General features: G+C 34.9%; 8 protein-coding genes and 2 pseudogenes across 13 annotated transcripts; 7 read left to right on the forward strand and 3 right to left on the reverse strand.

The window, feature by feature from the left end:
- Positions 1 to 475: 475 nt before the first annotated feature.
- LOC111290552 (transcription factor bHLH157-like) lies at positions 476 to 6,424 on the forward strand. Of its 4 annotated transcripts, none has more exons than XM_089767843.1 (11): positions 476 to 623; positions 801 to 1,137; positions 1,611 to 1,700; positions 1,899 to 2,001; positions 2,250 to 2,291; positions 2,392 to 2,451; positions 3,161 to 4,747; positions 4,978 to 5,082; positions 5,186 to 5,323; positions 5,501 to 5,626; positions 5,715 to 6,424. In XM_089767843.1, the coding sequence occupies exons 2-11, from the start codon at positions 1,028 to 1,030 to the stop codon at positions 5,901 to 5,903; spliced, it is 2,550 nt and encodes an 849-aa protein (XP_089623969.1). In that variant the 5' UTR covers positions 476 to 623; positions 801 to 1,027; the 3' UTR covers positions 5,904 to 6,424. The 4 variants fall into 4 exon arrangements, with proteins under 4 accessions (XP_089623969.1, XP_089623970.1, XP_022737632.2 ...); XM_089767844.1 differs by having other exon boundaries at positions 804 to 1,137; XM_022881897.2 differs by having other exon boundaries at positions 476 to 1,137.
- Positions 6,425 to 14,392: 7,968 nt separating this feature from the next.
- Positions 14,393 to 16,860, forward strand: LOC111289530 (uncharacterized). Its single transcript, XM_022880646.2, has 5 exons — positions 14,393 to 14,967; positions 15,055 to 15,127; positions 15,235 to 15,394; positions 15,509 to 15,550; positions 15,878 to 16,860. Exons 1-5 carry the CDS (start codon positions 14,888 to 14,890, stop codon positions 16,750 to 16,752), a joined length of 1,230 nt encoding a protein of 409 aa, XP_022736381.2. The 5' UTR covers positions 14,393 to 14,887; the 3' UTR covers positions 16,753 to 16,860.
- A 498-nt stretch (positions 16,861 to 17,358) lies between these two features.
- LOC111289529 (plant UBX domain-containing protein 10-like) lies at positions 17,359 to 20,786 on the forward strand. The gene is made up of 4 exons (XM_022880645.2): positions 17,359 to 18,301; positions 19,515 to 19,685; positions 19,905 to 20,108; positions 20,354 to 20,786. The coding sequence occupies exons 1-4, from the start codon at positions 17,525 to 17,527 to the stop codon at positions 20,579 to 20,581; spliced, it is 1,380 nt and encodes a 459-aa protein (XP_022736380.2). The 5' UTR covers positions 17,359 to 17,524; the 3' UTR covers positions 20,582 to 20,786.
- A 6,356-nt stretch (positions 20,787 to 27,142) lies between these two features.
- Positions 27,143 to 30,774, forward strand: LOC111290471 (serine/threonine-protein kinase WNK8-like). Of its 2 annotated transcripts, XM_022881789.2 has the most exons (7): positions 27,161 to 27,721; positions 28,371 to 28,408; positions 28,520 to 28,747; positions 28,822 to 29,042; positions 29,130 to 29,287; positions 29,378 to 29,780; positions 29,873 to 30,774. In XM_022881789.2, exons 1-7 carry the CDS (start codon positions 27,662 to 27,664, stop codon positions 30,622 to 30,624), a joined length of 1,860 nt encoding a protein of 619 aa, XP_022737524.2. In that variant the 5' UTR covers positions 27,161 to 27,661; the 3' UTR covers positions 30,625 to 30,774. The 2 variants fall into 2 exon arrangements, with proteins under 2 accessions (XP_022737525.2, XP_022737524.2); XM_022881790.2 differs by lacking the exon at positions 28,371 to 28,408 and having other exon boundaries at positions 27,143 to 27,721.
- Positions 30,775 to 33,187: 2,413 nt separating this feature from the next.
- Positions 33,188 to 34,887, reverse strand: LOC111290699 (protein yippee-like At4g27745; annotated as a pseudogene). The gene is made up of 4 exons (XR_016346676.1): positions 34,804 to 34,887; positions 34,162 to 34,248; positions 33,905 to 34,028; positions 33,188 to 33,602 (listed from the first exon to the last, which is right to left on the reverse strand). The product of XR_016346676.1 is annotated as a protein yippee-like At4g27745 (transcript).
- A 3,034-nt stretch (positions 34,888 to 37,921) lies between these two features.
- Positions 37,922 to 38,665, forward strand: LOC149516014 (oligopeptide transporter 7 pseudogene; annotated as a pseudogene).
- Positions 38,481 to 41,974, forward strand: LOC111289970 (oligopeptide transporter 7). The gene is made up of 6 exons (XM_022881340.2): positions 38,481 to 38,609; positions 38,736 to 38,833; positions 39,886 to 40,455; positions 40,545 to 40,800; positions 40,940 to 41,122; positions 41,203 to 41,974. The coding sequence occupies exons 2-6, from the start codon at positions 38,793 to 38,795 to the stop codon at positions 41,812 to 41,814; spliced, it is 1,662 nt and encodes a 553-aa protein (XP_022737075.2). The 5' UTR covers positions 38,481 to 38,609; positions 38,736 to 38,792; the 3' UTR covers positions 41,815 to 41,974.
- Positions 41,975 to 42,121: 147 nt separating this feature from the next.
- Positions 42,122 to 46,289, forward strand: MTA (mRNAadenosine methylase). Its single transcript, XM_022882233.2, has 7 exons — positions 42,122 to 43,587; positions 43,705 to 43,803; positions 44,295 to 44,378; positions 44,483 to 44,811; positions 44,932 to 45,148; positions 45,414 to 45,493; positions 45,814 to 46,289. Exons 1-7 carry the CDS (start codon positions 42,553 to 42,555, stop codon positions 46,073 to 46,075), a joined length of 2,106 nt encoding a protein of 701 aa, XP_022737968.1. The 5' UTR covers positions 42,122 to 42,552; the 3' UTR covers positions 46,076 to 46,289.
- A 138-nt stretch (positions 46,290 to 46,427) lies between these two features.
- On the reverse strand, positions 46,428 to 47,706 carry LOC111290771 (early nodulin-like protein 8). Its single transcript, XM_022882234.2, has 2 exons — positions 47,418 to 47,706; positions 46,428 to 47,331 (listed from the first exon to the last, which is right to left on the reverse strand). Exons 1-2 carry the CDS (start codon positions 47,608 to 47,610, stop codon positions 46,937 to 46,939), a joined length of 588 nt encoding a protein of 195 aa, XP_022737969.1. The 5' UTR covers positions 47,611 to 47,706; the 3' UTR covers positions 46,428 to 46,936.
- Positions 47,707 to 49,532: 1,826 nt separating this feature from the next.
- Positions 49,533 to 53,162, reverse strand: LOC111291377 (uncharacterized). Its single transcript, XM_022883066.2, has 9 exons — positions 52,982 to 53,162; positions 52,672 to 52,862; positions 52,173 to 52,317; positions 51,924 to 52,092; positions 51,494 to 51,764; positions 50,893 to 51,158; positions 50,535 to 50,750; positions 50,124 to 50,232; positions 49,533 to 49,943 (listed from the first exon to the last, which is right to left on the reverse strand). The coding sequence occupies exons 1-9, from the start codon at positions 53,023 to 53,025 to the stop codon at positions 49,882 to 49,884; spliced, it is 1,473 nt and encodes a 490-aa protein (XP_022738801.2). The 5' UTR covers positions 53,026 to 53,162; the 3' UTR covers positions 49,533 to 49,881.
- Between the last annotated feature and the right edge of the window lie 6,142 nt (positions 53,163 to 59,304).

The raw sequence follows: 59,304 nt of genomic DNA on the forward strand, positions 1-59,304 counted from the left end.
TTATCTTTGCCTCTCAATCCCCTTCTCCAAACCATCAATGCCTCATCATTGCATTAAAGTTTTGAAAACAAAAAGAATTAAATCAAGTATACTAAAAAAATATATATCACTATTTTTTTATGAGATCTCTCAATATTTGATAATTATTTTTTATTTTAATTAATTTAAAATTAAATCAGATTAAATTTTATGAAAAAATAAATTTTTTAAATTTATTTTTTTTATTTATAAAATTCAAAATCAAAACTTTACTTAAAAAAAATTAAATTCTTTATCACTTATAGCAACAAGCATTGGTCACCGTTAATTTCTATTCATATACAATTATAAAACCAATATAAAAGTATATCCAACAGAGATTTTCTTTTTTCTCACGAAACAAATGAGAAAATAAAAAACAAAACGACCAAACCATGAAAATACAAAGATATCCAAAGTAGGCTGTATAAATGACCAATAAATGCCCAAAGATCTCACTGTTATTCTCTTCAACCTTGGAATGTATATCAGATTTTGTTCTCGTCTGTAAACAAACAATCTATAAATTATTACTAAATACAAACCCAACACCCAACTCTGTACTTATAGATGGAGAAAAGAAACAAAGAAAAGAAGAGATCAAAGTGAGACAAAACCAAAAACCATCACCTCCCTTTTTTATGTTGCTTCTTAAATCATAAATATTGGCTCTTCCCTTTGCTTCGTCTCCTCTCTCTTTATAATATATATAAATATATCGAGCACCGCTTTTTATATCTATCTCTTTCACTGACCACTTTCTGTTTTCATTTCTCTTACAGCAGAGACACTAAGGCATACACAAAGCTCATCCTTTAGTACCCTTTTGCTCTTATTTTCTCAGAAGTTTTATGGTTTTTTTTTTTTTGGAGTGTTTCCGTTGCAAGAAAAAGAAGAAGAGAGGCAGTTGGGAGTTTCGTTTGAAAGGGACAGAAGTCGTTTGATGGGATTCAAGGAAGTGATTTTTGGATCGTAAAGTTGTGTTTAGTTTTTTTTTTTTTTTGAGAAAATGGGTGAAGCAGAGATGGTTTCAGCCTTAAAGCAGACACTAAAGAATCTATGTTGCAGTAATGGGTGGTCTTACGGTGTTTTTTGGGGCTTTGATCAGAGAAATTCCATGTAAAGTTTTTTTTTTTTTTTTTGTAATATTTGCTTGATCGTTGTTTTGTTGTGTATGTCGTTTGCTTCTTCCAAATTTATGTTATCTTTGGCTTTTAGTTTGTTTCAAGATCTGCTTTCTTTGATAAAACTTTTATTACAACCTTTTCAATTGCATATTCTTTATTTTTTTTTTCATGTTTTTGCTGTATTCATTCCATTATATTTTCTACTCATGGGAAATGCCAAATATGCATGCATGTTTCAATTCAGAAACAATATTTCATTTTTTTTAGGAAGTTTTTGTAAATGAAAGAAATAAAAAAAAATGGTGCTTTTCTTACTAAAATTTGTTAGCTATTTTTATTATATCCTTTAATAAGAAGCAAATTACAAAGAGATTTTTGACTGTGACAAACATCAATTTCTTAGTTTTTTTAGATTCAACGGTAAGTTTTTGCTAAATATAGATTGTACACTTGGAATTTTAACAGGTTGTTAACAATGGAAGATGCCTACTACGAAGAGCAAATTGGGCCATTGGTTGACAGTATGCTTCTAAAATTCCACATCCTGGGTGAAGGGTATGTTCAGTTATCAACTACTCTGTTTTAATGTTCGCTGTTTTCCTGTTGTAAATCCAGTAATTGTAGAGAAAATAATTCAAATTTTCGCACAATTGTTTTTTGTGGATCGTTTAATTTAAAACAAGAAGAGTAAATATGGAATATAGATTGCAAAGATCTCTAACAGGACAAATCGTGTTGTTTTTGTCAACTTAGAATTATTGGCCAAGCCGCTTTCACAGGAAATCATCAATGGATTCTATCAGATTCCCATGGTAAAGGTTTGGATGATTCCACCGGAAATCAAAGTATATTCCAGGTACCTTTTTCCTCTCTCTATTTTTCCCCAATTTTTTTCTTTCCTTTTCTTAGTTTTCAGTTTTGGGTACTTTATAACTGTTAATGCATCAAATCTTGATAACATGGTCAATAGTATTTCTTTTTCTTTTTATTTTTGTTATAGTATCGGTTTTGTTCTAATCACCTTATCGATGACGTCTGAGAAATAGGCAAAGAGGCATTGCATTGTTTTAGTCTATAATTTGACATTTTGCCCCCTTTTTACAGGATGAATCCGAGTTACAAAACCAATTTTCATCTGGGATCAAGGTACTTTTCAATTTGACAAAATATTCAATCCAATTATGTCAGTATCTTCTCCCTATGTCTGTATAAGCTTCATTTATTTACAATCAAATATGATCTGCAGACAATTGCAATAATCTCTGTAGAAAGGCGAGGAGTGGTTCAGTTTGGATCCACACAAAAGGTTAGTACATATGAACGAGTGATATAATATTCTCCCTTATAAAAATGTGTTGAACTGAAGCTCATCACCCAATTTAGTTCTGGTTGGAGCCGTATGTTAACTTGTAGGTGCCTGATTGAGATTTGTAAACTTAGTCATTCCTCGCCACTGACAGCAGATCCAAACAGTTTTAATTTCTTATAGATGGAAATCTTAAAAAAATATCTGTACTTACAGGTCGCTTGGGAGTCTTTGTATGAAACTGTAAGAAGGTCTTATGTCACCATTCAAAGGCCATCAAAATATGCTTGTCTGTTGTTTATGAGCATTTGGAAATTCTGTTTCGAGTCTTATCTAGTCATGTTTCTATGGATTCCAATTAAGTTGAGATGCTGACCCACAACGGTAAAACTGGATTTGAGTACTGGTATGTTGCCTTATACATAAGAAACTTTCAGATTTCGAAGATCCTAAACTGGAACTCTAAGAAGAAAATGTAATTTGTTGTTCATTGTTCAAGCATTCTTCAGGGATCCTGTTTAATCTTTAAAGTAGTTAATTATCGAAACTAGTATATATATGATTAGTCTTTTTTATATTTAAATTTCTACTTAAGAAATGCTTATCAAAAACGAAAGGATTGATAAATTAATGTGTAAGTAAACATCCATCCCGTGCACTAGCATAGGTGTTACTGAAAAATACTAACTGTTGTTTGGTGCGGTTGCAGATTTTAGAGAGCTTGGAATTTTTGGATGAAACAAAAAAGTTATTTTATGACATGGGAAGTTGTCATGGGCTTACGCCTTTGGAAATTGAAACTTGCAATCTAGATGGACTTTTTGCTTCCCTAGCATCATGTGGAAATTTTTACAATGAGAATCTGACAACCGAACAAGGTGGCTACCCTATAGAGCCAAAAGGGAGGTTATGTTCCTTAAAAAGTCTCACTGAATCCTCCTGTTTTATGCGTGAGGTTCAAGACCAGAGTACAAACTCTATGCAACAGAATTTATCTCATCTCAGAAGTCAACTGCCAACAAGCAGAGCAGAAGCTCAAATTTTATCGTCTGGTAAGATCTCTCCTGTTAACTGCATGGTTGCTGATACCCCTTGCACTAGTACATGGACTAGTGAGGGTTCAATTTTGACTTCATTTGAGAGATCATTTCCATGTGAAAGGGGCATATGGGATTCTCCAAATGCGCTTCCTAAAAAGCCAAACTATCTTGTTCTCAGTGGAAATCTGGAACAAAATTTACAGGGTGCTTCAACATTTACTTCATTTTATAGCGGAGGAGAACTGGTTGATGCAGAATTACAAACTCTAGACAGCTTTGGGAAAACAGCAGAGAATCAACAACATTCTTTTGGCACTAATGATGGACTTTTGGATAGTGTAATTAGCCTACAAAGAATCAATGAGGAGTTTAACCCAGCTGACTTTACAACAGATCTCCCCAGCTCCTTTACACTGGATGATCTTTCTCAGTTGTTTTCTCCTTCACCCCAGCATAACATCAATGGAGCAGGAGCTATAATGACTGGTGATCTTTCATCTTCAATAGGAGTTACCTCAGTGTCATCCACTCTGGTCGGAGGTGATACAGTAATTAACATTCCAGTCAGACAAACAGCTAATTCATTCGAAAGCTCCATTACTGATACATTTATATCTAATGTGGAGAAATCTACCATTGTTCATGATAGTAGAAATGATCTGTTTGATGGTGTAGGACTAGATTTTGCATTTGGAAAACCTGGGGAGTTCTTGGAAGAGATTAACATGCCATTGGTGCACGGTGATAACTCAGCTGTTGCTTCTGGAATGGCAGAAACTATTTCGGAATTGGATGTTCATTCCATGACTGGCAAGCGAAAAGGGTTATTCTCTGAACTAGGCCTTGAAGAGCTTCTAGATGGTGTTAATAATTCTTATGTTACCAAATCCAGTGTTGAGGATCAATTTTCCACTACTAAAAGAAGGAAAATCGAAAGTTCTTCGTCTAATTTTCATCAAGGTCAGTTTGAGGGTCTTTCTTACTCTGGTGGGAGCATGAATCTGGTGCATCATTCACATAATTGGGACAAGAGTAATGATACTGTATTCGACAAAGAGGTTCACCAAAAATCACTAGGGATATGGATAGATGATAGCTATAGCATAAATGCTGGCCATGCTGTTGTTGCAACATCAAAGAAGCCCTCCAGGAGAAGAGCTAAGCCTGGTGAAAGTACTCGACCAAGGCCTAAAGACCGTCAGCTGATCCAAGATCGTATCAAAGAGTTGAGAGGGATTATCCCTCATAGTGGAAAGGTACTAGTGACGAGTCTTTGCTTTAATTGAGGATATACTGGGAAAATTTTTGCTTGCTATTATCTGGAGAATTCTGTAATGATTATTCATTTTGTTTACATTAAGATAGCTATTACCTTTATAGTTTTTAATCATTATCATCTAAAATTACTTTTGGGACCAAAGCTTTTGTAACGTAGTGAAGCATTTGTTTCTTTGATGAAGTGGCTTACGTTATTTCCCTAATGCAGCCATTGAGCATTGATCATTTATTGGAGCAGACCATCAAACACCTGCTTTTCTTGCAAGGTGTGACAAAGTATGCCGACAAGATTAAACAAGATGATGAACCAAAGGTAACCTGTTTGTTTGTTGTTTCAATGCAATATGATACTGAAGGAGCTCAGTGTTTGGTGATTATATTTCACTAATGGGTTAACAAACTTGCTTGAACTTTAGCTTATTGGCAAGGAGAACGGAATGCTTCCGAAACACAACATGATGAGTGGTGGTGCTACATGGGCATTTGAAGTTGGGGCTCAGAGTATCCCTATTGTGGTTAAGGACCTAAATCCACCTGGCCAAATGCTTATAGAGGTATGGAAAGGCATATATATATATATATATATATATGTGTGTATGTATGCATGTATGTATTTTAAATGTAAAAGAACAAAGTCTCCTCAAAGTTGGCTAATTAAAATGCTATAAAAGAAATTTACTAATTAAACAATCGTGATAGTTTTACTGAAGCTTATCATTTGTTTGTTGCAGATGCTCTGTGAAGATCAAGGATTCTTTCTTGAGATAGCAGACGTCATTAGGGGCAATGGGTTGAATATCTTGAAGGGAGTGATGGAGCTCCAAGAAGATAAGATATGGGCACGATTCATTGTTGAGGTAAATATGGAAGTTAAAAATTCAAAGCAATATATCGAGACAACTTAAATATGATTTCAAGGAACTGATCCTAAAGTGAATATGACAGGCAAACAAGAAAGTCGAAAGGACAGGTATAATTTGGTCTCTTCTCCCGCTTCTGCGGCAAACAAGCAGCAGAGGGATTGATTCTGCAAGTCAGCCAAGCAGCGACATAGATGGTGGGATTTCCCTATTAAACAATTACCAGCAACCTTTGCTGCTGCCTCCTGTCAGCATGGCTGAGACACTTCAATAATTAGAACACACATTTAAGGGTTCCAGAAGTACCTTGAGCATTCACATCTTAAGGACCTGCTGTGATTGGTGTTCTGGAAATTGAAGAGCCAAAACTGAAGATAGAGGAGGTTCTTCATTCCATTTTCAACTGTCCTAGACAAAATGTACATGGTTGACAGACTAGGAAATATTCTCAAAGGAGTGGCAAGTGATTTGTTTGCTCCCAATACTGTCTCCGAAAAGGGTGGAGAGACTATCGGATGTGGAGCACTCCAGCACAAGGAGCAAAAACCTAACAGATACTTGTCTCATCATTGGCGGGGATCAATCTGCATTGCACGTGAGGGTTCTAACTGATGAATATTGAGTTATAGTTATTAGTATTGGCTTCTTGCTTGCTGCTCCCATAATTTGTTTATGATCCAAAGTAGATGACACAGTCAGCTGTAGGCTAACCGCTAATTATTTTTTTCTCGGTCCTTCTGTTGTTGTTTGATTAACATAATAATCTATAGAATTAGCTTGCTTTGTCTTTCCAAATGTTGCATCTCCCTAGCAATTCTGTTACACCACTGCAGTAAGTACTTCTTTCTAATCACATTGAATTTCCAGTACAATATCAAAAATCACTTGAAATTTTCCTTCAGATTAACATGTTTACACTGGTGCTAATAGATGCACAGCATTCCAAAAGTTCCTTGCCTCATGAAAGCAGACAGAGGGCTGCCATGGTTGCACTTGCATATCCTAGAGAAGCAAAACTGTAATTTCTTTCTTTCTCTCCCATGTCATATGTTTAAAACAGATCGATTAAGCAGATTTAGTCCCAACTAATTCGCCAATGGAGTTGATTAACCTGATTTTTATTGATTGAACAACGAACGTTATTTTTAAAAAGTGGAGGAAAAGTTCTTTTTTTCTCCTTTTACATAATGCCATAAATTCTGGAAGGAAAGGAAAATATCTTACCTTTGGAATTCTTGGGTAGGGGGATTTATTTCAAATTTTAAACCTTCAATTCGGGGGAAAAGTAGATCCCTGCTGAATAGAAGGTGAATTTTGATAGCTGAATCTGGTAGGCCAAATAGCCCTAATTTAATTAATATTTATATAAGCGGAAGTAAAATCAAACAATCAATTAATTACACAAAAGATAGTAATTTAACATAATTTAATATAATTTAATCCAATCAACTTATGTCTAAGGATGATAAAAAAAATAATTATAAGTATACAAATCATATCAATTACTCAATAATTAATACTTACAGACCCTTTCAACCTCATTTAATCATATTTCTATCGAGTACTCTTAATTCAAATAAATACATACTCATGCATCATATTTATATGAATTATCTTAATCTCTTCTAATTCACCTAAAGAAAATAATCATTATGTTTATGTGGACTCTCTTAGTCTTTAATTCACTCATAAATATTTAAATATACACACTCATAAAAACGTTAATCTTTAATAATTTTATGAGTTGTTTATCCAATAAAACTCTATAACCCTTTTATATATATATTTTTATACTTAACTCTATAGAAACTTTACTTATTTATTAACATATAAAATTGTCTATCAAAAATCATTTTTTTATTAAAATTTTTATTCTATAAATTTCTTTATCCATTAAATAATATTTTATCAATCTCAAATAAATTATAAGATTTGAGTTATTATTTCAAACGAAATCAGTTTTTCAAATCAGTGTACTGCAACTATGGAAAGACTTCCCCTCAGAAGATATGAATCTCTCCATTCAAGTGAAATCAGCACAACCCAATGGTAGACCTGTTTAACATCCTAATGCCCCACTTTATTTAAAGATGGGGAAACTGGATGGTCCTATTCATGACCTAATTAAAATCCATAGATTCATGTTGGCATCTCCACTTTAGATGAAGATCTTTGGAGGAAAGGTTTTGCTGCAGAAGGATGACTGATTCATTTTGGCATGAGATTTATAGCTTTTCTGATGATTACTCAATGATATGCAACAAATCTTCAGTACATTGCAGTTTGATTTTTTGTAGGAAATTAAACCATCACATCAGTTCCCCTTTTCTTTGTACAAAATCTACTTTGATGATTTTGATGATGATTATAAAGCCATAGTTTGTTGCAGAATGCTTCATGCAATGCAATGATAATATCAATTGTGCGGCAACCAAGCTTTGGCATTAACTCTGATAACATTTTATAAGCCAAAAAATAGGTTAGGAGGATTGCAATAGCACATTATAGCTCTGTTTCATTCAAGGCCATTATGCCTACGTTATGAATAATTCAAGTAAACTGATATCACAAAGACAAAAAATCAAGATACTGACATGCTTTATCCAAAAGATTGGTGCTGTTTCCTAATTTTCTTACCTGCATGCGACAGATTAGAGAGGATTCCATTCAAAAATCCACTAAAGAGAGCAATCAAATAAAGAGCCAAAATTAGTATTTTTATGACCTAAATCTTGGTCTGGTGACGCTTAGCTTTTCAATTTAGGACACATTACGTCGGCAGCTCCAGAGCATAAGTCATCAATAGATTTCTTTCTCCATCTAGATTAAGATCACCAGAGAGTGCTAATATCCTTGCAGAGTTTACGTAGAAGCAAAATGAACAACCTTGATATCTAAACTTCTAAATGCAGAAGAGGTTGAGAAGTTTCAAATAAATATGATCATAGAGCTAATGGGATTTTTCCAAAGTGATATGCTTCATCGAGATTCATTTTCTAATGGGATTTCCTCGCATAAATGTTGCGGCTGACGATTGCATTTCTGGTTATTAAATCATTCTTACTTTATAAAAGAAAAGCAAAATACAATAGTAAAAAAGATGTGTGATTTCCAGAGTTAAAAATTGAAAGGAGATTATCTTTGCTGACACTTGTTTCTGTTAAGAAAATGAGGTTCAGCCTCATGTAAGTGGTTTTAGACTAAGTAAAGGTCATGGGCCTTGATCTTTCATTTTACACAGAACCCTAGCTACTTAATAAAAAAGAGGTAGAGTTATTTTAAGTGTGTGTCGAAAATCAAGTAGAGAAAGAAGAAAAGCAAAAAAAAAGCAGAAGGAAAAAGAAGAAGGATTGAACGGAAGTCAATCCGTGGTCCGATTGAGTTGGAACCTTGTCAGGAGGTTTATGATTCAGAGTTCTACATTCTGAACGGTGAAGATCAAGTTTGAAGCTCTCTAGGAACAAATCCAAGGTGTATTTGTTGAGTCACTTATTTGGTGAAATTTCTCTAATTATTTCTCTAGTTGTTGATTAGCTCTAGTTTTAGCTAGAGAAGAACTTTGTATACCTATTATTTGATAGTAAAGATTTTTCTAGTGGTCTGTGATTTTTTTCCTCTACACTGGAGGGTTTTTCAAGTAAATCTTGGTGTGTTTTATTTTTTCTGCGTTTTTTGATTATTGATTGTTGCTATTACTTATGTATTGTTGTGATTATTGCTTCAGGCGCAACAAGTGGTATCAGAGTGAGGGTTATTTTGAGACATCGATATAGAAGCAACCCAGGATAGAAGTAAATTATGTTTGAGATCATGAAGAGTGATACATGTTTCATGATAAAATTGACAGCATCGAATTATTCAATTTGGAAGCCTATAATGGAGGATCAACTATATTGCAAAGATTTGTATGAGCTAGTATTGGGTGATTCGACTAAACCAGTAGATATGAAAGATGAAAACTGAAAGAAGCTAGGTAGAAAGACGCTGGCTACAATAAAAAAATGGGTTGATATCAGCGTGTTTCATCATATAGCGCAGGAGTCAGATGTTTACATTATTTGAGAAAAATTGACAGTATTGTATGAAAGAAAAACAGGTATGAATAAAGTTATGCTTGTTAAAAAGCTTACGACTTTATAATACAGGGATGGATGATCTGTTACAGAATATTTGAGTGATTTTCAAGATATATTTAATCGGATGACTACTATGGAGCTTAAGATGGATGATGAAATGAAGGCATTATTTTTTTTTGGGTTCATTGCCAGACAGCTGAAATTCTTTAGTTGTGACTGTTTCTAATTCAGCTCTTGATTATAAGGTGACATTAGAGATGATAAAGGACAGTATGCTTAATGAAGAAGCAAGGCGAAAAGATGTAGACCCTAGGAATCAAGCTCTGGTCACAGAAAACAGAGGTAAAAATATCGACAGAGATCAGGACTCAAAAGGTCGTGGTAAGTTTAAACATAGATCAAAGTCTAGAGGTAAAGTGAAGTGTTTCTATTGTGGTAAGGTAGGTCATATAAAACGAAACTGTAAAATCTTGAAGCAAGAGCGAAAAGATAAGAAAGATAAGAGTTCAGATGATGGCAATGTTGCAGCAGTGAATTCAGATAGTGATTCAGTTACTTTGATTTGTACACATGGTGATTGTAATCATGTTAGTGATCTCGGCATTGAGTAGATAGTTGACACAGGAGTGACATATCATTATGTTCCTAAGATAGAGTTGTTTATAACTTACAAAACATGAGACTTTGATTGTACCAAAATGAGAAACAAGAGTGTGTCGTAGATTGTTGAGATTGGTGATATTATTGTATAAACTAGTACAGGTTGCATGTTGACTTTGAGGGATGTCAGACACATTCCAGATATGAGAATGAACTTGTTTGCTCTTAATGTCCTTGATAATAAGGGATATGAAAGCTGACAAAAGAATGGACAGTGAAAGCTTCTCAAAGGATTTATGATAGTTGCAAGGGAAAAACTATGATTCACAATGTATAAGACATGGATGCAATTAAACGGTAACCAGGTAAATGCCGTTAAAAATGATGCTTTAGCAAACTTGTGGCACAAGAGGCTGGCACACATGAGTGAAAAAGGGGTTACAGGTTTTGGTAAGACAGTCTCTTATTCCCTTGACCAAAAGTATGTCTCTCGATTCATGTGATTATTATTTATTTGGTAAGCATCATAGAGTTTCTTTCGTAAAAGTTCTTAGAGAAAAGAAAATAGATTAGAATTAATTTATTCTGACGTATGTAGCCCCATTGAGATTGAGTCATTAGGTAGTAACAGATATTTTGTTACTTTTATTGATGATGCTTCACGTAAAACTTGGGTGTATATGTTGAAATACAAAAGTCAAGTACTGCAGTATTTTTAAAAATTTCATGCCATGGTTGAAAGGATGACAGGATTATCTTTGAAATGTATTCGAACTGATAATGGTAGGAAATACACATCTAAAGGCTTTGAAGAGTATTGTTTAAATTATGGGATCGGGTATGAGATGACAGAACTTGAAAAACATCAGCATAATGGTATAACTGAAAGAATAAATCGTACCATTATGAAAAAAATTAGATGTATGTTGAGGATGATAAAATTATCAAAGCCATTCTAGGGTGAAACAATTAACATGGCTTGTTATTTACTTAACAGATCACCATCAGTTTCTTTAGGCTTTGACATTTCAGAAAGAGTGTGAACAGGAAAAGATACTTCATACTTTCACTTGAAAGTTTTTGAGTGTAAAGCATTCATGCATGTGCCGAAAGAGCAGAGATCAAAGCTTGATAGTAAAGCTACACAGTGTGTGTTTGTAAGATATAGTGATGAGAAACTTGGCTACAAGATATGAGATCAAGTAAAGAGAAAGACAGTCAGATGCAGAGATGTGATCTTTCATGAAAAAGAAACCATAACAAACTTTGAGAAAAATAAAAAGACTACACAGGTTACTATTGAGTGTGATGTTTCAACACCGATAGAAATTTCACAGAAAAGAGTCACAGATGATGGAAATGAGCAAGAAATAGAACTTGGGGATGAATGAGCCAGCCATAGTTGGTGATGAGATGCAATTAGTTTTGAGTAAGAAGAGCTACCTTCGGCATCAAGTGATGTAAAGTATCAGCTCAAGAGATCTACTAGAGAGCGTAAACCATCTACCAAGTATCCAAGTTCAGATTTTATTTTAGTTATCAGTGAATGGGACCTATAAAGCTTTCAAGATGTGCAGGCTACTCCAGATAGAGAGCAGTGATTAAAAGTAATGAAAAAAGAGATAGAGTCATTACGAAAGAATGATACTTATGATCTTGTTAAACTTTCAACAAGAAAGAGACCATTAAAGAATAAATGGGTGTTCAAGTTAAAAAAAGATGGTGACAAACTAGTGAGGTACAAAACTCGATTGGTAGTAAAAAGTTTTTCTCATAAACCAGGCATCGATTTTGATGAGATTTTTGCTCCAGTTGTAAAGATGAGTTATATTCGAGTGGTACTGGGATTAACAGCTAGTTTGAATCTTGAGTTTGAGCAACTTGATGTTAAAACTATATTTTTACATGGTGATTTACAGGAAGACATTTATATGAATCAGTCTGAGGGTTTTTAAGTGAAAGGGAAAGAGCACTTAGTTTGTAAATTGAAAAAAAACTTGTATGGCTTGAAACAAGCTTCGTGACAGTGGTACAAGAAGTTTGATTCTTTTATAGTGAGTCATAGCTATAAAAAAATAGTAACGAATTCTTGTGTGTATGTTAAACAATTCCTTAATGGTAACTTCATTATCTTATTATTATATGTTGATGATATGTTGATTGTAGGACAAGATGCTAGTATAGTTTACAGGTTGAAAGAATAATTATCTAAGTCCTTTGATATGAAAGATTTAGGTCCAGCAAAGTAGATTCTTGGTATGGACATTATCCGGGATAGAAAAGCTGAAAAGCTATGGTTATCATAAGAAAAGTATGTTGAACGAGTGCTTGGTAGATTCAATATGCAATATGCTAAATCAGTTAGCAATCCATTTGCCAACCATTTTCATTTAAGTAAGAAATCTTATCTAGTGTCTAAGGAAGAGCAACTAGCTATGTCTAATATTCTTTATTCTTCTGCAGTCAGTTCTTTAATGTATCTTATGATTTGTACAAGGCCTGACATTACTCATGCAGTTGGTGTAGTGAGCAGATTTTTTTTTAATCCGAAAAAAGTTCACTGAGAAGCAGTGAAATAAATTTTTAGATATTTGAGGGGTACCTTAAAAATATGCTTGACTTATGGAGTTTCACAACCAGTTCTAGAAGAGTTTACTGATATTGACATGGCAGGCAATCTTGATGGTAGAAAATCTACTTCAGGGTATTTGTTCACTTTTACAAGAGGAGCTGTATTTTAGTAATCTAAGTTACAGAAGTGTGTTACTTTGTCAACTACAGAGGTTGAGTATATTACAGCAACCGAAGCATGTAAAGAAATGCTTTGGATGAAACGTTTTCTTCTTGAATTGGGGTTGAATCAGAAAGAGTATGTGATATTTTGTAATAGCCAGAGTGCTTTAGATTTGAGTAAGAATACCATGTGCCAGGCTAGAACAAAGCACATTATGTTAGATATCATTAGTAACGTTCAGTGATTAAAGAACAACATATGCTATTGAAGAAAGTTCATACTGATATAAATGTAGCAGATATGTTGACTAAGATACTTCGCAGGGAAAAGCTTGAGCTTTGAAGTAATTTAGCCGGAATGAGTTCTCTGGCCAAGGTAAGTTCCAAATGAAACTGCTATGGTGATGAATCTCCTCCTAATGAGGCTGAAAGGGGAGATTGTTAGGAAAATAGGGTCAGCCCCATGTAAGTGGTTTTGGACCAAGTAAAGGCCATGGGCCTTGATCTTTCATTTTACACAGAGCCCTAGCTACTTAATAAAAAAGAGGTGAGGTTATTTTAAGTGTGTGTCGAAAACCAAGTAGAGAAAGAAAAAAAGCCAAAAAAAGCAGAGAAAAAAAGAAGAAGGGAGAGTTGGTTGAACGAAAGTCGATCCGTGGTCCGATTTAGTTGAAACCTTGTAAGGAGGTTTATGATTCAAAGTTCTACATTCTGAACGATGAAGATCGAGTTTGAAGCTCTCTATGAACAAATTCAAGGTGTTTGTTGAGTCGCTTATTCGTGAGATTTCTCCAATTGTTTCTCTAGTTGTTGATTAGCTCTAGTTTTAGCTAGAGAAGAACTTTGTATACCTATTATTTGATTTCTCTAGTTGTTGATTAGCTCTAGTTTTAACTAGAAAAGAACTTTGTATACCTATTATTTGATAGTGAAGATTTTTCTGATGGTCCGTGATTTTTTTCTCTACACTGGAGGATTTTTCACGTAAATTTTAGTGTGCTTTATTTTTTTTATATTTTTTATTATTAATTGTTGTCTATTACTTCTGTATTATTGTGATTATTGCTTCAAGCGCAACAGTTTCCACATCATGACCTTATTACCTACCTACCATTACCAAAAAAGTATGAAATTCCTCTAGAATCCCCCATGCAATTTGAATTTGTTTTTTCATGTCCATTTTCTTGAAAAGATCAGCAACATCAGATTCAAAATGCCCTCCTATACATAATAATCCAATAGTGACGCTGATTTTAATAACCAAAGCCTCGGCCTTACATTGCATGCAAACAGGGTCTGCTATAGTGCCCTGCTGTGTTTACTTCCCATAGTCAACATATCATCAATCATTTCTGTATGATCTCAACTTATCCCATTTCAACGTTTGTTGTCGTGACTAGCGTAAAAATGGCTCCTGCGAAGGAAGTATTCGAGGGTGTGGAATGGAGGACAATGGTGGCTTACGGCTCACCCGAGGTTTTGCTTCCAGCTACAGGGCTTGCAAGAAAGGCCTGGCTAGGAATAAAAGGCAGACGGCATGGGACATGGGGTTAATGATCCTAGAAAACTGATCCATTGAATTAAGGTTGAACTGGCACCCACAATTGAATCCTTGTTCTACTACATGAAGCCTTTGTATGATGGCGTTTAATTTCAACTATAGATCAATCTTTTCCCAAAGTCCAAACATTCTATCGTTTAGTGTCGAAGCCCAAAAGGAATTCAGGCTCAAAAAGAGCCCAAAGTTTCCTGGATCTTGCTAGGGTTTTCGACCCTCTTGTTCATAGTTTTTCATTTGATGAAAACAAATCAAAACCTTTTGAATTGAATCAGTTGATTTATTTGAAAGATGGCGGAAACAATCCTTACATCGGAAAGACCTTCCAATTCCTCTCCGTTAAATCCTCCTTCCCGTATAATCTGCCATGTGTATGTGCTTCCTTTTCTTCTTTTTTATGTTAAAATTTTCGTGTAATATTCAGTCATTACTCAATTTTTCGCACTGATTTTAAACAGGTGTCAGAAGCAATTCTCGCAATACACTTGCCCTCGATGTAATTCCCGCTACTGCTCTCTTCATTGCTACAGGGTAACCTCAATTTCACGCTTTATTCAATTTCGGAAATTGATTTTTATTTAATTTATTCTGAATTGAAAAAAAAAATTTTTTTTGGGGGGTGATTTTGCTTGTTGCAGTCTCATAGTCTTCGCTGTACTGAATCATTTATGCGAGAAAATGTAGTTGAGGAGCTGCGGCAACTGCAACCTGACGATGAAACTAAACGGAAAATGCTTGAAATTCTGAAACGGTTTCATTCGGAGGAAGAAACCAATCCTTTAGATGAAGATGTTGATGGTATTTTATTTTTAAAATTTTTTTCTTTGATTTGTTAGCTTAATTGGAATAAGCATTGTTTGAATTATTCTATCAATAAAAATGTAATCTGAAGTCTTCTTTTTTGGTTGGCAGATTCTACTCTTCCTGACGAGACTGTTCAGAAGATTTTGTCAGGTATTATTACTAGGGCTGACAATTCTCGTGTCTGTCAATTTTGTACTTAAAACTTGTAAAATACGAAAATTATTGTATTATAATTTGGATCAAACACCTCAAATACAAAACACATTCTTGGTTTTTGTTAAACTCATATATTGTTTTTTCTAAAATTTGTAATGGTGTCATATTTTAAATTGTCGGATCTAATTATTAGATTCAAAATGCCAAGTTTTAATTGCTTGGCTATGATTTTTGTTCGTTCTATCTGACATTGATTTGTCTTATGAATTATGCCCTTTTTGCTTGAACAATTTGCGTTGATTTGTTGTTTTCTTTCTATAGGAGTTAAAGTTGATTTCGACTATTTGTCTCTTGAAGAGAAGAAACGATTCCAAAGAGCTCTGGCATCTGGAGAATTGAGTAAAATGATTGAGCCCTGGGATCCTTGGTGGTTGAAGCCTGCTGCTAGAAAAATCTGTCTAGGCAAGGATGGAGCTCGACTCATACAACCTATGGCCAATCAGGAAGCATTGGTGTCACCAGAAGATGTAGAAAGCAAGGAATCAAGTGGAATTCCTCTTGGCCCCGAAACAACGCTCCCTTCACTTTGCAAGCTCATTTCTACAGACCCATCTCCGTTGTTAGCCATTCATTTGGTTGACATTGTATATAGCTACTGCTTCACGCTTCGAGTCTACAATGGAGATTGGCAATCTGATGCCATAGGATCTGCAATGATGATATTGAGTATATCCTGTGTTTTGGGTCAAGCTGGACAGCCAGAAACTGTGCGGGAAGCTGTGTCTTATTGCTTGGAGCAAACTTGCTCTCCAGTTTACAGGCATATCGGTGGGTTGCAATTTGGATTGGCTCTTGTTGATGATGTAGCAAGCCTACTTTCTCTTGGAGGTCCTGCTTTAATCTGCATGCTTTGTGATCTACAAAAGATAATTTTAGCTGCGGAAAGGGAGTTGAAATCCGAGAAACAAAGAAAGCTCAGAAAGTCGGAAATGAAAAGCAAGCTGAAGCTTGCTGAGAGGAAGGTTTATTTCATTATGTGTTGGGTTCACGAGCAACCAGGGGAAGCATGGTCTTCTTTAGCAGACATTTTGAGAGTGGAAAAGAGTTCATTCATGGAATATGGAGGCAGTAAAAGCTTTTCAAAAACAGAGAATGTAGCAGAAAACAAGGGCAAAGTTGTGATAGAGGAAATGTAATGTATTATTTAAACATTTACTATTCTATAAAAAAAAATCAAGTGACTGTTGGTTATAGTTGTATATTTAGATGCAACAGTTCAATGTCAAAATTCAGTTTTGCTTTCAGTTTTGCATCAATTTAAAAGAGAGTATCAGAATCCATCCTCTCTTATAAATCATTTTCTTTTGGTGCACAACTTTCTTGTTTTCCTTTTATTGAGAAAAGATTGGAATCAGGCTATTTTGAATAAGAAATAATGCATTTTCCTTTTTTTGGTGAAATAAAAATGGTGATATCCGATTTTAACCTATGAATCTATCTGCATGGATCAAGGCCGTCCACGCTAGAGAAGCAGATAGATCAACGGCTCAGATTGTGCTTCAGAGTCCTGACAGTTGACGGTTCTGGAAAGAAGGAAGGGGAAGTAACGTTCCCATTTTCTTGGCAACAAAGTCAAGCGTTAAACGACGTCGACTCGCATGTCTGCTGGTCTCACAAAGGGTCGTTTCATGACAGTTAGAAATTTTTATTTTTACGAGAGTTGAAGATTGCAAAGACAATGGTACTTTTGTAAATTCACAACACCGTGGCGCCTAAGTCTGGTAGGCGATCCGACACTATTTAGAACATTCCAGTCCATTTCAAGTAAACACCAAAAAAAAAAAAAAAAACCAGAATCAGGAAGAAGGTAGAAAGTTTCCCTGTCTTGTTTTCGGTCTGGGGCTTCATTTTGCTGCAAGAAAGAAAGAAAAAAAACCCTAATATTTTATTTTTATAAATTCTCGAGAAATGGTTGATGTAGCCGATAAATTGGCATATTTTCAAGCGATCACAGGCCTCGAAGATCCCGATTTGTGTACGGAAATCCTCCAGGCCCATGGTTGGGACCTCGAAGTCGCCATCTCTTCCTTCACCTCTTCGAATCAACCCTCCGCTTCCACCACAACCTCTGACTCAGAGCCTCGCGATTCACTTAATCGGACAGAATCCGGCTCCGGTTCCGGTCTCGTTACCGCTGTCGCACCGGGTTTAGCGTGGAAACTCGTTACATTACCGATTTCCGTGATATCCGGTAGTCTAGGGTTGATCTCTGGTGCTGTTGGGCTTGGTCTATGGGCCGCGGGCGGAGTTCTTTCGTATTCCCTCGGGATGATCGGGCTGGGCTCTCTGCAGGGCGGGGAATCATCGGCACGATTAGTCTCGGTCTCAGCTGCGGCTTCTGAAGCGATGGATTTCGTGGCGGCATTTGAGAGGGATTACGGAACGAGGAGGCCGAATTTTGTCGGCGAGGGTTTCATGGACGCGCTGCAGAGATCAAGGAACGACTTTAAACTGTTGTTTGTGTACTTGCACTCACCGGACCACCCGGATTCACCTGTATTCTGCGAAAGGACGTTGTGTTCTGAGGCGGTGGCGGCCTTTGTGAATGAGAATTTCGTGGCGTGGGGCGGGAGCATTAGGGCTAGTGAAGGTTTTAAGATGAGTAATAGCTTGAAAGCCTCCAGTTTCCCATTTTGTGCCGTTGTAATGCCCTCTACAAACCAGAGGATCGCGCTTCTTCAACAGGTATGATCGTTGTGATTCTCACTTTTACTTTAGATGAAATTTTTAATAACGGAATTTGATACTGTTTTCGAGTGCAAAAGATCACAGTGATTAATTATCCTTTAGAAAAGTCAGAAACTGAAATTGACCTATTGTTCATACTCTCAGATAGGTTTAAGTAAATTTATGAGTGCAATTAATCACATGATACTGGATAAGTGGGTGGAAATCAGGGATTTCATTCTAATTGTTGTTTTGTCATTGTGTTTCTGCTGAGCACGAATTTTAGATGTAATTTCTGCTTACTTTTGTTATGCATTGATAAATAACCTGGACCATGGATTTTCTAGAGAGGAAACTATACCGATTGTGTGTGAGGAATTAAGTTTTACATGGCCGCTAACTAGGCATATTAATTCTATGTTAAAGGAAAAGAATTCTGAATAAATCATCTTTTAATGATTAATTACAATAAAGCTTATCTTATCTGATTTTTGGTACGCCAGATAGCACTTCCTCATATTTTGTGATAAGGCATTTTGAGACTTAAATCGTGCTTACCATGGGCCATTACCTTTTCAGTTTCTTTACATTTAGGTGCAGCTTAAATCTTTCCTTCATACCAAACTACATGTTAACTTGTTTGCCTGTATATGTTTTAGTAAATTCATTGGAAAATTTAATAGCACTAGTGTTTCTCATTATTTTCAACTTTAGGTTGCTTTCCCTTGTCTTTATAAATGGTTATTTAATGGGTTTATCTCTGTGCAAGCGTGGACTTGTTCACTTTCACAAATCAGGTTTGTACAGTTTCATTATCATTTTCTCACTTTGCATTCCACCTACATGTTGATTGGGATTCAAGGTGTTTGATACAGAGATGCCAATCAGTAATTTGTAGTTGATGGTGATGCTTGTTTAGAGCAGCATAACTATATAATATATACTAGGCATTTGTCTTTTTCATATTTGAAGCTGCTAGGGAAGGAACATAGAAAAGAAAATGCATTATAGTATTTTTGCAGTTAAAATTTAAGAGATTTAGCTCATCTCCACTAACTTTTATTTTCCATCATTCACGAAGTATAGCTTTATACTACATTCTGCGTGAAGTTATCTCTTTCTTAATCTTCCCTTTCTTTGCCTTTTACTTCAGAATCTACTGAACCCCAGGAATGTCAGTATTCTGAATGGTGATCTTGCTTTTTGAATATTAAATTGAACTACTCTGCAGGTTGAGGGACCAAAATCTCCTGAAGAAATGCTTATGTTACTACAGAGAGTGCTTGAAGAAAGTGCTCCTGTTCTTGTTGCTGCAAGACTAGATGCAGAAGATAGAAGAAACAACATGCGTTTAAGGGAGGAACAAGATGCTGCATACAGAGCAGCACTTGAAGCTGATCAAGTAGGTTTAATCTTAAATTAATGACTTTAATAATTGTTACTTATTTTGGGCCAGATGGTGTACTATATTTTTTTCATTCCACCATCATATTCCAAGAAGACTAGAAATGAAAAACAATAATCCCTCTTTTTCTTGCTGAATGGATATGTGCTGTAAAAAGTAACGTTTGGATGATGATATGACACTTTCTTAAACTTGTCATTCCTTTTATGATATTAGGCTAGGGAACGTCAGAGGAGAGAGGAGCAAGAACGTCTGGAAAAGGAAGCTGCAGAAGCTGAGCAGAAACGTAAGGAAGAAGAAGAGGCTCGTGAAAGAGCAGCACGTGAAGCTGCTGAAAAAGAGGCTGCCCTAGCTAGAATGAGGCAAGAAAAAGCCTTGTCACTTGGTGATGAACCTGAGAAAGGACCAAATATTACACAAGTAATTTCTTTTTGGTTTTGACAATTTTTTTTTGGGATCTGATTAAGCTGGTTTAAGCACTTTTCTTATCACAGTTAAGATGATCTGTCATTCTGTTGCAAACTTGTAATTTAGGACAGTAACACTTTTCTTTTTTGTTCCAATTATCCATCATCGCCCCGCATTTTCTGCTTTTCTTTATTGTCACACTTTTAATACTTCATTATTCCCAAATTGAATATTTGCCTGTTCTGTTGGCAAACCAGGTTTTGGTACGCTTTCCTACCGGTGAACGCAAAGAAAGGAGGTTTCACGGTACTGCAACAATCCAATCTCTTTATGATTATGTTGATTCTTTGGGTTGCTTAGAAGTTGAGGATTACAGCCTTGTCTCCAACTTTCCTCGAGTTGCATATGGTCCAGAGAAGCGCTCCTTGACCTTGAAAGAGGCAGGATTACATCCTCAAGCCAGCCTTTTTGTGGAGCTTAACTAGTCTGAAGAAGTTGATAGTGTCTAGTTGTATGATGATGATAGTTTCAAAGATTCCTTTAAGTAGAATACATATTTTCTTATGTTTCTGTCTCATTTCAACATAATTAGCACTGATAGATTGAGACAAAGATAGCTCAGAGTCTCTGGATATTTAACTTTTCTTCAATTGAGATTCAATCAACCAAATGGCTGAGTTTGTGTTAAAACATGGGCTTTTAGGGTTCTATAAGAATTCCATACGATAGTGGTGTTCTTTATTCTGCCGCTTGCCAGTTCTACTAATGTCATTATGGTTATTGTATGAAAAAAAAAAAAAAAAGCCCTTCTAAGTACATCACAAAATTTTCTTCATACACTCTTAACGTTTTCTTCCAAAAAATCCACATAATAAACACCAATTTTAATCTTTAATAAATGATAAAAATACCTTTGATAGCTTATACATTTCAAAATTATTTTTTTTATATTTTAAAATTTTATTTTCAAAAATTATATTACGTTATCATAAATAAATTTTTTAGAATTCTCGAAAATTTATTTTTAAAAATACATAAAATTTTATTTAAATATATATTTAATTATAAACTCATGATAATGTTTAATTTGAATTTAAATAAAATAAATAATATTAAAATAAATTAATTTTTTTATTAGTGTTCAGCACAAAAAAATCGATTGTGCCATTGACAATGTTGTCAAAAGATTGATAAATTTGACAATAAAAATTAGTAACTGAAAGATTAAAAATCCTTATTATAAGATTTGTCAGTTTGCTGGTGACATTATTAAAGTCAATGTTCTATAAGATTTTCAAGCTTAGACTAGCATGCATGCACACACATGAGTAATTGATATGCCAATTCTTATTTAATCATATGTGCAAATGAAAGAGACATGTTAATTCTCAAGCATTTATGAGCATAAGGTGTTTTTGTTTTGAGATCAAAAAATTAAGAATACCCTTTTACCAATGCAAAATCAAAAAATGATATTATCAGTTTTTTTGAGGTTCAAGAGAAAGAATAAGTTTATGCCATACATGTTGAAAATATTAATTTCAGTTCTATTTACACATATTATCAAATAAATTTATTCATAAGTATATGATTAAGGTTTTCATTGATGAAAAGTGAAATTGAATTTCTCAAAAATAAATATTCGAGAAGATTCCAAAATTCTCGAATAATAATTTCTAAAAAGACTCGAGACTTATCAAAAATGAATATCTAAAAAAATTTTTAGATTTATTGAAAATAAATATTTGAGTATTCTTAAAATTTTTCGGATATCTATTTTTAAAAAGTCTCAAAGCTTCTCATATATTTATTTACGAGAAGTTTAATTTCAAAAAATGAAGAGAGAATTAGAGAGAAATGGTAGAAATGAAAAATATAAAGTGATGGGTGAAGTGTATTTAGGGATGGCATCGGGTCGGGTTCGGGGTGGGTTTTGCTCGTCCCGAACTCGACCCGACTTTATGCTTTAGCATACCTGAACCCGATCCTACCCGATTTTTTATATCCGAATCCGACTCGACTCTGACACTATGTCAACCGTACCCGACTTTAAAATTAATAAAATATTATTTTTTAAATATAAATATTTAAAAATATCATTATATAAAATATATATATATAAATAAATAATTAATTAATTAATTAAAAAATAATTTTTTATATAATGTCGGGTTGGGTCAGGTTTTAGGCATACCCGACCCGACTCGACCTGAAAACCGAAATTCAAAAAAAAAAAACCCGACCCCATAAGGTCGGGTCGGGCAAGAACCCGTCGGGGACGGGGTTGATTGTCGTCCCTAAGTGTATTTAGTAAATAAAAAATTGAGTTTTGAATTTGTGATGTATTTAGATATAAGATATATAAAGTGATAAATATGATGCAAGTAGAATTTCCAAAATAAAAATTGTATCTGATGAGTATATGATTCGGGCTTTTATATCAGTTAAATTGGTCTATGTTATATCAGTTAAATTGGTCTATGTTAAAACAAGTCCAATATTTGTTATTTCGAGTAAGTGAGTTTCGATGCAAATCGGAACCTAGACGCGTCTCATGGGAACCGGGTCCTTAGAAGCTGACCCGGCCTGGCATGGCAAAGTCCATGGACACCTCTAGTGTTGTGAATCTGTCAACTACAGCATCAAAGCTGCCTTAGTTTCTGTACCAATAAAGAAATTTTCATATTTGGTTCTGAAAATTGTTTCACAATTTGCAAGCCGAACAAATTTGGCTCATCATGTTTATTTTAGCATACGGGAATTCCAAAATGCATTCCATATTTCCAATCATTCGATGAACTAGACTTGAGATTTTCAAGTTGAGAAGGAAACGGAATCAGAATGGACGTGAACATCATCGTTGAAACACGCTTTAGAACATCCCTTTGGCCTTTGAATATATAAATATATGTATAAGTATATGTGTGTGTGTCTCTCTCTATATATATATATATATATATCCAGAATTAAGCAAAGAAAATGGAGCAGTTTGTGGTCAAACGAACCTGAAATAGACAAAAGATTCTCTTCCAAAGAAAGAAATAGTGAATCCCATATTGCATGATCTTCTAAAAAATTGAGAGAGAGATTTGATAATTCTATCATGCATTTTTTATTCGAAGGACTGGAACTGATCAAAAGGTCGCTGAAAAGGTTGAAGTGGACATGAAACAAACCTTCAAAATCAATATTAAGAAAATAAACATTTAAACACCCTTTTCCTTGCTGTATAGACTAATATATATGACGGTCTTTTAGTTGCCAGCAGGTATGGTCAAAGTTCTTTTTTTGTGTCTGAGGTATTTTAGCCAATACCAAGTGTTTCTTGAGTGAAAACTTTGCTTTAGGCAATTTTGACAATTTTCAAACAGCCATTCCTTAAAATCCTATCTCAAGGGTTTGTCTTCAAAGTTAATCTAAGTTTGCTTTATATACTTCTGGTCCGACTTTGGTTCAAGTCATTTGTAGAAAATTTTAGCACAGAAAAAAGAGCAACCTTCTCTGTCTCTCAAATCTCTATATTTATCTCTCTCTGTCTCTCATAAGAAGAGGAAGTGGAGGGGGGTGGTGCAACCATGGGGCGTAGCAAGATAGAGATGAAGTTAGTTAAGGACAAAACTTGCAGGCAAGTTACATTCTCAAAACGTCGAGCAGGTGTGCTTAAGAAAGCCCATGAAATTTCTGTGCTTTGCGATGCTCAAATTGGCCTCATTATCTTCTCAAGCACTGGGAAGTTGTTTCACTACTGCACTCAACCACAAAGGTTCCAGCATTTCAGTTTCACTCTCTCTCGCTATGTTTCATATCTCCTCAAAATACTTGGATTTGTTTGAAGATGATCGTTTTTTTTTTTATCCTATAGCATGGAAGAAATCATCAAAAGATATCAACTTGGCAAAGGGACTCAAACTCCTGAACAGAGTGACTTGGTAAAATCTTTCTCAGTTAGTCTATATATATTTTGAAACATTTTGAATATACAGACTTTAATTTTGATGATTTTCGTTCTAAAAATGCATGAATTTGCAGCAAAGTATGTCTGAGAAACTAAAAGAAGAAAACCATCGTTTGGAACTGAGCTTGAACCACCTCAATGGCAGTGAGTGGAATTCCATAAAATGTTAGGATTTAGAAGAGCTTGAACAAAAACTGGAATGCTCAATTTACAAGGTTAGAGCCAGGAAGGTATCTCTCCTGACGCATCTCCCCTCCTTTTAATTTTTTCCTTTCTTTCTCATTATTACGAGCGGATTGAGGGGCTTAAACCAATACAAATTACAAAATGTTGAAGCATCTGCCATAAAAATCATAATACTTACCTTTTACATAATCTTATATCACGCAGGAGCAGCTCTTGAAACTGCAAATGGACAATCCAGCAAGAAATGTGAGACTATTTGCCTAGTGTGTGTGTGTGTCACGGGTCGAGACTTAAGCTTCGAATTCGTGCGATTCCGGGATCTAGACATCTACTCATCCAGCGTCCCAGATCAACTTTCCTGTCACGATTCACATAATTGTGAGGTATTGTCCGCTCTGGCCCCTCTGACCTCACGGTTTTGTCTTACAAAAAGCGCCTTACAAGGCAGAGGTGGTGTAAACCCTTTTATACCTCAGTGACCCTCCTATTATGTTCGATGTGAGATTTAGGACTCTTCTTTAAGTCCGTGACATTCTCCCTCACCCAACCTCGTAACGTCTTCGTCACGGAGGCTGGCCACTCTGCCTACCTCTCTCGAGGCGCTCGGGATGGATCGAACGGTTTAGGGCTGGCTCTGATACCACTTGTCACGAGTCGAGACTTAAGCTTCGAACTCGCGCTGCTCTGGGACCCGGACATCCACTCATCCGACGTCTCAGATCAACCTTCCTGCCATGATTCACACCTTTGTGAGGTATTATCCGTTCTAGCCCCTCTGGCCTTACGGTTTTGTCGTCACGGAGGTTGACCACCCTGCTTACCTCCCTCGAGGCGCTCGGCGTGGATCGAACGGTTTAGGACTGGCTCTGATACCACATGGTTTAAGGCTGGCTCTGATACCACTTGTCACGGGTCGAAACTTAAGCTTCGAACCCGCGCTGCTCCGAGACCCGAGCATCCACTCATCCGACGTCCCAGATCAGTCTTCCTGTCACGATTCACACCATTGTGAGGTATTGTTTGCTCTGACCACCCTAATCTCATGGTTTTATCCTACAAAGAGCGCCTCACAAGATAGAAGTGGTGTGAACCCTTTTATCCCCCAGTGACCCTCCTATTATATTCGATGTGAGATTCATGACTCTTCCTTAAGCCCGTGACATGTGCACTCACCAACAAACAATAATATGTTATTAGAACCTAGCTAGTTAAGATTTAAACTTTTACATTAATTTTCCTTTAATTCTGTGATTAACAATGTTATAAATAATGTCTAGGTTGAAAAAATTGAAGTGGAAAACAACCAACTTTGCCATTGAGTGAGTACAATATGCATTACCTTATACACATTAATTTATTTTTTAAAATAATTTTTACTAATATTGATATATAATTCACGGTTTTTCCACTTGAATCTTTGTTAGCTTTGTTCATTCAATTATTTTACTAATCTCGCTTACTTCAATTTTAAGTAAGGATTTTTTTTTTCATTTTCCTTTTCATTTATTTTTTGAAATGATTCGTTTAAGGCATATTCAAATTGAAACACTTTGATATCCAAATGTTTATTAAGTTGAAATTACTAAATTTTTTAATAATTATTGAGAATGATTTCATGATTTACAATTATCATTAAAAGATGAATGTTCACCCATTTTATTTCATGACAAAAGTATTATAATTTTGATAAATAATTTTGAAAAATACAAGTTTTAAGTCTTAAAATAGATCAAAATATTTATAATTTTATATGCAATTTTTTTTCTAAGGAGAATTAAGTATGGCTTGGTATTCACTTGAAGTGCAATGGATTCATTTTCAATAAAATTATGTTTGAACTAAAACGACATTAGCACTCAAATAGGATGCGATGAGAATAAATTTTATTGCACCAAAATTACTCACCATATGGATTCTTACAAAATGATTATTTATATCAAGAAAAAATAAATAAAATTACATTAAAAATAATTTAAATTTAATATTTTTAATTTTTATTGATGCTTTAATTATTTATTATTTACAAAAATAAAAAAAATATATTAAAAAAAAAGAAAAAACAAACAAATAAATCAAATAAATGGTGCCTAAGAAGAATGAGAATTTTCATATAAAACCAAACGATGAATCAACTTTAAGAACGTTAGTATAAAAAAAGCAAAAAAGAAAAAAAAATCATATAAACAAATTAAAGGAGGAAAAGAATTCCCCCCAACAACAAAGAATTCTACATCTCTCCAATAATAAAAGTGATAATAGTCCAAATTGAATTAGATTTAATTTAATTTTTTAAAATATTATATAATATTATAAATTTTTAAAAATTAATTCAAATTTAAATTGAATTTTTATAATATTTAAATTAAATTAATTTTTTTGATTTATCAATTTTTAAAATTTAATTTTTTATTTGTTACTTTTATATATTATTTTAATATAAAATTTTAATATATTTAAATAAATTTTGATATAAAATTATTATTTTTATTTTATAAAAATTTAAAAAATATATAATTAGATTCCATTTAATTTTTTTAATTTTTAATATAAAATTATATTCAAACATAATATATATATATTTAACATTTAAAATTGATTCAAATCAAATAAAAAAATCAATCCAAACTAAATTAAATATTTCAAACTCAAATCAATTTTTAAATTTTTCTATTTTTTTTTTCACCCTCCCAGCATCTTGGTACGGCAATTAAAACCGGAGTTCCCTGTCCCCTGAAAATCGGTAGAATCCATTTTAAACACTCTACCCCAAACACACGCTCCTCAACATGCGCGTGTGATTCTCCCCCACCCACTCCCAAAATCCCGTAGTGCCGTATTGCAGTTGGCGATAATGATGGCTGCGTTTATGCTTCTTTAAAGTAACGGTTTTTTTTTATTAATTTTTAACCTGCCCTACTCCTTTGTAAACTTTTTAATTTTTTAATCTTTCCTCTCCAAAATTTCCAGTGATTAGAATTCCTGTTGCCTCAGAATCTCACAATTCCAAGAAAAGAAGGGGGAAATTAAAATGCGGATAGCACTATGGGGGGAGAATTTGGGATTGGTATAAAAATAAAGAGAAAATCGAATCAACGAAGAAATAACCGTATGGAATTGGAGTATCGTAAACCTCCGGAAGATATGTGTTTGATCGTGGCCGTTGGATGCCGGCTCAGATTCCGTTCGGCATTCGATTCGTACTCGATAGCTTGTGAGGCATTCTCTGAAAAACTAAAGATTCTCTTCTCGTCGTCTTCGCTTCCAATCGGCGTCAAAATTGACCTCTAATAGCGTTTTCTGCCTTTTTCCCTAAGATTTTGTTTTTTCTTTTTTTATGAATTTTATTTTGGCTGTTGTTGTTGGAAATTTCGATCGGGTTTTGTGGTTGTGTTATCGGTTAGTTCTTTGTACATAGAAAAAAATAATGGAGGCGGCTGATGATTTTGAGTTCGCTGAGAAAGATCCGTCGGGTCGGTACGTTCGGGTACGATTTTTTGGCTCCGAAATCTTTTTTTTTTGTTTATTTTTATTCAATTTTGCGTTGTTAGGTTTACCTAGTATCTGTTTGGTTGCCAAGAAATTTGGAGAAAAGCAATTTGACTTGTAATTCTCTAATTCTGAAGGAAATTGTAGAACTCTTACAAATAATCAAATACTGCTTAGGCTTAAGTTAGTATGAATTTTGATAAATTACTGTCCAAGGTAATTTTTTTCATCAATTTTCTTATCAACCAAACAGCGTAAGTTGAGTAATGCAATCAATTGACCAGAATTTAAGCAAATTTGATTGTCCTTAGCTTCTACTAAATTATTAAGTTTGAAAATATCTCATTTTTAGCTCTTTTTAGAGCTCTTGTAAGTCATTCTTTTTGCTTTTTATTGCAAAGGTGAAATAATTGCCTTTTCTACTTCTATTTTAATGAACATGACAAAATTTGATTACAGTAATGCCTTTAACAAAATTAAGCTTAACACAATTGTATGGCTAACCAAGATGCCAATGTTGTCCCCAATATATTCTTAAATTTTTATATTTTCCTTAAATAGTTTGCTTTATTAGAATTTAAATTAGTTTTTTTCTTTCGGATTTAGTGATACAATTTTTTTGGTTTGTTTTGTTTTTATTCCTCCAGTATGATGAAACCCTGGGGAAGGGAGCATTCAAGACTGTGTATGGTTTCAAGACCCATCTTCTTTAAACTTAGATTAAACTTAGATTACTTTGATAGGAATCTGTGTTTGATTAATTGTTCTGATTTGTCTGCCACCTTTTTATTTGTAGTTACAAGGGGTTTGATGAAGCTGATGGAATAGAGGTTGCATGGAACCAAGTCAATATTGAAGAAGTATTGCAGACACCTGAACAGCTGGAAAGATTATATTCAGAGGTTCACCTTTTGAAGTCATTGAAACATGAAAATATTATGAAGTTCTACAACTCCTGGGTGGATGATAAGAACAAGACGATCAACATGATAACAGAATTGTTTACTTCGGGGAGTTTGAGGCAGTGAGTCCATGAACTTCTTTTCTGCCTGGCTTATCATTCATTTATAATATACTGAGATTTGCTTTCACCTATAGATATCGTAAGAAGCATAAGAATGTTGATTTGAAGGCCATCAAGAACTGGGCACGGCAGATCCTTAGAGGTTTACACTATCTTCATAGTCACAATCCTCCGATCATTCATAGAGATTTAAAATGTGATAATATATTTGTAAATGGAAATAATGGAGAAGTCAAGATCGGAGATCTTGGGTTGGCAACCGTCATGCAGCAACCTGCAGCCCGAAGTGTAATTGGTACTTCATTTTCTCAAAAATAAGTAATGCTGTAACTTCAGCTAAACCATTTTGGTTGAAATTTGTAATACTTTTTTGTTTGTACAGGCACTCCTGAGTTCATGGCTCCAGAGCTTTATGATGAAGAATATAATGAACTTGTTGACATATATTCTTTTGGCCTGTGCATGTTGGAGATGGTTACTTGTGAATATCCTTATAATGAATGCAAAAATCCAGCACAAATATTTAAGAAAGTTACCTCTGTAAGTTGACAACTGTCTCCAATACTTCACATCTTCCCACAATTCTCTTTTAACTGGTTGTTTAAACTCTCTCAACTTCTTTCCCTGCAGGGTATTAAACCTGCTTCCCTTGGTAAAGTGAATGATCCCCAAATTAAGCAGTTTATTGAGAAATGTCTTCTTCCAGCATCTATGAGATTGCCAGCTGTGGAGATCTTGAAAGATCCTTTCCTTTTGGTTGAAACTCCCAAAGAAGTTCCCAGTGGTCCACTGAAGTTACCAAATCTTATGCCCAACTTAGTAAACTTGGTCGAGTCTGAACCTCATCCAATGGACACAGATCCTAACTTTAAAAAGCTTCTGGTCAATTCTTCTACAAAAAGCATCAAAGAAACTCCTCGGTCCGTAACTCTTGAGCTACGGTGTTTCACAGAGAATAATGAATTCAGGTTAAAAGGGGAGAAAAATGATGATAATACAATCTTATTGACCTTGCGCATTGCTGATCAATGTGGTAAGTGAATCTACTATAAAAAATAAGTCTAACTCTCTTATTTATGTTCTAAAAAAGAAAAAAGCATTATGCACTACGGTGTCTTTTAACAGGTCGGGCAAGGAATATCCATTTTGCATTTTATCTAGATTCTGATACTGCTATTTCAATCGCTGAGGAGATGGTTGAACAACTTGATTTGTCAAATGAAGATGTAACTGTCATTGCAGAGTTGATTGATAGCATGATCATGAAGCTTGTATCATGCTGGAAACCTTCATCTGGAAGCATTTCACTCCCACAAGATGGCTTATGCCACCCAAGTCAAGCCATTATTAAGACAGTTGGTGAGCAAGAAGTTTTCTCAGAGTGGGCTGTTGCAAATTGTCAAGACACCCAAAAATCTGTCAGTTCAGAAATATTAGCTGAATCTGATGGAATGGTAGGCTCAGATGGGAGCGATAACAAACCAACGGGGTCTTCTGGTTATGGTAATGGTGAGTGCTATAAAGGTTCAAGCACCTATGGGTTTGGTTTAGATACCGAGGCTTATAATCATCTCGGGCATAAAGAGGCCGGTGATGAGGAAAACCTTGGGGTATCTGTTGTGATAAACGACTCCGTAAAGTACTCTGACACATCCTTAATGGATTCTTGTTCTTTTGCATCTCAAGATATGAGCTTGTCAAGCATCTGCTCTCTATCCTTAGCAGACCAGGATAAGTTTGACGAGCTGAAGTTGGAGCTTGATGCGATTGATTCACAATTTCACCAGTATTTCCAAGAGCTCATGAGGTTGAGAGAAGAAGCAATGGAAAACGCCCAAAAGAGGTGGATAACAAAGAAGAAAGTATCTGTTATGTGATGTGCAAATATTTTCCTTGCTAGCGATTCTTGTGATAGTTGCTTTTTTTTTTAGCTGACTGTTGCATTGGAAGAAATCATTTGTTGACAGATTTCATTTATTTGGTTTATTGTTTGATTTTAGTCCATTGATTCATCGTTGATACCTTGATTTGTGATTCTAAGAGCATACTTGATGTATAGGATAATAGATTGAGATATGATGATTATTTTTATATTATGTTTGGTTTGTAATTAAAAAAAAATAAAATAAAATTATAAAAAATATTAATCATCTTTTTTAAAACAAAAAGAATTAATTTTAATTTATGAAATTGAATTTATATGTTTTATTATATTTTTAAAAATTATATTAATAATTTAAATTATACAAATTTTTAATAAAAATTTTAATCAATAAATAAAATTATTATATTTTAATCTTTTCATGCATATTAAATATAAAATAAAATAATATTATTTAATATAATATTATTTATAATATTTTATTTTATTTTATTTATACTCTTTGTACATCAAATATGTCATAAAAGTCTTTAATGACCTTTATTATTCTGGAAAAAACAGAGCACACCTTTTTTTATTGCATGATGCCACTATACTTCTTTTCATTAACACTCAAATTCAATACCTCTTGAGCAATGGATTAACTAAATTTGTGTGTTGAAGATAAAATGTTTAAATTCTACTTTTGCATTAATATGATACTACTATGCAAAAAGTTCTTAGTAAGATCACAACTCCTAAGCATTTGAGTTAATGATGAATACATCTCATTACTCAAAAATAAAAAAATCCCATTCCCCCCAAAATTATACTAATAAAAAAAGACATTGACAGTAATATGGAAAAGTTGTGGCCCTTTTATTATTATTATCTGATAAAAAGACAAACTAGAGTGGGCTCCTTTGAATTTGTTTACATGGGGAACCTCTGCTTATTAGTTTTCAAAATGTAGAACACGTGCTTTCTGCTTGATTAGCTACAGCAGGACAGGTGCTTTGGTTTTAAGAGGCGTTGATAGCCTAAAAGCAGACAATCAAAATTGACAATATGATTGTGCATGCCATTGTCTAATTCTGTCTCACTAGGGAGGTAGCAGTAGGAGTAGCAATACGCCAGTTTTTAGTTGTATTTTCTTGTCAATTATTATTGGTTTCAATTATGAGATTCTTCTGTATTAAAGTAGCGATATTTCTTCTCCGTCTCCGTCTCTCAAATCTTTTGTGCAGTTGATTTTTCAGGATCCATATATATTAATATTATCCCACCAACAAAAACCAAAGAGAGTAGGGACAAACGGGCGGCCCCCAAAAGCTGCATCAATCAGATGACGATACTTTTGGACCTGCCCACATTATCAAAATAGAAGCTAGAACCTGTTAAATTGTCGAATCCCATAACCAGAATTGACCAGTAGAGCAAATGCATATGGTCTTACGCTTTTGTTGGGATAAAAAATCAGGCCATAAACGCTCTTAGTCATATTTTGTAAGCTTTAAGCTCAATATCAATGTTCCGTAGACTGAATCAATGCGACTTGTATTACTGAACTAGAGATTTATCATAAATAATCGCAGACGCTGTGCTTCCAACAAGCTGAACAATTTGCTTTAGTGAAGCCACTTCGGTATTTGATGCTTATAATTTTATAAAAAAATGCTGAAAATTAGCATCAGCAATTAGGGAAAAACTATAATTTCGATCTAATATGAAGATTCAGCCTTTGCCATTTCTTTCCATCCAGTTATTTCCCAGTTAATTATGCACTTCAACCGGTCTCCTTCTCATCTGCTCCTCCAACGGGGAATAAATTGGCGTTGGACCCCAGATGCGTGAACAACTAATGGTGCTGTAACACTGATTCTATGCTGAAAAGTTTGAAAACTCAGATGCTTCAAATAACCCATATATACACATCAAAACATCTAAAACACCTTATACATCAACCAGGTCTTTCCAGTTTCCATAAAAATATAATCTTAAAACAGAAACATATGTTCTCACTAAAACCAAATACTATGCATTAATATTTGAGCAAGTCGATCTCGATAACAAACATTAAAATTGGCTAAATATCAATAACCAGCCTCAAATCTCAAACATGAAATATTTCTTTCTACCACAAATGATATCTTGCCAATTACAATAATCACTTGTAGCACATAACTTGGGTTATTTGCTTCTACTGACAAGACAACAACACAAGTTCCTCAATTATTCCACGTGCATCATCACATCCCACATCTGGTCTAGGCTCACCCTTACAAATATATCCTAGTAATCAAAGGAGCGTATAAAAATGCCACTGAAGATATATTTCAAGCCACATTATGATAGTTGTAAATGCAATTTTACTTTCCATAAACAGGAAGCTGCGGCTGCAGACTAAAAGAATCGAAATGATCACAGATTACCAATAACATCCCTTAGTTTATGATATTGAGTCACATTCAGAAAACAGAAGTCATACAAACAATATGTTAATCCATGATGAGGATATGTTAGAAATGAATAAAATATACCAAATGCAGATTCAATAACATGCTGAAATACAGGCACTATTGAGAGAATCATTCACAATTTTATTAACAAAATGAATAATATCCAGCACAATATCCACTCAAGGAAAACAACAAGAATGCACAGGGAAGAACAATACGCGAATATTTTCAATTGGGAAGAAGAAAAGCACAGAAAGGCATCCATACACTTGCTAGATCAGGAGAATCATCCAGAAAATTTACATGGGTACTACCAGTTCTCTTTATCAATTTTTAACTTCTCAAGAATGAATTTCCCTTCCTTGTACTTCTGAATTTCTTCATAAGCCCGTTAATATTTCCATCCCAACACCTCACGGCAATCACAGCAGTAGATATCAGCCACCGTGTGAAGACCAGTCATCAGTCTATCCTCCTTAGGACCTACCATTATGTTCATTGCATGGGAGAACAAAAAGGCTCGACCATTTCTCCCCTGAAATTCACATTGTAAATGAACCTTTGGTCCGTATATCTATTGAATGCTTATAAGAAAAGTAGAAAATGAAATGAAGTTTGACTTAGTTGAACCTAATGCAACAGATAGCTCTAACTTCGAAATGACAGAAAATACATTTTGAGCAAACATTTAAAGGGATAAGCAAATTTCTAGTTTTCCATTTTATTTTTCCTGACAGCCTCTGAAAAAGATCATCTTTTTAATCTATTAATGGAATCAGTAACAATAAATCCAGCAGAAGGGTATAAATGCAGCAAAATTAGTATCGAGTTCCCCACCTGAAAAGACTTGGTTATAACATCATCGTGAAGAGCAACTTGGTTTCTGCAATTGCAGCAACTGTACAACCTTCGTCCAACCATTTCCGCCATTTGGCAATTATTTATAAAACTCAACTCTTTGCTACTCCAAAAAAAAGAAAGAAAGAAAGAACTTCTCTTAAACCATAAGAAAAGAAACAAAACAGATTCATCAATGTTCAAGCCAAAAACAATGAATATCACAACAAAGATAGTAAAATCAATCAAAAGCTTACCTTGTATATACCAACGAACTATACAATAAACACTGCCAATCAACCTTTGTTTGCCAAAATAAGTGCACCCACAACCAAAATAGAGTACTTGAAATGTGAATTAAGAAATGTTAAAAGAAAGCGTAAGACAGTGAGGATTTAAGATACCGAATAATAATCTAAGATAAGATATAACAGACAAGGAAAATAATTGATAAAGAGAATGAAAAAGACAGCACCGGTGCCATAAATTCGCTGTTAATAATGGATAAAAGTAGATACCCGATTGAACAATAAGAAAAGATCAGGTTGAAGAAACAAGTTAAAAGCTTAAACCCAGTAATTAAAAACTAGCTTTTGATACAAAAGAAAGAAGTATAAAAGCCAATAATCAAAACTAGTCAAGCTCACAAAAGAAAAACCCAGATATTCAAGAACAAGAGATGATGTTCAGAAAATGAATACGACAATGTTAAACCCTGTAGAGCTAAAGAAGAGACTACCATGAAAAGATCAACATTAAACAGAATAAAGAAAACCCAGTTATCAGAAGAAAGCTAAAGAAAATCCCAATATTTTAAGACAGTGAATGATGTAATGCAATGATCAATCGAGGAGATCAGTGAAAGAACAAGAAAAGGGATGAACAGAAAGGAGTGGCACGTGTTGATTCCTTTTTTGTCCTTTGGTGTCGATAATTCAGTTCTCACTCCTCAGAGAGAGCGAGAGAGAGGAAGGGGGAGTCTAGGCTTTTCACTTCGGTGTTGTGTCGGACTTCGGTGGGTTTTTCACTTTTTCTGATTAGGGGATGAAAATTACATGAGAGTGCTGCAATTTGCATCCCACTTTTTTTTTTTTATATATATTTTAAAATTTAAATTTATAATAAAATTATTTAAATATTTATTAGATAATTATTTTTTATTTTTTATATTTCATTTCAAAATTTTATTTTTGAAAGTTTTTGAAATAGATGTTAGAAAATTTATAAAAATTGTCAAAAAAATAAAATTTCAAATATGCATTTTCAAAGGTCTTAAATTTTCTAAAGTTTTTTAAAATCATCAAACATTTATTTTTAAAAATTTTTAAAAATTTATTTTATAAAATTTTAAATTGTATCCAAATATTTTAACATAAAATTTTATGAAATTTATTATCAAATCAAATGAAAAAGTAAAAGGAACAAATGATTTGTGTTTGATTTTATATTTTTTAATTTTAAATAAATAAAATTTTCTTTGAATTTAGTTTGATCAGACTTAAAATCCGTTAAATTTTTAGTTGAGAAGAGAAAAGAAATGGAATGTGAGGAAATGAGATTTTTAATAAATTTGTATTTTAAATTTAAGATGTGATGAATAAAAAATTGAATATTAATAACAATGGGATGTAAGAGAGAAAATTAGGGAGGAAATAACAATACTCAATACATGGGAGGTTTTAGTTCATCAGCTGACATGAAATCGTTGGCAAATTACCGATCTGCCATTGCCATTTTCTTTTCAATTTCCATGTCCACTAAACTCTACCACGTTAAACATCAAAGTTACTAAACTATTGGCAAAAGGAAAAGTCTCAAACTAAAATTTTGTAGAAAAATGTTAAGTTTGGGATTTTGCTAATTGTTATTGTTTTCATATAAATATATATGCCATAGGTCTATTCTAACTTTAGTTTGAGACTTAATAACCTTGTTTTATAAAAATAAAAAAAAATAATCACTCGATTCGTTATTCATATAGCTACATTCCAAATTACAAATAATAAAAAAAAAATCACTTAATTAATTATTCATATTATTGATCTAATTTTATGAAGGTCAAACCTTTCTTCACTTGCTAATTACTATTCTATAAAGAATTACTAATAAGTAATTGATTCAATTAGTTAAGATTAATTTTTTTTATAAAAATATAATTTTAGATTCGAATTATGTAGATGATTATTTGTTAGAATCATTTTAAATATACGATTTACAATCATTTATTTTAATTTATTAAATATGATACATTTTATTTTGATCTAAAAAATTAAACAATTTATCTATCTCTAAATTTTTTCTTATAAAACGATTCATTTTCTTTTTCCCCATTTCGACCACATCATTTTGGTTTTGAGTACATCATCATAAATAGACTCGTCACATGTCTATTAATGTGGCTCCAAATTTCCGGAGCAAAATAATCAAAGGGGTCCTGCCGGACAAAGGTAAAATCTTTCTTTTCTTGGTGTGTCCTTGTAAGTTGGTCCACAAAGGCTCAAACAAAATTCTTTTTTATTGGTAGATTTAGCCAAATACACACTAAAATTTCAGTAAAAAGGAGGGTTAATCTCCATACTCAATAATAAGTACATTTTCCTGCTAAATTACGAGTATGTTCACGTGGATAAAAATTTAGATAAATTTTTTAAAGTGAAATTTGTGAATTTAAAAAATTTAATAAAATTTAATATAAAATCAATAATATGTATAAAAAATTAAATATATTATTTATAATTTAAATTTGATTGAGACTTATTTAATGATAAAAATTTTATTAATATTTTTATAAAACATGTCTTATCTGAAAAATATATCAAAATTTATTAAATTTTTTTAAAAATTTACACACTTAATCTATATAACAAAACTTTTTAATCTATAATTTTTTTTACTTTTACTTTTAATTTTTATTTAATCATTTTTAATTATAATCTTTACCAAAAAAATTTCATATAAATCATTAACATCATGCTATTGTGTTTATTAGATAGATCATGAAACCCATCAAATAGGAATATAAATAAATAAAGTGCTCCACTAATAATTAATGAATAAGTTTCATTTTTATTTGTTTATGTTTATTTATTAATGATAATGAACTCTAACAAAAAATTTGTTATTAATATTTTAAAATTTATTAATTAAACAAATAAATTGACATATAACAAAATTAATTAATAATTCAATTCATTTACATTTACATTGCATTACCAAATTATTTGTATTATAAAACTAAAAAAAGGCTTGGCTTGGCTAGCCAAGTCTTGAGCCGCAAACAAGGAACATATGGTTGATGAGTTGCAACGTGGCTAAAAGACAAGATTGTTGAATGTGCAGGAATCAGCTACTCTTAAGACAAGGAATATTTATCTCTGTTTAGTTACAGAAAAAATAATAACAAATGTAGAAGTGAGAAAGAGAAACAACATAGAATATTCATGCTAGTCTTTGTTATTTGTCATTGGTTTACTTGGAGAAGTTCTGTACCTTTCTTTGTTTGGTGAAGATCCTACTTTGGAGTAAATTTCTGGAACTGGAGGCTTGATCCCGCAAAATATTTTGTTTCTCTGCTGGGTCAGTTGAAAAGGAAGTTACATCATTTAATAACGACAACCATTATTTTAATAGAAATTTTAATTTTGAAAACTGCAAAAATATTCATTACCAAAATGATTTTATAATTCCATTCAACGAAACAAGCTTTCTATATTTGTTCTCTCAAACTACCTGCAGAAATGAATAAAGCAAAAACGTGTATCACGGCCAGCTGGACCAGCAGCTGCAAAGACTGATCACCAAAACATTTTTAGTAATGTCAGCCAAAAGTTTCAATTCAACCCCAGAATTTTTACATCTAATCCAGTATTCCCAATTGTAGTCAGGCCAGTAGAGACTCCAAGATTCCTTTTAGACTCTCTGACCTCATTTTCTGCTCTAACATGCTATAGTTAATAAGAATCCATTTGTTTTTCCGTTTTGCTCAAGTCATCTAGGTTCTAGGAAAAGGACTCAGCCATGGAAGAATCCAAAGATGAGATAAGAGCTCCTCTCAGTGAGTCCCTCTCTCTTTTTTCAACCTGTAAAACCCAACAAAAGTAGATGCAACTTTTGTTCATGTTTCTGAAACATTTTCTTTTTGAGTAACTGTTTTTGTGCAGTACCTAAAGATGAGAAGGATGAAGATGTTAGTAATCCATCCTCCTCCTCATCATCGTCACAGGCCATGGCCTCAAAATCTCAAGCAGAGGTCAGAGATGTGCAAGAAGAAGAGGATCAGAACTCACCCGTCAGACAAGTGGCCTTAACTGTACCAACTACAGATGACCCTTCTCTACCAGTCCTCACATTTCGAATGTGGGTCTTAGGCACCATTTCATGTGTCCTCTTATCATTTCTTAACCAGTTCTTCTGGTACCGTACGGAACCCTTAACGATCACGGCCATCTCTGCCCAGATTGCTGTGGTTCCTCTTGGTCAATTGATGGCTTCAAAAATCACAGACCGCGTTTTCTTCAAAGGAACTAGCTCGGAATTCACCTTGAATCCAGGGCCCTTCAATGTGAAAGAACATGTTCTTATTACAATATTTGCCAACTCTGGAGCTGGCAGCGTTTACGCCATTCATGTTGTGACGGCTGTTAAGGTTTTTTATAAGCAGCACATTACTTGCTTCGTCTCCTTGATTGTTATTATAACGACTCAGGTCAGTTCTTATTTGGTTAATTCTTTCTAATTTTTCCTTAATATTGTCAGTGTTAAAGGTTGCTCTTTTTTGTTTGGTATGTGTTGGGTGGTTCGGTTTAAATGGTTTGGTGGGTTTCAATGGTAGGTGCTGGGGTTCGGATAGGCTGGTATATTCAGGAGGTACCTAGTGGAACCAGCAGCTATGTGGTGGCCTGCAAATCTTGTTCAAGTTTCTCTCTTCAGGTTAGTAATCTGATTATGGGTGATTTTATATGATAATTCAATGTTCTCATCTTGTTTGCGGTGTCGATTGTTGGCCTGGATATTCCTGGATTCCAGTGAACTTAGGTGTCCAGTGGCGAATCTGAGACCGGCTGGTATCTAGACACATACCTAACTCTTTTTTTTCTAAGAGTTCCTATTCTATCTGTTGGCCGTTGCGTAACAACACAATGATAATTGGAATCCCTTCCTGATTGGACCTAATGGGCCATAGTTGCAACTTGCAGTAATAGTTTAGTAGTACTGATAAAGTAACATGACATTTTGATAAGGACAGGCCTCATTAGAATATATCAACAAATAACAAGGCTCTGTCAAGGCCTCAAGGAGCCTAAGCTGGGACTTTGGGTAGTGCTAGTCGTGAATTTTGACTACATATTTTCTCGCAATTTTCTGCATTTGCCTAACTGCGTTGGCTTAATTCGGATTTGATTTTCTGACCCTAATGGCCATGCTATGCTCAGCTTGAGAGTATTCCTCTAGGAAACCTCTGCTGGCCTAACTGCTGGAACTCTTTTGAAGAACAGTCAACCCCAAAATTCTTTTTCGCCTTCGGTGGATATCAAAACGTTTCTGATGTCAGATCCTAGTCACTACCGGCAACAAGGCTGAGAACTATAGGGCCTATCAAATAGAAAAGAGAAAAAAAAAGCTAAAATATTAAAAAAGTTCCTTTTTTTTTCAAAATTCTCAAATAAGTTTTTTTTATTAAATTAAATTGAGTGCTTAAAATGTTTTTTTTTTTGTTTAATTAAAATCTTATTTTGTATGAACACTACTAAAATTGGTTAGAAAAATAAGGTTTAAGTGAATCAGAATAGTACTTTTTTAAAGGGGAAAAATAAAAGCTTTATTAGACAAAAATAATGTTTTAGCCAATAGAAAATGAAATTAGCGTACAAGAAAATCGTGGGCCCATTATTGGGCCTTCCGGCTGGAAGAATGTAGGTCCTCCACAGATTTTTGGTTGGGCTAGGAACATACGAAGCTTAACTGTACATTTATGTTGGCAGGGCTCTGCACGAGAAGGAAGAGAGAGCCATGGGTGGGGTGACCAGAACCCAATTCTTCCTGATTGCATTCATTAGCAGTTTTGCTTACTACGTCTTCCCAGGCTACCTCTTTCAAATGTTAACTTCCCTCTCTTGGATTTGCTGGACATTTCCGCAATCGGTTCTAGCCCAACAACTTGGTTCAGGTCTTCATGGGCTAGGAATAGGTGCTATTGGGTTGGATTGGTTCACCATCTCCTCTTATCTTGGTAGCCCACTCGCAAGCCCATGGTTTGCCACAGCAAATGTTGCTGTAGGATTTATCTTTATCATGTATGTTTTGATTCCCACCACCTACTGGCTTAATGTGTACCAGGCCAAAACCTTTCCCATATTCTCCAATGCTCTCTTCACGTCTACAGGTCAAGAATACAATATCACAGCTATCATTGATTCTAAGTTTCACCTTGACATCGCGGCTTATGAAAATGAAGGACCTTTATACCTTAGCACATTTTTTGCAATGACTTACGGTGTTGGTTTCGCTACACTAACTGCTACAATTGTTCATGTTGCGCTCTTCCATGGAAGGTAATTTCATATAATCTAAATTTTCCTTCAATTAGTCTTGAATTTGTCTTAAATGGCATGTTGAAGTTCACGTTAACTGTAAACTGCAGAGAAATATGGGAGCAAAGTAAAGCTAGTTTCCAGGAGAAAAAGATTGACATACACACCAGACTCATGAGGAAGTATAGGCAAGTACCTGAGTGGTGGTTTGTGTGCATCCTTCTGGTAAACGCTGCTGCCACCATATTTGCCTGCGAGTATTACAATGACCAACTTCAGCTTCCATGGTGGGGAGTTCTACTAGCATGTGGCATTGCCATTGTTTTCACACTTCCAATTGGCATCATTACAGCCATTACAAACCAGGTATCTTTTATCATAAGCTGCTGTACTCGCAACATATTAAGTTGTTTATAGAGTGTATATGTTATATACTCCAACCTTAATTATCTTCACATAAATCAGTTTAAACAGCTTTACTTTCCTAATTAATTTCTGATTACAGACACCAGGGTTGAACGTCATCACCGAATATATAATTGGGTATATATATCCAGGATATCCAGTCGCTAATATGTGCTTCAAAGTGTATGGATACACAAGTATGACACAGGCTGTTACCTTCCTGCAAGACTTCAAACTTGGTCACTATATGAAAATTCCGCCTAGAACAATGTTCATGGCACAGGTCTGTTTACATCACCAAAAAGAACACTTGTGCAGAATGTTTGTTCACACAAAATTAACACTTCCTTCCTCTTGTCTTAGATCGTGGGCACTCTCATTGCTTGCTTTGTGTACCTGGGAACTGCCTGGTGGCTGATGGAGACCATCCCTGATATTTGTGACACAACAGCCTCCAACAGCGTCTGGACTTGTCCAAGTGATACTGTGTTTTACGATGCATCAGTTATCTGGGGTTTAGTAGCACCTCGCAGAATTTTTGGAGACTTGGGAACTTATGAGGCTGTCAATTGGTTCTTCCTATCCGGAGCCATTGCTCCACTTCTTGTATGGTTGGCCTCCAAGACCTTCCCTCGTCAAGAATGGATCAAGCTCATTAACATGCCAGTCCTGTTAGGTGCAACAAGTAATATGCCACCAGCTACTGCAGTCAACTACACTACCTGGATCATTGTTGGCTTCCTCTCTGGCTTCGTTGTATATAGGTATAGACCGGATTTATGGCAACGATACAATTATGTGCTTTCCGGCTCACTGGATGCTGGCCTTGCTTTTATGGGTGTGCTGATATATTTATTCTTGGGATTAGAAAATATCAGTCTAGATTGGTGGGGAAATGATCTAGATGGATGCCCTCTGGCTAGCTGTCCAACAGCCAAAGGTATTGAGGTTGAAGGCTGCCCAGTGTTCACCTAAGGGTCCTACAGTTTATTGCTCTGTAAATCTTGAAGATGTGTAACTTGGTTAGTCGGAAGTGCAGATGAAAGCATCTGTACGCCTATTGCATTTAGAAGGCATTGGATTTTTAGTTTGTCTTAGACATGAAATTGAAATAAAGATTTCAGCATATTGCTGTAGGCTCGGTGTCCAATATGACTCTTGTGATAATAGGTTTGGAGTCTAGACATCATTCACCACAATCCCAAAAACAGCAACTAAAATGCAACCAGTTGCAAATTGATATTATTTTCATTTATTCTTACGATTCTGGTTTTCAATTTTCATGGCCACGTTAGTTGTGTACTCTTTATGTTCATAGACCCAGCCAGTGCGGTACTAAGAGATATCTGGTAAAAACCAAAAAAAAAAAAAAAATTTACAAATTAATTGATTGGAGATGTTTCTTTTTTGTGTTTTATCTTTTTTTTTTTTTTTTTTTGAAAATTGGAAACAAAACTATGTTGATAGGTTGTTTTTATTTAAAAAACCAAAAATTAAAAATAAAATTTGAGAAATTGTTGGAAGTGAAAAAATTGATGTTTCCAATGTTTTGAAATATCAGATTTAATGCCGAAAAATAAAAATAACCATCAAAAACATTCAAGACATCGATTTGAAAGCAGTTAACCGGTATACTATTGTCCAACATCCTTTAATCCCCAACTTAGCTGCACATAAACTGATAAACCCCAGCAAAACTCAAAACGCAGAGCCATGGAGACCCACACAGGCGGCGAAGGCACAATAGCAACCATCAAAACCATTCGGTCCCAACTCGAGACCCGGATCCAAACCCAACATGCAACTCACCTAGACCTACTTGCCTCCCTCCAAAGACTGGACCCTGATATCATCCCAACCCTGGATCTCTCCCTCCGGTTTGTCTCGGCCTTCAACCACCGCCCTTTCTCTCCCACTCCTCCGCTTCCCACACCCAAAAAGATCTCCCACCTACCCCAACATCCGTCAACTCACCCTGTACCTGACCCAAAACAACTTGCCCTCGTTAAACCTGAACAAGGTGACAAACCCGTTGACGAGAGCGGCAACCCTTTGTTGGTGGTGAGAGCGATGGTGGCGGAGTGTTTACTTCAGAGAGTACCGTTCAAAGCGATCGATTCGTCGACGGTTTTGAGGAAGTTAGAGAACGACGAGAATGTGACTGCGACAGAGAAGGCTGCGATGCGTGAACTGGGAGGCGATTCGGGGGCCATTCTCGCGGTGGAGATTGCTTTGAGGTCAATGGCGGAGGATAACGGCGGCCTCGAGATCGAAGAGTTTGTAGTCGGCGGCAAAAGCAGAGTCATGGTGCTTGGCATTGACCGAACTCGGTTAGTTCGAGAATTACCCGAAGAACCTCAAAATCAAATAAAAAGGGAACGGATAAACAACGTGAACGCCAGTGATAGCTTGAAATTTAATAGTAATAGTAATAATGAGTGGGTGGCGCCGAGGCCCACGAGTGAAATTTGGATGGGAGGGGGAGACCCTGGCATGATGTATCCACCGGGTGGGGCAATGGCGGGCCCTCGGGGTCGGGGAATGGGGATGATGGGAAGACCGCCGATGGGGCCAAACAGTGGTCTTTTACCGGCGCAGAGACAGAGAACTGAGGAAGATGATTTGAAGGATTTGGAGGCTTTGTTGAGTAAGAAATCGTTTAAGGAAATGCAGAAATCGAAGACGGGCGAGGAGATTTTGAACATCATTAACCGCCCAACGGCTAGGGAAACTGCTGTGGCTGCTAAGGTATATCTAAAAACCCCCACCCCAGTGTATAATATCATCTTCCTTTTCTTAATGTCTTTTTTTTTTTTTTTTTGGTTCTTGATTTGGTTGATGATTCTGTTCAATGATTTGGTATAGTTTAAAAGTAAAGGTGGTTCTCAAGTAAGGGAGTATTGTTCAGCTTTAACTAAGGAGGACTGTCGAAGGCAGTCTGGCACTTTTCTTCCATGTAAGAAGGTACAGTAACAATTTAAATGTCCTATTTTTGTTGGAATGGAAGAGCATGCATATGGTTGCCACTTTGCTTATCAGGGATAAACTAAATCATACACTTCGATTCCATTGACAATTTAGTGATGTCCAGCAAAATATGCGAACATGTTTATATTTTAGAGTAAACTGTATCTCTTTCTAAAAAAAAATGAAGAGTTTCTCAATATTTAAATAAAAATTACCAAAAACCTCTCTGGTTTACCTCTTAGTAGTGATGAAAAATTGAAAATTTAGTGCTATCATTCTATCTTTTGGTATATCCAGTAGGCTGAAGGGTTGCATCGTTGAGCTTTAACTTATAGTGTCTTTATCAGATTCATGGAAATGGTTGTCATAGTATATAGTTATGTCTTATGTGGTGCTACTGCTGCTATCATTGGTTTTGAACTTCCCCCAATCCTCTGCCTTTTACCTATTTGCATTCTTGTTTTACTATTTTTGATAACTCTTTTCAGGTTCATTTTAAGCGCATAATTGCTCCTCATACTGACATCAGTTTAGGGGATTGTTCATTTCTAGATACGTGCCGACATATGAAGGTAATTTTTTATACTTCTTGCAACAATTCTTACAAGCTTTCTTTCTAATGTCATCTTATTACAACTACTACTTGAGAGTAATGCCAATCTAACTTGTTTGATAGACATGCAAATATGTCCATTATGAGCTTGACCAAACACTAGATGATCTTGGTCCTGAGAAACCTTTAAAGCCTCTGCGTGCTGAATATTGTTCAGAAGTGGAACTAGGTGAACCACAATGGATTAATTGTGATATCCGGAATTTTAGAATGGACATTTTGGGGCAGTTTGGTGTCATCATGGCAGATCCACCGTGGGATATTCATATGGAGTTGCCTTATGGAACAATGGCCGATGATGAGATGCGCAATCTTAATGTTCCTGCATTGCAGACTGATGGTCTGATCTTCCTTTGGGTCACCGGACGGGCAATGGAGCTAGGACGTGAATGGTAAGTACTTTACTTCACCCATTACTTAATGTTAATATTTAATTTGTAGTTTGTTTTTTTGATGAGAAAAGCCTTGAATTTTTTTATTCATATATCTAAAAGCAATCACGCTACTTGCAGTTTGGAACTTTGGGGTTACAAGCGGTGTGAGGAGATTATTTGGGTGAAAACAAATCAACTTCAGCGAATAATTAGAACAGGGAGAACAGGTCATTGGTTAAACCATAGTAAGGAACATTGCCTTGTAGGAATCAAGGGAAATCCAGAAATAAACAAGAATATTGATACTGATGTCATTGTTGCCGAGGTTCGAGAGACTAGCCGTAAGCCAGATGAGGTCTGTAGAACGTATATTCCATACCCTAGATAGTTTGACCATATGTACCATTTTTTGTTTAACACTTACTGGATGCCAGAATGTTAGCTTAAAGATGCTGATGACCATGCCTACAGATTTTTGGAATTTCACTTTGTTGCTTTTTACATGATCCTTTCATTACATAAATGGGCTGAGCTTTATTGCTGTTGTAATGCTTTATGTACTTGCAATGTCCCTTTTGTGTAGTTCAAGAACTTACCTCAATGGAAACGTAAACCTGCAGATGTACCCTATGCTGGAGAGGATAAGTCCAAGGACAAGGAAGCTGGAATTATTTGCTCGCATGCATAATACTCATGCTGGGTATGCTATCATGACTTATTTTTCTTGTTTCAAAATTATTCAAATATATTGTCATCAATCAGACTCAGAGGGTGCCAACAGTGCATGTTTTGAGGATAAACAGAAGGACCCAGTAGGTCTCAAGGCTTAAATAAATTTGACATTTTGTTCATTTCAGTACCTAATGATTAATTCCCCCTGATAAATAACTAGCTCATATTCTACTATATTGTAACTAGCCGGTTTAGTGTTTTACAGCCCAGTAAGCCCTTTTCTTTATTTGTTGGTATCCAAAAGTTTTCACTTCTAACCAGTCTCCTTCCACTCTTATTTTCCCGCAGATGGATATCACTAGGTAATCAGTTGAGTGGAGTTCGACTGGTTGATGAAGGCCTACGAGCAAGGTACAAGGCTGCTTATCCACAGGTAGATGTCCAGCCTCCCTCTCCTCCCAAAGCTTCTGCTATGGAAATAGACTCTGCTTCTGCTAGAAGCCCCTTTTCAACAGAGTCGGGAGCACAGTTTGCTGATACGGCTGCACCAGATGCAGGCCATGCTCCTGAAGAAAGGGCAATGGCTGTAGATGCTGATATGGCCAGCTGAAAAGCCATTAAATCCTGGCCTTAAATGGCTAATAATGAGATACTACAAGGTTTGTACCGTTATTTAATAGTGCCTGTGAGGGACTCTTATCCCTTTAGCTAATTTTGCCACAGATTCATTTGTAATGATTTTCTATCTAGCATCAAATTGTTAGGCCCTTTTACTGTTTCTCATCCCCTCGTAATGATTGATTTCTCTCTTCACTTTGCATCTATATTGCCGGGCTATACTGATAAAATTAGGATTAAACTTTTTTCCTTGTATATTTCGATTTATCTGAGTTGACGTACAAGTTTAGAATTTGTGAACATGACCCATTGAACCGAAGAGACAAGGGGCTGTCGGTGTAGTATTGGCAAGAATCATAACCAGCTGGCAATTAAAACATAAAATAATGGAACTGGGAGGCTATGTCGATATTACAACTCACAAACCATAATTTCGGGCGGTGATCTCTCAGACCTATTCGGTTGAACATTGAAGACTAGAAGATTTTTAACCGCTAAAGTGGGTTCTGCCTACTTTCTTTTTCCTAGAAAACAGCAAAAGAAGAGTTCTGATATCTTCTTTTCAAGCTCATAGATTCTTTCCTGTCTATGAATGAATACACGTAAAGGTTAAACACTAAAACACAGAGAGCTATTATACAAGACTCTGCAACTCCCCCATTTCACTATTCATTCTCTTTGAAGTTTGATCACCTATAAGAATCACAAATCCGAGGAATTATAATATGAACCAATAAACAAGACTCTAAAACCAGCATTTGAATGAAAAATAAATAAATAAATGTCAAACGGAAAAATATACAAAAATATTTTCCAGTTGGGTTAGAAAATTTGACACAAGTAACCATGGCCTTCACATCATGCCATTGATTATTGCCCATGTGGCTGATGCAATAACAGCTGTAATGAAGAGTGGGATTCCTAGGGAGGGCGAAGAAGAAGGCGGTTGAGGGATTGTGCCGAAAACAGTGGGGTAAGACGGTGAAGATGCGGTTTCAGGCAATGCACTCGGACCATAAGAAGGAGAATATGCAGAGCCATTCCCTGAAAGCACAGCAATGTATAGCTTCTGTTTCTTTTCACAGTGACCAGGTTCCCCACTGGTGAAGAAATACTCCCCAGGTTTAGTGATGTTAAAGAGAGAGTTGCCATTGTTCGTGTACAGGATTGGATCTTTGAGGTTACAAGAGTTGTAGGATTGTTCTGTGACTTGAATAACTGAATCTTGACTTGGTGGGTATAAGAACACTGCAAAGTGAAAAATAAGCAGTAAGAAATGAGAATCAGAAGAGGAAACTAAAAATGGAAAGAGAGGTAACGGAACAGAAACTTACAGAGAGAGTCTCCAATCTTGAAGGAGTGGTACTTGGACCATTTAGCGTATACCTGCGGGTTTGCTGATGTGGGAATACCCCAAGCATCTAAATCTCCAACCTTGTACTGATAGCATAGGACTTTGGTTTGCACTAACAAAAAAAACTTAATAGCCCAGAAGAAATGATGACTAAGACTTCCAAGATTGGCCATTTTTGCCTCTTCTCTCACACTTTTTAACTTCTCTTTCTCAAATTTAGGAGTGAGTCGGTGAGGACACGAACTCAAGGACGATGGAGAATTGAAATCTTATTGGCCTCAGCGTCTAAAAAGAGATCGGTGGAGCCAAAAGAACGTGTTGCAGAGTAATTTACCTGAATACCCTCCCTCGTGAGAGGTTTAAAATTCAAGAGTTTGAAGTTTCTTTTAAATGGTCCATACTCCATAGAACAAAACTGTCCAGACATCAGAAAATGGATGGTTGAATTGATAAAAAAACTTGATGAATTAGAGATCTTGTAGGAAATCATCTTTAGCTGTATGTTACTTATCAGTGAGGACTGAAAATGTATCATATTCAAGGATGATTATTATGGTAGAGCATTTTTGCTCCTTGCAAAAATAAGCTGTCCTCAAAAAACTTGTATAGAAAAGGAAATAAAGCATTTGGAGGGTAGAATTGGGAAGGAAATCAATCATATGACTAATAATGTATTACTGTCACATGGCCAAGTTGGATTGTCATTCCCAGCTGTGTTCAAATGGGGAATGTAAGGTTGGAACTTGGACGATGGTGGAACAAGCGAAGTGGGGATGTTTCATCAAAATGACAGTAATACATCATGTGCATTGGACATAAGAAAACACTTCTTTATAATGTATCATGTGCATTGGACATAAGAAAACAGTGGGGAGTGATGATTTGTCTCCTATCTCACATGGTTAGTCAACTATAATTTCTTTAATTAATTAAATAAATGTTTAAAATTTATAGGAGCAAGAGATACAAATCACTTCAATCTTCAATCCCTTGTCGTTAGGTTGCGTTTGATACACAAAATTGTGATAAGATAGAATACAAAAATATTATGAATATTATTATATTAAATAATATGATCTTATCTTATATTTGATGTGTATAAAGATTAAGATAAAATAATTTATTTATCAAAATTATCATTTTTTAAAGTTTATACAATTTAAATTAATAATATAATTTTTAAAGATATAATAGGACATGTAAATTCAATCCCATGAATTAAAAATAATCATTTCCACTTTCAAATAATTAAATTATCTTATACCAAAAAGATAATGATCCTCCTTATAATCCTATCACTTTCAATTAAATATAAACCAAACATAATATAATACGAGTATTATCATATCCTATCCATTGTCTTATGCACCAAACATGATCTGAATTTCTTCGTACATACTTTCATAAGTTACATCGTACCTTTATTTTTTGGCCAGGATCAAGTTTAGTAGAAAATTTCTTATCAGCTCCATAAATTACATATTCAGTGCAAATTGGATCAGCAGTTTCTTGCTTATTCTGTATCCTTTATTTACATATTTTTATCATCTAAAAGGATAGGAAATTTTGCCCTTTTCTCTTCTGGTTTTTCTTTTATGTTAGCACACTAAATGCAGTCAGATTGGGCTGAGTGCCATGTAAGTTATCAGTTATCACTCAAATTGAAAGCCCTGACTCTACCTACCTTAGCACCAAATGGGATTTATTAGCTAGTTGTCGAAATCAAAACACAATTTACAGGTGAAATTCAGAGCTGAAGTGATGTATGAGATAGATGATAAATTTAAAATTTTTATGGAACGCATTTTCTATTCAACTGTGGTAGAACCAGCTTTGTCTACTGGTATAGATACCATATGAAGGCATAGTATAACCCCCATTCTGTTTTTCCAATCTCTAGCCACTGTTTTCCGGAAGCGTCAAACAAGTTACTGAAAGTCATATTTTGGCCCATCGTCCCGTATTCGAACCTTCTCTAGTTTTACATCATTAATCAAAAGAAGATTTGTCATGGAACAATAACATAAATGACCTGTTTTTGCATGCTTATGATAACAAAATGTGGTGAAAAAATGAAAGCTCACGAAGAACAATATCAAGGAACTGTGACATGTATTACAGTATTTTTATAGTCAATAATTAGCATGTAAAAAATAAATATGTCCATACTTTTTGCAATAGTGAGTGATATTAACTGAAGAAAACATGAACTGGAAATCATATTTCTGTCATTCTTTTAACAAAAAACAGTACTTAAAGCCCTCACAAGCAGCCTTAGATTTCATACCTTCTAAGCAAATAGGACTAGGCCCAAACTTCATACCGTCTTTCAGAATGCAAACAGCTTAGACAAAATGCAGCCCCAACAGTTATACCAAGAAAATTCATCTGCTGCAAGCTCTAAAACAGTTTAGTGTTTAGAAGTTTATTCCCTCTGAAATCAATTAACCATTTAATGGATTGGCCTCGGAATCCATCTCTTTCATTGCCGTCCAATCTTGTGATCCTGTAGTAAAATAAGTAAAATTCATGTTTAGAGTATGCTGCAAAGTAACATATATACACCAAGAAAAATATTTGAAGCTTATAATAAGTAGGATTTATTACGAAAGTAAAATTGCTTTTTACTCTATGAATCACAAAGATGAAGCATATAGAAGAATGACAAGGCAAATACAGAACTTACTTGACTTGTGGATCTCTGCAATCACCATAAGACGCCTCTGCAACATAGATGCCACAAAGAGGAAAATCGAGCACATGCCAAACATGACGGTCATGGGAAGTGCTTTTACCTTTCAAAGAACAATATAACAACATTAAAAACAAAAGAACCTGTTAATGACAAGCAACTTAATTAATATCATTTGGTGGTACTCATGTCTGATCACAGAATGTTTGCCTACTACAAACTATTTACTGTTAGGTTTCTTGTAAAAATGGGGATCTGAGGAGTGTTTCACTTTTGACAAGTAGTTAAACCATGTTCTGAAATAACTTTTTCTGACTGCACTAACATTGACAAAACAAAATGAGAATACCCAGAAAAGAAAATGCAAAGTAAAGAAACAACAAAAAGGTAGAATGATAGACTGACATTGTATAATGCAATGCACACAAAGATGTTGAGAGGAATGCGAAAGAAGTTCATGATAGTGCTTCTAGCCTCCTCCGGAATGTATTGAGACCTCATTTTCATAATAGATGGCCAGAATATCCCAACGCAGGCTTCAAATGTGCAGAAACCAATGAGTTGGATACACCCAGAAAACGAGATGCTTCCAACTTTCACAGCTGACGGTGCTACCAAGAACTGTTGAGAGTTGCAGTTAATTTATAATAACTGGCAGTTTTTCCATGAAGCTTTTTGAGAGGATGGAGAAAATATGGTGGGGGAAGAGAAGAGAAGAGAAAGGAAATGGAAACAAGAAATAGCAAATGCACAAGGTACGTACATTTGTGACAACAGGAAGCAGCAGGGATGCTGAAGAGATCATGAATACAATCTGCATATAGCTCTCAACTTTTGGGCTTGGGTGAGCCAGCAGTCGCGAGGCAATGGAGCTTCCCAGCATTGAAGATAACATGAAGGTCGCAAAAATAAAACCGTGTGGAATATCCTCGTCATTTGGGCTCAAAGCAGGGGTCCACAGGAACACAAAGGTGTACATTGAACCTTCAAATAGGGATTGTATAGCACCCAGCAAAGTAATTTTCTCATCTGATGGCATATGAATCTCGATTTAGTAGACTTCCAATCATGTTATAGAGATAAAAAAAGGATGAGCCAAAAAGGGAAGTAAATACCCAAAGAAAACGCGGGTAACATATTTCTTAATATTTTTATGTTCTTTCTACTTAAATCAAGAAAGCATAGTTGGTAGCCTAGACATTAAAGGTAAGCGAAGCATAGAATTTTCAGCAAATTGATCACTAGATTTCCCTGAATGCAGAAAAATATCTAGCTAATTATCCAACCCCCCCCCCCCCCCCCAACAAAAAAAAAAGCAAAGAAAAATATCTTGGTAGGATGTAGAAAAGAGAATTAGGATGCACCAGAAGCAATGGCAGCAGCAGCACCCCTGAATTGCGTAAGCAAGTCCTTGCTTTCCGAAGGGTCACCATAATTTTCAGTCCATGACAACAATATAATTATCATGCCAATTGCAAGGAAACAAGATGCAGCATCAAATGGAGCAACAGGTCCTAATTGCAAATTATCCACCAGTACATTACCAAACAACCCAGATAAAATTGCCATCAAGCCATTCCCAAGAAATATTGCCTTTGAGAATGTTATAGAAAGCCACTGTTGATCAAAGCCTCGCTGCCAAATCCCAAATTGGTAATAAGATTCAGAATTAAGGCCGTCACAAAAACAAATTCCAGTAGCAAAGTAAAAATCCATTGCACAATTAAACATTTGAGTAGTTTGCTGAGGAGTCAGGCCAACAGCTTTAAGGAATTTGTGACTTATGGCACATACCTTATTGTGTTCTGCAATAAGCCAAGACTCGAATGCTGAAAAGAGAAGAGAAGTTGCAATGCCTCCCAACACTCGTCCCAGCATTAAAACCTTGTACTGAGGAGAATGTTTGGTAATGCAGCTCAGTATGTAAGTTATGCAGTAAGTAACACATGCCCTCTTTCGACCCCTAAATTCAGCATGCAATAATATTCGGGAATCAACAAGGACAGAAAATTATGAGAAGTGTGAAACAACATAAGATCTTACTTTTTGTCAGCTAATGATCCAACAATTGTACCAAACAACATGGAAGATCCAAAACCAGCTATAAAGAGTTGGCCAATCTCCCCCTTCCCAAATCCGTATTGACTGTAGAGGTAGTAAACATATGGCCCCTGCAGCCAATCCCCAGCTGTTTTGTTTTTCATGATGAACATAACCAGTTTCAGCATAACATGACATTTAAAGGAAATGCAAACCCTGAATTTGGCTACAGTAAACAGTAAGATAAAAAATAAAAAAAAAAGACAAATAAAACAGGAAAAACTAGGAACAAAGCATCAGTGATTAACGTTAGATTCTAATGTGTTGAATGAAACTATGGATTAATGGTAAAACTGAATCAACCTCTAAGCATCGATGTCGTCAGCCAAAACAGAAAAAGATAAGAAAATTCCAGATCAAAACTAGATAGGGAAATGAACTTTATTATAAACAGACGACAAAAAAATGTAAAATTTTCATGTAAATTGGTACAATGATATACCCATCATCAAAGAGTATACGACAAGATAGTTGTTTTTGAAAGAACTGAAAGCGGAGGAGGTGGTAATACGATCTTTGCTGGTTTTGCTTAGCTCCAATGCTGCAACGAGGGATGCGAGGGCCCCGAATACCATCAAGTAAAATGCTTCCATTGTCTCTGTTCGTTTTTCTTTTTTTCCTGCAGAGGAGGATCTGAACAGAAACAGAGGAGAAACAGAGATAAGTGAAAGAAACGTATAAAAAAATTGTACAAACTACCAAAAAAAAAAAGGTGGCTTTAAAAGGGAGTTGGCATCAATAGAGGAATTGACATTTTCTTTGTGGAGTTTGGTGGGTGTGTGTCCCCTGTTCGCATTCGTAAATCTTAAGGCAGAGGCTGATCCCCTTGTTTCGTGATTTTCCCGGGGAATTTGCAATTATTTTTCATAAATTTTTTTATTGCAACTATCAATTACCAAAAATGAAACGTAAGCATAAATCAAACTAAGAGTTGGAAGTTAATCATCATTCTATTAAATGTCAATATCACCCTTAAAATTGTCATTCACAATTTCACAAATTTTCCGTGTATATATGCAAGTTGAAGACTTGAATGTGGTGGAATTTAAGTAAAGTAGGTAACTCTTGAGACTGTCCAAATATAGAATGTTCTTTTATTTTTGGAATTAGATTAAAACATAATCTTAAAACTTGACCAACTAGGAAAACCAAAGTTGAACAAGATTAAATTGAATTTGCATTGATTAATACAATTCAAGAATTTGAACTTTGTATGATTAAAATTTAATCTAAACGTATAGTTCTTCCTTTGTTCATTTACCTATCTATGTTTGATTTTTTATTAAACAGAGTTCAACTTTAATCATTAATTTTATTTTCAAAATTTTTTTAATTTCATGATTTTATTAAACATATTGATAAAAAAAAAATCAACAGTGAATGTTTCAATGGAATGGGAAAAAATGTTTTTAAGTATACATTCACAGTTTAAAATAAAATTTAAAAAAAAAAGTACTAGTAGGTGTGTTCGCATGTAAAAATCAAGGCCAGCAAGGCCTGAGATTTCTGCCAGAGTAGTGAAGAAGCTGAGGAGGAAGATGCCGAGACGCTGTCACCGTTTTTGAGACGAGCTTTGAGGGTTTTGGATGGTTGGGGGTAATGAGACCATGGTTGAGGCTTGGAAACAGAACGAAAATTGGTTTTAGAAAGAACGAAAAATGGCTAAACTTAGTCTGATACTCTGATATAGTGATGTCTTTTGTTTTACGCTGGTTTTAAGTGATGATAGAGTTTGCATGCCATCCATTTGTGATAGCTGAAGCGAAGAACAGTGGCCCAGCTACCGGCAACAATGCAAGGAATCTCACAAATCAACATTGTCCAATGTCCATTTACAAAAAAGAGCAAGCTTAACAATTGACATTCAAGAGTGACATTAAGGTCGTACTATTAGCAAGGTAGATCATGCTAAACTGAAATCAAACTTGATTTCATTGTCGTCTAGAACTACATTTACCAAAATCGCAACCAAAGAGACACCAAAAAAGGAAAGCAAAGTAATATTTCATCTAGTTTATTCACTCCAGTACTTCTCATCGGCATCTTTACCTCCTTCCCCTTCATCATCAGAATCCGGCTTCAGACTAATCTTAAACTTTCTAACATCCTCCAACGCCGCATTTTTGAACAACCCAACATCAACGGCACCAGAAACCATCCGATACCCTCGCTTCCCGAGCTCCTCCGGCGGATCATGCGGCATTGCAAAACCAGCCAAGAAGGCTCCACCGTCTCTTGGGTCCAACTTAAGCACTCCTTTTTCCGCCGTCCTTAACATCTCCCTAACCTTCTTGTGACCCGGATCCCACAAGTAACCCAAGCTAGCGCTTAAATCCAACGGACCCATTTGAACACAGTCAACCCCTTCAACAGCGGCGATCTCTTCTACTTTTTTGACACCATCCACCGTCTCAACCTGGCACATTATTAACAGATCCTCCATGTAGTTACTTAGATAGCCTTCGTTGATTCCGTAGTTGGAAGCTCTCACAACCGGGTGAGCAGTGCCACGGATTCCCTCCGGAGGGAAACGGCAATACGACACCGCTTTTTTAGCGTCTTTAGGGGAATCAATCATGGGGAACATGATCCCTTGTGGACCGAGGTCAAGGGCCTTTTTTGCCCAAGCTGCGGAGGATTCAGGGAGGCGGATGATGGCCGGGGTGTTGGTCGGGGAGAGAGCGCGGAGCATCTGGAGGGACTCGTGGATTCCTCCAGGGCCGTGTTCCATGTCGATGACTACAAAGTCGTAGCCAGAGAATGCGGCGATCTCGGCCAAAGTGGGGGAGAACGAGAGGAAGAAAATGCCATAGAGGGTTTCGCCGTTGCGGAGGCGGGATTTGAGAGAGGATGGGGAGGGAAAAGCCGAAGGATTAGGGGAGCATTCGCGAGGGGAGAGGGTGGAGAATTTGGTGGGATTTAAGGGTTTGAGCAAGGAAATGGAAGGCTTGAAAGAAGGAAAGGAAAGGGATTTGGAGGAAATGAAAGGAAGGGGCTTTCTAAGAGAAATTTTGGGGGAGGCGGCAGCGGCGATTGAGTAAGTGAGGGCGGCCATTGGCTGTGGTGGGGGATTTGTGTTTAACGAAGAATGTTAGGGATCTGGAGAAAGTATAGATACCTGTTCAACCTTTAGAAAAAAAAAATCTAAAGTCGTAGTATGAGTGGGTTGGTGAGAAACGTACGAGAGACTGACGAGGGATTTTTTACTGTGACTGCGACTTCTCCTTGAAAATGGTACTCGCTTGCAAATATTGCAAGATTTGACACCCATCTAGTTGAGTTCAACGCAATAAACCCTATTAAAATAGGAAATTTGGCAAGATTTGAAGCATAATTACCCCAAACCACATAATCAAGCTGCAGCAACTCTCAACTACATAGCCAAGCTAGAGTTTTTTCCCACTAAAATATATTTTAAAATCTTTATTCTCTCAATGAAGTAGTTTTAAATTTATTTCTTTAAATAAGATACATTAGCTCTATGTCACATTTAACTATCATACAATTGTCTTTCAACTTATTTCCATGCAACAATCATTTTAGAACATGAAAGAAAAAATTTTATTAAAGATATTATCGGATTTTCATTGTAAAATAAAAAAGAAATAACTGATAACAGATTATAGAAGATCGAGATAAAAGCAAACCAAAAAGGAAAAAAAGAATGGTCTAAAAATCACGAAAGAAGCAGAAAAAAGGAAGAAGAGTTTGATCTGACCCTTATTATTGATCTGGCTTTTGTTGGGGGTGGGTCACAAAGAAAGAGAGAGATAAAGGAAGACCAGAGAAAGAAAAGGATAAGCCGTGAGTGAAGGTGGTCCATCGAATGATTGGTAACTACATTGGGTTACTGTAGCGAGGCAATGGAATACATTGAGTCACGAATTACCACCGCCATGCACCGTTTAGTTTGCAATTCAACGAAGAAGTCGAGTACCCATTTGCTCTTTCTTTCTTTTTGGCAGTTTATTTCTTAGACTCGACAACTAAGTTTTTAATTTCAAATTTGTAAGTTTATGAAATTTCCATCACAGGATCCAATTCTATGGATTTATCATGTTTTAAGGGGGTATTTTAAGGTTTTATTCAAAATATTTGAAAGAATGTGAAGATTGAATATATTATCAGAATCTGTTATTTAATTTTAAACATGATTTATTAGATAATGTTGTTTAATTTACTTTTGTTATTGGTAGTTTTGTTGATATTGAAAGAAATTTAGAAGTTTTTAATAAGAATTTCGTTGAATGTTCACGAGATATTTCTTAAGCAATGTCGACTAAAAGTATCTTTTGTGTTTTTCATTAAAATTTTTCTTTGCTACTTTTTACTTTCTTGATATGATGCTTTTTTTATCTAGGTTTTATATAAATTTTGAATCTTTCTTTTGCTACTTAATAACTTTTGATTTTTTGTTTTTGCATTCAACCCCGATGTAATTATATAATTATTCAGCTATTTTTTATTTTATGATTGTTATTTAATTATTTTTAAAAATATAATTGTTATCTGATTATTTTTAAGAATACCTAACTATTGATTTAGCCTTTTGTTTTATTTTGTTTTGTTTCATTTTTTGTTGAAATCACACAAGGAATTCTTGATTTTCTCATGTAATTGTGTATTTTACTCATGGAAGTCTAATAATACCTTGCCCTGATATTTATTCTGTTAACTCTGTTCTACTCATTATTGTACGGTTCCTTTATTACTTCTATAATTCACTAAACTGACTTTTGAAAACAAAGAATTAGGTTAGGTTTCTTGATTAACTTCCTCATCCTACTTCAATTATTAGTTTTATGGCTGGAGCTGCCGTTACAATTGCCATCCAATAGCTTAAGGCTTTTTTTGGCATAAAAACGTTTACAAAAGAAGCTAGATATTATTTTTGTAATGCATTATATATGAAGCAATGCCCATAAAATAAGCAACTTTCCATCTTTGCTTTTCCCAAAAAAAAAAAAAAAGGCATTTTGATTCTCTCCTTTTGGGAGGAGTCCCAACCTACATTCCGAAGAATTTTCGGCCAATATCAATGTTACCACCCACTACATTTTAGTTACTAAATTTATATAATACTGCTCTGCAGTGGAATTGGCTAACTATCATAATTGGAGTTAGCTTATCCTTTCTTATGTTTGTTAGGTACATTGTAAGAGCCTCAAAGTCTTAATTCTATTTATGGACTATAACAACCATACGAGTATTTGCTAAAATTTACATGCTTTTGAGAAATAGGGAAAAAAGAACAACAAACAGCAAGTTTTTTTGGGTACTTGCGATTGCTCCATTGATATCTATTGTTCTTTGCACCTTTTTCATTTGTATAACACATGCAGAAAAGAAAGGAGTTCAAATTGTAAATTTTTTTTTACTTTTACTAATTTTTAGTGTAATTTTGCAATTTAATAGCTCAAAGTAATGGCAAAAATTGTAGTAATTTTGGTTATGAGTAATGATAGTGATATTGTTGTGTGCTTTTATCTGTGCAGATGAAAAACATTGAGAAAGAAATCATGCTCTCATATGCTAATCAAATTTATTTAGTGGTGAATATCTTTTTTAAGGTTTGAGGATTGGTAAGCTTTTTTTTTTTTTTATTTGTCTTCACTAACCTAGAAATTTAATCATGACATTGCATCTAACTAGACCTTTCATGTTTCCATTTCTTTCTTCTTTGGTAGGTCAATTTAATAGAAAGTTATGATCCATGTGAGAACTTTTGCTTCAATGAACGACTATCAATTAAATCGAAACAAAGAAATGGTGGCACTAGGAGTAATTAATATTGTTGATTAAATGACTTTTTGCTATGTGTATATAGGTGAGAAGTGAGAACATCATTAATCTGTTGTATGATTTAATTTTATTTGGATTAACTTATTGTTAATTGTTATATATTCAGTTGCCTTATGTATATATATGGTAAATGCTTTTAACTAAGTTCCAAGTTTATCAAAACATGAATTTTTAAAGTATACGAATTCATTGATTAAGAAACTCTTTTACTAGAAATCAAATAGATTGAGTCTAAGGTTTTTCTTCTGTAATTTTCAAATTTAATTATAAGATTTGAGCTATTTACTATTTACAATGATCTTTTTCAAAGTTTAACAAGTTAATATTTATCAAATTTGATAAATCCGTTATTAATCAAACACTTTAGATCTTAGTATTTTTATAAAAGAACGAAAAACTCTCCTCCTGCATCGTAAAGTCGGGTGAATTCTAGTATTTTAATAAAATGGACTCCACGTTAGCATCTCCTTTCTTCAATCTTGCTGCTTCTGGTTCTGGTTCTTCCCTGCAAGGTTGCTATTGCTTGTATATTTTTTTTTCAAAATCTTTGTTTTTTTTAAATTATTCTCACAGTATCAGAGTCTCATCAAATAATAATAGATAAATTAATTATAGTTCCAAATATATGGCTAGTTTAGATTTACAAAGATATGCACCCTAAATAGTTTCTCAAACAAAGTACAAGAATATTATTTATAACTTAGATGGTCATCAACTAAATCGTCTATTGACTCATCTTTCAAGTCTTTCCATGCCATTGAATCATCGAAAGTCAATGGCATTGATTGAAAGGAAGTCTCTATCTCTGGGATAGCCTCGTTCAACTGTTTAATAAGATCATCTTTCCCAGTTGGGATGTTCAAATCCCCGACAATAAAGATATCAACAGTTGATGAATTCGTCTTAGCTACAGATAAACTTAATTCAACTCCTAAATCATTAGCTCCACCTGTACTCTCATCCTTGTTGTATATAGGCAGGAAATGATCTCCCCGAAATGTTCAATGGAATTATCCTGAAAAATTGCAATAGAATACCAATCCTCTATTTGAGAATACCATTGATGTTTGTTTCAGGGTCTTCATTAATTAGAATGACAACAAGATCATCATTGGTTCTTCCTCTTCCTAAGTAATTGACAGCCTCTGCCACTTCAACTGGAGGAACTATCTTAATTGAAATTACTTAGAAAATTGTAAACCCCAATTTGCCGAATAGGAAAAGTGGAGCACTTTTATATTGACTTGAGAGGACGCAGAAGAGGACTTGAATG

This window comes from Durio zibethinus, chromosome 11 (genome assembly GCF_047325235.1).
Source record: "Durio zibethinus cultivar Kanyao isolate XHJ-2024 chromosome 11, ASM4732523v1, whole genome shotgun sequence".
NCBI lineage: Eukaryota > Viridiplantae > Streptophyta > Magnoliopsida > Malvales > Malvaceae > Durio > Durio zibethinus.

What these genes read in the sequence shown, in the direction of transcription:
- LOC111289970 (XM_022881340.2), top strand. Translation starts at nt 38,793, where the DNA reads ATGTGGTGGCCTGCAAATCTTGTTCAAGTTTCTCTCTTCAG. An exon ending in GTTGCGCTCTTCCATGGAAG is followed by an intron (nt 40,456 to 40,544) that starts GTAATTTCATAT and finishes TGTAAACTGCAG; the next exon opens with AGAAATATGGGAGCAAAGTA. An exon ending in TTACAGCCATTACAAACCAG is followed by an intron (nt 40,801 to 40,939) that starts GTATCTTTTATC and finishes TTCTGATTACAG; the next exon opens with ACACCAGGGTTGAACGTCAT.
- LOC111290552 (XM_022881897.2), top strand. Translation starts at nt 1,028, where the DNA reads ATGGGTGAAGCAGAGATGGTTTCAGCCTTAAAGCAGACACTAAAGAAT. An exon ending in AACAAGATGATGAACCAAAG is followed by an intron (nt 5,083 to 5,185) that starts GTAACCTGTTTG and finishes CTTGAACTTTAG; the next exon opens with CTTATTGGCAAGGAGAACGG. An exon ending in CTGGCCAAATGCTTATAGAG is followed by an intron (nt 5,324 to 5,500) that starts GTATGGAAAGGC and finishes TGTTTGTTGCAG; the next exon opens with ATGCTCTGTGAAGATCAAGG.
- LOC111289530 (XM_022880646.2), top strand. Translation starts at nt 14,888, where the DNA reads ATGGCGGAAACAATCCTTACATCGGAAAGACCTTCCAATTCCTCTCCG. An exon ending in GCTCTCTTCATTGCTACAGG is followed by an intron (nt 15,128 to 15,234) that starts GTAACCTCAATT and finishes TGCTTGTTGCAG; the next exon opens with TCTCATAGTCTTCGCTGTAC. An exon ending in TTTAGATGAAGATGTTGATG is followed by an intron (nt 15,395 to 15,508) that starts GTATTTTATTTT and finishes TTTGGTTGGCAG; the next exon opens with ATTCTACTCTTCCTGACGAG.
- LOC111291377 (XM_022883066.2), bottom strand. Translation starts at nt 53,025, where the DNA reads ATGCGAACAGGGGACACACACCCACCAAACTCCACAAAGAAAAT. An exon ending in CCAAACTCCACAAAGAAAAT is followed by an intron (nt 52,863 to 52,981) that starts GTCAATTCCTCT and finishes GTTTCTGTTCAG; the next exon opens with ATCCTCCTCTGCAGGAAAAA. An exon ending in TTATTGCAGAACACAATAAG is followed by an intron (nt 51,765 to 51,923) that starts GTATGTGCCATA and finishes GGGATTTGGCAG; the next exon opens with CGAGGCTTTGATCAACAGTG.
- LOC111290471 (XM_022881789.2), top strand. Translation starts at nt 27,662, where the DNA reads ATGGAGGCGGCTGATGATTTTGAGTTCGCTGAGAAAGATCCGTCGGGT. An exon ending in CGTCGGGTCGGTACGTTCGG is followed by an intron (nt 27,722 to 28,370) that starts GTACGATTTTTT and finishes TTATTCCTCCAG; the next exon opens with TATGATGAAACCCTGGGGAA. An exon ending in ACTTCGGGGAGTTTGAGGCA is followed by an intron (nt 28,748 to 28,821) that starts GTGAGTCCATGA and finishes TTTCACCTATAG; the next exon opens with ATATCGTAAGAAGCATAAGA.
- LOC111290771 (XM_022882234.2), bottom strand. Translation starts at nt 47,610, where the DNA reads ATGGCCAATCTTGGAAGTCTTAGTCATCATTTCTTCTGGGCTATTAAG. An exon ending in CAAGATTGGAGACTCTCTCT is followed by an intron (nt 47,332 to 47,417) that starts GTAAGTTTCTGT and finishes TTCACTTTGCAG; the next exon opens with TGTTCTTATACCCACCAAGT.
- MTA (XM_022882233.2), top strand. Translation starts at nt 42,553, where the DNA reads ATGGAGACCCACACAGGCGGCGAAGGCACAATAGCAACCATCAAAACC. An exon ending in ATGGAGCTAGGACGTGAATG is followed by an intron (nt 44,812 to 44,931) that starts GTAAGTACTTTA and finishes CGCTACTTGCAG; the next exon opens with TTTGGAACTTTGGGGTTACA. An exon ending in CTAGCCGTAAGCCAGATGAG is followed by an intron (nt 45,149 to 45,413) that starts GTCTGTAGAACG and finishes GTAAACCTGCAG; the next exon opens with ATGTACCCTATGCTGGAGAG.
- LOC111289529 (XM_022880645.2), top strand. Translation starts at nt 17,525, where the DNA reads ATGGTTGATGTAGCCGATAAATTGGCATATTTTCAAGCGATCACAGGC. An exon ending in GGATCGCGCTTCTTCAACAG is followed by an intron (nt 18,302 to 19,514) that starts GTATGATCGTTG and finishes ACTACTCTGCAG; the next exon opens with GTTGAGGGACCAAAATCTCC. An exon ending in AAGGACCAAATATTACACAA is followed by an intron (nt 20,109 to 20,353) that starts GTAATTTCTTTT and finishes TTGGCAAACCAG; the next exon opens with GTTTTGGTACGCTTTCCTAC.